This window comes from Castor canadensis, chromosome 8 (assembly GCF_047511655.1).
Source record: "Castor canadensis chromosome 8, mCasCan1.hap1v2, whole genome shotgun sequence".
NCBI lineage: Eukaryota > Metazoa > Chordata > Mammalia > Rodentia > Castoridae > Castor > Castor canadensis.
The window spans coordinates 16,283,939-16,356,027 of record NC_133393.1 but is presented as its reverse complement, the minus strand read 5'-3'; positions in this window follow the sequence as shown (position 1 = coordinate 16,356,027).

The window sequence follows — 72,089 nt, the reverse complement described above, 5'->3', positions numbered from 1 at the left end:
TGGCTATATTGCTACTCCAAGCTCAAGCCTCAAATCCAGCTAATGACCCAAGCCAAGGTTCAGACAGTTAAGACAGACCCTAGAAGGGAGACAGGATATGGAAAAACTAATGCCTGGATAGAACAAATATTCTGTATATGCATTAAACAAGAGTGACTTATGCTTGCATGCAGGATGCCCGGAGGCCCAAGTGACCCCTTTTCCACTAGGATAGAACTCAGGCAGCTCGGAAGTAACAATGCATGATTGCTTTGAGATGGCCTGGGGGAATCAAACTTGCTGGAGCCTCTCTAAAGGCAGTGACCCCCTAAAGATGAATTCCCAAGTTCTGGTGTCAACTACACCTGTCTTACAATGGGGTTGGGGGGAAGTACGCTTTTTGGGAAATGTCTGGTTGTGTACAAGGTCATTATGTCTGGAAACTAATCACTCTGCATTAAGTCTGCCTGACCCAGTGTCTGGTGATATTGCAGAGGAAACATTAATTGTGACCCTCCTGAGTAACTGAAGCAGAGCTTGGGCACTCCTGCAGTTGATCATCTATTTTACCCTAGTACTTCATAACTCCACCCACTGGGGCAGTTAACAAATGCCCCGATATAGAAGACACAAGATGGGTGGTTTGATGACAGCAAGGGAATTGCAGAGCTGTTTAATACTACTAGTGGTAGAAGCCAAAGTACAAGAACTGACTACCCTAGTGAACTGGCTGAGAATTCAGGGGTTCGTGACCAGCTCACAGGATGGATGGAAAGTGGTTTGGAAGTGGAAAGGCATTATGACTCCAGTCCTCATTTATTGGTTATTGTGTTAGGGATTTTAACTGCTGTTGGATGTTGTATAATCCCTTGTGTCTGGGACCTACTGGGTTCTAACCCAACAGAACCCAGTATCTTACCAACAGCATAGTCTCTTCCTGGATACCGTTAAATAAGGACGTCAGCTAATGTTAAACCATATTTAGGAGTGACTAGTACAAGAAGAGGGGGAAGTTGGGGGGGGGATAACTTGTCTTTTCCTTCAGAGTAATAGCAATGTAAGTAAATAAGACAGCAGCTTGTTACGCTTAAAGAGCAGCTCCTTGGAATGTTAAGTGTTACCTTTGTCCTTTCCTAGGTAAATCCACTTCAGAACAGACCTCATCTGTAGTCAAGACTGACTCCTAGAAGGTGGCAGTGGTGCAAAAACCGAAGTGAACTTCCCACTCAGCATGCTTTATCAGAGGCACACCCTTCTGCAGAAGTAACACTTTTTGCCTTGCTAATTGAGTGTTATTTCAAAGAAAACCACCTAAGTTCACACAACTAATAAGTGACAGACAGAATCTGGGTGAGCTCAAGCCCATCTCCAGGACATTTCCAGCCAGGTGGCCAGTGACAGATGCCCTGGGCCAAGCAGCAGCCCCGTTGTAAGTCAGCTACTTTGAATCCAGACCCCAGAACACCTGCCACCTATAAACAGTTCACAGCCCCTCAAGCATTTGTGCCTTCCTTCCAAGAGGCTGCCTTAGTAATTTTCACTGAAGTCTTTATCACTAGGCTTTGAACTGCTCCAGCTGATCAGACTCCAAACCAACTGGCCTTGCTTGATTTTCACCGTGATGTCAGCTTTCTACTCAGTTTCCCAGTTTCTCAGGCTGAGCCTTCTCTAAGCCTCTACCTCTCCTGAGTTTTAGGCCAGCCATATCAAGTGGGTTGTTAACTCTCTAGAGCTCCTGTTTGAGCTCACAGTCTTTATTTCTCTGGAGCCTTTTCCAGCCTGTTTGATCCTGGGCCCTTTGACTCAGCAGCTCTCTGGTCCCTATGTATACAGGTTTGTCTTTACCACACTGCACTGAGCCTACCCTCAAAGTCAGTTGCTGGGAGCTGCCAGAGAAAGCACTCATTGCTCTGGACAAGTGAAAGCTCATAATATTGACAGGTTAGGCTCAAGACATTGGAGATACAGTAGTCACGTCTGTGGGCTACCCAGGTGAAGTAGAAAGATGTGTGGCATCCAGTCTTGGGCTAGCCAGGAGCTCCTGAGAGCTGTCCAGGTATGAGTTTGTCAGAAACCTTCGTCCAGTTTCTACCTGAACACTGGCTGGGTTCTGAGAATTTGAGTAACAATCATAAGGGAAAACACTCATCTTGAAGGTAATACATTAGTGACCCTCTGCTGGCCCAGTTCAATACACTGACTTATTTTCTTCAGCTAAAGAGATATGTGGGTCTCCAACTTTTCCTTGGGAGACTGCCAGATTCAAGCTCACATTCCTGTTCGGAATTTTGCAAAAGCACATCTGCTCCCACTTTCGTAGAACTCGGTGGGTTATTCCCAGAGGCAACGTCAGAAAGTTTAGGTTAAGAGAAGCCAGCTGAGAAGGACCACCATCCTCAGAGAGCTTATCTTCAGAAGCCAGACCACAGTTTTGCTCAAGATAGAGGGACCTTGATTAGTAAGAGCAAGAAAGCCTCAAGTTTATTGATGGAGAGCCATGAAGTCACTACATGCCAAGAACGTGTGAATTTGTCTCTACCTCCCGGGAATCCCAAAACTCATTCACTCAGATCCAGATGTTCCAGTTCAGGCTTATTTGGACAGGATGAGTTTTCCAGAGCTGGCCATCCACCCCTTAACACCTGTGGGACCAGTTGGTTCCCAGAGTCAACCACTCAGAGAAAGTTTCTTAGCTGAGGAGGTAGTTTTCCCAAGCAATAAGATTGGAACTTTGCTTTAGCTATGGAAGAATTATAGGAGTTTTCTCCTATTGAAAAGAGAACCAAAGCAGAGTTTTCTCCTGAAGGAAGCAAGTAGAGGAAGAAGACAGGACTCCAACAGGCTCTATTAAGAGCTATGTTTAAGTCAGCCAACTGGCTGGCAGTGGTTCACTAGCTACGCTTACAAGACAAGGAGGAGAATGCTTTTTGGATTATGAGTTCCTAAGAAAGTTTACACTGGAAGATACTGAGGCGAGCTTTTGAGCCCCATGGTCTCCCCTTTTCCATACTTTTTAAGAGAAACTTCATATCATCCCCCAACCCAGTTTCTCCCACTTTCCTCTCTCCCACCCATGCCAAGCCCCAGAAAAAGCCACTACCCTCTGACACTCTAAAGAGCCACAACTGCCTCCGGCTCCTAGCAGCAAAGCACCTCCCTTACCACACCCTCGGTTTTATAGGCTGTGGAGACTAAGGCCCACCCATTCCCTAAAACACCCTGGGTGTACAGCTGCTTCTCTGGTTTCTCAGTGGCTCTCACTCTCTCAATAAGTAGCTAGACTCATTTCCTAGTCTGTAAATCACCAATAGCAGCCAATTATGTGGAGATTTTTATTGTCAGGCCATTTGTAGCTCCACCCCTCAACCAAAAAAAAAAAAAAAAGTGGTCTCCTACCCCTAGCTGCTGCTTAATTGGAAAACAATGGTCAGTCTCCAAGAATATATAACTATCCTCCGTGTCCACCTAACTTCCCTGTTATTATGAATGACCTGTAGCACCTACAATGCCCCAGGTTCAAGGTTCTTCTCTAGAAATTATGATTCAACTCCTGAGGCCCCCCGAAGGCTGTGGTTCTAATGTGTCTCCAAAATTTGTGTCTTCAGGGAAGTTGGAGTAATGCTAAAATGTTAGTATTCAAAAGTTCCCTTCTAAGATACTGTTTTTATTTAAATCTGCTGTCTATCCCAATATTCTCCCTTCTTTTTTGGGATTTGAGTTTCTCCAGAAGCTGCCCAGCCCCTACTCCCCCCCAAAATGAGCATTGTTTCCTGAAAATACAGAGTTTAAGATTGCCTAGTCCTTATCTTCATGGCTACTCTGCCCCAGACCTCCTCAATGGAATGAGCCACAGATGTGTACTGGGCACTGTAGTCTCACCTGGACTAGCAAATGAGATTAGCTTCAGCTCTTCACAGACGGTGACAAGGTAGGAGGGCAGGAGACTTTGAAAGATGGGAACTGGGGTATAGAATGAGAATGTTTCAGGACTTTGGAGAACAGGCATGAGATACCAGAAGACCACTGTGGGGACACCCAAGGCTTTGGCAGGAGGGTGGCTTTCTGTGACCCATGAACTGTGGCAGATGAACTTGATAAAAGATGCCCACCCCAAAATCAGAAGGTCCATGAAAAGATGAGGGTTAAACTCAGAGGTTATTTTGGTTTCTTGCTAGTAATTTGAAAGTTGATTCTGTAAGCATCACTTATTTTCTAATCTGTCAAGTCATTCTTTCAAAATTTCCTTTGTTTTTCAGACTTCTTGTCTTTATTCCTGCTGTTCCTCCAACAAAGAATGTTCTTTTGTTTCCACAAATAAAATTCTAGCCATTATTTGAAACTCAAGTGATCTTTGTGGACTCCTTCTGATTTTCCAGTTTGATCCCACCTGTTAAGCATGCTCTGAGGTGAGGGTTAAGGCATCTAAGCTGGCCATGGTATGGTCATATCACAGTTTAGAAATTGTTCTTGGCTTTGCTCCATACTAGTACTACTTGCACCTCCATGTAACACCTGCCTTGTATTTAGTTACTGCCACATTGTCTACATAACATATTGTAAGTTCCTGTAAGAGTTCAACTACAGGCCACGGATGTGGTACAGTTGTAATGTTTCTTGAATAGATGGATGCTTGAGTGTCAGGATGAAGAGGAAATGGCTACAATAATTCAAATTCTTCTTCAGTGCTTTAACTGTAGCCTCAGAGTTCAGTCTGGTGATGACATGGAAGTAAGTTCTGAAATACCTTGGGTTCTAAAAATGTCTCCAATTCCATCTGGCTGACCTGCAAAATATCAGGAAGAGCAAAGATTATCAGAGTGATAGGGGTAAAAAAAAATTTCAGGTATGAACTCGGTCTTTTCTCATCTTAACTGGAGGGTTGAAGCCCTACCTGACATAACCGTGAATAAACAGACCTTGGGAGGTGGGACAGTATGGGTCTTAAATATGCAGTTTCTGGGTTCATGCCTGGTCCTATGGCTTACTAGCCACATGACCTTATAGGACCTTGTAGAAGGAATTTAATGTCTCCAGTCTTCAGTTTCTGTTCAGGGAAATGGGGGTGATAATGATAATAAAGGCACTTACCTCCCAGGGTTAGCATGACATTTAAATTAGTTGACACAGAGGAAACACATAGAATACTGATTTGTACATGGCATTAACCTATTGTTAGCTGTCATATAACATTCTTGGCTAAGTAATATACAGCTTAATAAGGGTTAGCTGTTATCATTCACTTAGTCTTAACTGGAAAAGTAAATCCAACACAGATGTGGACCAAAACCTTGGCAAAGAGGCATATTGGAAATTGCTGGAAGTTAAGAGGGAATTGGTAACAGACCTTTACCTATTAGAGGGGCCCTTGCCTCTGGGCACCTGGTCCATGGGCTCCTTTTAGAGACAGAGCCCTGAACACAAGGGGATCTTGTTGGCTCACGTGGAGGCTGACTGATGTGTTGTGTTCTTGTGATTGGAGAAGATGACTTCTCATTCCTTTGCAGAGAAATAATATCGCTTATGAATGATTAATGTTGACTGCTGTGCATAATGACTTTGCCTCATGATGACTGCCATTGCATTACAGTAAGGCAAAACTATCTTCTTGGTCTCTAACTAGTTTCTAGGATAAGACTGTAGAAGCCAAGGGGACATAATGGCTGTTGTCTCCTTCCCCAAGGAGAAACTGATAAGTAACTGTGGAAGCAGGACAGGATGGCAGATGAGTATCCATGGAGTGGGGTGGTGAAGTGATAACTGTCAGCCTAATACCAGCAGACAGGGTCTGCTCCCCTAGCAAAACTCATGGGGAACATCTTTTCCTGAGTTGGGGTCTTTGCAGTGAAGGGTGATTAGATACTTACGGTGGCAGCTGTGGTGTGCATGAGGAGGGAGGATGGCAGCTAAGTCAGAGCTCTGAGGAGGCTGTTCTGAAGACACTGGTTGCCTGGTGCCTAGAGGACAAAGAGAACCTGGCAGGTTGGAGACAGTAGTTCCTCTTTACCTGTCCTCCATGCTTACCTGGAACTTCGACTGTATTCTGAACTCTTGCCTCTCACTTTCCTGTGCTTGTGACTCACCCGGGAGTCTTGTTAGATGGTTCCAATTCAGTGGTTCTGGGTGGGGTCTGAGAGTCTGCAGTTCCAGTGTGCTTCCAGGTGATGTCTGTGCTGCTGGTACTGAGAATATACTTTGAGTGGCAGGGGCAAAGCCCTTGTGTGGAGCATCCTCACAATCTCCAGTGACTGTCCTAACCCATGCGGACTCCCAGGTCCAACCTCAGCAAGGAACTTGCTTTAACCAGCCCTCTAGATAGTGTTGGTGTTTTTTTGAGAAAGGATCTCATTATGTAGCCCAGCTGGCTTTGAACTTGTGAATCTCCTGCCTTAGCCTCTCGAGTGCTGGGATGACAGGCATGTGCCACCACACTCAGCTTGCAGGATTGATTTTGAGAACCACTTAATAGACTATACACAAGCTTGTCTCACTGAAAGGACAGACAAGGTTTTAGAAAAATATTATTCCACTAGCACAGACCTGCCCATGAGGTAGGTTCCTCAAGTTGCCCTCCAGGTAGACTCTTGGAAAAGTCCTTTGCTCAGGGGGCACTGGCAGTGGATGATGGCATCCACATCTTCCTCAGAGCACCCACTCTGATATGGTGTAGTAAGGCTCTCCTGGAGTACTGGCTTCCAGCGTGCATGAAGGGCGGGCACTTCACGGAAAGGAGAACGTGGAGGCTGATAGGCATTCACCAGCTTTGTCACTGGTGCAGTTCAACATAGGCATAGACATGACCCATGCTGCTGAACAGAGCTAAGCTCTGCCAGGGGCGAGAGACAAGCTGAAGCTGCCAGGCCTGATGGGAGCCTGGTGCCCAGAGGACAAAGAGAAAGGGCAAGGGAACACTTTTCACAAAATTCACCAGCTCTCTTCTCATCCAGTTAATTAACTAGGAAAACTAAATTAGACCCTAAAGCCTTACTCATTTTGGAGAGGACCTTTGATGTCTCTGAGCTGATGCAAGGGAGGTGGGCAGTGCTGAGCTATAGCGACATCTCCCATGGATGGCTGAACAGCATTCTGTTAATCGTGGCTATTAAACTGCTTTCTTGGGAGTTGTTTTTGATTCATGTGGAATAGATTAAGAGTCTGTTTTGAATCCCCCAGGGTCTCCTGTGGCGCATAATTATAGATGCATTGGAATAGGAATTCAGGTCAACAATTACTTTAATGAGATGTCTGAAGAGCATGGCCCAGCAAGGGGAGGGTAGAAGGGGAGTGGGGGGGACAGGGAATAAAGGAAACTGGCAGATGACAGGAAAAAGTGGTGAAGATTTTTGTGAAGGGGGTCAATGAAAAAGGTAGAGACCATGGGACAGAGCAGAATGGAGAGCAGTAGAGTAGGAGAAGGAGACAAATAAGAGGTGAGTAGCATTCTCTGAGTTCTAGCATGAATCAGGCAGAGTTGCAAAGATGAACAGTGAACAGGTCAATAAAGAGTAATATTGGGCTTTCATGGAGAGCTCTATAGTATTAGAGAAAATGGGCTTGATCATCAAACAGACCAGGGTTTCATTCCTGTACCCATCCTTTTTGAGCTGTGTGACTTCTGCCAACTCAACCTCCTTGAGCCTGTTTCCTAATTTGTCAAATGATGGTTAACTATAGAAGGTTTAAAACACTCCTTAGAATGGATAGTTATCTGGCATATATTAGGTGTTCAATGGATGATTGTTTAATGAAGAATCTGAATGTGAGAGAGGTTGGCTTTGCCTAAGTGCCCAAGGCTAGTCAGCAGAATTGAAATTTATCCTGGAGTTTGTCTGATACCCATTGCCACCAAGGAAAATGTACCTGACTGATACTCCGGCAGGTGTATATATTGAAGGGGTGGGGAGGTCTGCTCTCCACAGGTAAGTCAGTCCATGATGGAAATCCTTTTAAGTTAGTGCTGGTGCTCAGGGAAAAGCTGAACCATCTTCGACCAACTATGGCAGGAGTTCCCAATTAAGGGCAGATGTAGAGGTCCCACTTACACAAACTGTGTTTTACAACACATGCAGCTTCTTATGGCTTCTATAGGTAAGCAAGAGCACATTCATTCCAGAATTCATACTGGGGCTTAGCCTCCCTGTGACTTGCTCCATGCCATCCCAGGCCCCCAGAGCACAGGGATGTCTAGCTGGAGAATTAATGGCAGTCTTGGCAGAGGGCTGCATAGGCCTCCCTTCAGGTTTTAGAATCTTCCTTTGGGATCCATGGAAGGGTTTGCACCTTTCTCCCCAGACTGCTCCCAGCACTTAGTAGCTGTTTGATGTATTATTTACTTATTTAGACAGTGCTGGGGATCAAACCCAGGACATTGAGTGGCTGCAAGGCTATAGGCAAAAGAGTATAAACGTTTATAAAGATCACGGCAGGGTCTCCTATGCGTTTCTGCAGAACCATTGTTCCCTTTTGACATAAAATGTACAGTTGGACACAACTGGCCACCAGAATAATCTTCTCAGCCCCGGGTACCTTGTGACCAACTGCTGATCTGTGCTGTGTGAGCAGGAGTGATATGAGCAAGCTGCTAGTCATGTCCTGAAAATGGCCCTGCAGTCCTTGGAAGGACAAGAGACAGGCAGCCATGTTGGACCATGCAAAGTAAAAAAAAGTACAAGGCGTCTGGAACCCTAGATGTTATGGAGTCACCTTCTAGAACCAGACCACTTGCTGGGAATTCCAGATGAGAGAAAAACTATCTTGTTTGAACCATTATTACTCAGTTTCTTAGTTAAAAGAGCCAAACTTGTATTTTAATTTAAACCAGAATGGCTGTCAGTCTGATCAGTCCTGTGGGAGAGAGAGAGAAAGGTATATGTCCTCTGGATATATCAAGCCAAGGACTCCATGCTAGGTGGGAGGCATATGGGGGCTGGGTAGCCTCAGAGTACCATGGATGTGTGTTGACACACTGTGGTGTGGTCCTAGTTGGCTTTTCAAACTGGGCTGAGTCAGCTAGATGAAATGGTGGACCAAAGCTAGAGATGGAGGTCAAAGGGATGTGGGTGATGGGAAGTCCCTAGGACGGGAAGCTGACGGCAGAGAAAACTGGTACAGAGAACTCCGGTGAGAACTGTTGAAGGTAATTACCACAAGTTCTTGGCCAGAGACTTCAGGTACCAAGGCCACAGGGGCCAGAGCATGACGGCAAATCTAAGACAGACTCGAGTCAGGACCTGGGATGAAGCAGCCAAGCAAGCAGAATCTAGGATGATCTCCATGAATATAGGTGAGCTACTTGGTATATGAGGGCACAAGGCTGCGTACCGGATTAAAGACTTAGAGGAATAATGAAGGACTGTTTTAATCCGCACGATACATCCTACGCTTGGAGTAACTGCTCTGCCTGTTGCTTCATCTATTAGCTTCACTTATCCTAAAAGAAAGTTTGGATGTTACCAAGGAGCCTTCCATGACACCACCTATGGGCAGCTTTGAGCTTCCCCCAGACCCTGTTCCCGCTAGTAATTACCAATCAATTATTTCACAAAGTGTGTGACTGAATATAACAGTGTTCCTTGCGGACAGTGGCATCTGACCGCATTCCCTCAACACTTCCCATGATTCCTGACACATGTGGGAACACTGTAAACCACAGAGGAGCAGGGAAAGATGCTTCCTTGGTGAGAGAGCACAGCCGTGGTCTTGCACACTGAGATTCTGGGAGGCCTTAGGAGGGGGAACAAGAAGTAAGAAAGATGGTCAGGCCTGAGCTGGTTTCAGCGAGGCTGTAGTGCTGTCGAAGAATGGCATAATTCATATCACTCCGCATCTGCACATACGTATCCCCAGAGGGGACAATCGTCCATACCCAAAGGGGCAAACAAACGTCCTAACACTGAATGCTGCGGGTTCCAGGTTACACAAATCTCACACTCCATGTTTCTACTCTGGGCCCCTGGAGAGGAAAGGCTGTAGCCCATTCCATGTGCCCCCTCCCCACAGTCACATCCTGAGATTGCTTAGGGGAGGAAAGTCAAAAGGCCACATTTAAATTTAGGGAGAGGACCCAGGAAGGGGAATCATCATCAGATGGCTTCTATTCCTGTTTAATCATTTCATTACTAATTAATAGGGTCATTACTGCATTTTGAAGGGAAAGAGCTATGATTAAAGGTTAATGCCATTGCTGCACGCATCACACCTCAAATTACGTTATAAAAACGTCCAGAGTATTTAACTGAGCCTCTAAGTAACAATGTAATTACACTTAATAATGTATGTGCCTGCATATTTATTTGCTCCTCTCTGAGTTGCAGACAGCCCCGCACGGGCAGGTGAAGGAAGATCATCATGACTCTCTAAAACTCCTTGTTCTTCATCTCCCTAATTCCTCTGTTCTCTCTGTAGCCTCTTGGACACCCAATGATAGGTGACCTGGTTACAAGAAATCCACATCATCCCCTTCCTCCACTTCCAAAAATGAACAAGTTCTAAGATGAATGTTCTCAACAAAACAGGTAAAGAGAAGAGGGAAAACAGCAGTTACCTGTGTCCTTGTCATGCTACAGTCTTGGCAAGGGGTCCACAGGGTAGAGTCTTTTGTGACTCTACCCTTTGGAAATACTGTTCTTCCTCTTGGAATTTCCCCTGCCTTTTTACAAAGTATGGTACATACAGATAGCTAATTGGCTCTCCTCATTCATTCTCAACTCCTAATATTTTCTAGCCTGAGAAGGTTAGAAAGCTTCAAACTTTTTCATAGGCTCCCTTGCAGCTAGGATTCTGGAAGCAAATTAGACTTCTCCACTCCCAATAGATGCACTTATGTGTAATTTTTCAGGCGGTAATGATGCAGGTATTTTCTTACCACTTTGGCTGTTTCAAATGGCAATCAACATGGTGAAACTGCAGTATTTTTGTATTCCCAGTCTACATCCTAGAGATAGTTGGGCAGAGAGCTAAAGACTCAGGCACTGTACCAGCCTAGGATGCTCACTCTATATGTAATATGAGCAACAACTAAAATTCTGTCCAGCTTAAGCCAGTTACTTAGGGTTGTTTAATTACTTCCAGATGAATTTAATCATCCCAACAGATATAGCTGGGCCTTTTTCTACCTATCCAGACAGGTGCACACATCCTGTAGACTATACCTACTATATCTGCTTAGCACTTAACTCTCATCCATCATTTAATTTACAAATTTAGAGATGCTGCTGCCCTCTGTGGTTGACTGTGGTAATAGCCCACATTTTCACCCTTTGCCTTGTTATATGGCAGCAGCCTCCCTCCATAGGCAGGATAAACTGCCCCACTCCCTTACTTTGGGCTTGACCATGTATCATAGTTAGCCCAAAAAGTGAAAGTGATGGTGATCTAGCTTCATACCTAAGCCTGAAAAATCTTTGTGTATTTCTACATAGTACATTTCTGCCACCTACAGAATGTTCCCAGGCTCCAGAAGGAGCATGAGAGACCTGGGGAACAGGGTGGCATTGAACCTAGTCTACATAAGGGGCCCTCCAGCTGACCCAAAGCATGTGAACAAAGCAGCCCATTCACAGCTCACCCTATTATAAGCAATAAATGCTTGTTTTAATAACCATGTCATTGTCCTTATTTTTTCAGGTTGTTATGTTCCATTATTGTGGCAATGGATGACTGATACATCAACTTCTTCATGATTAATAGAAATGTTTCATAAAATGATCTGTGGATATCAAGCTCTTAAATGTCTCATTTAAAAGATAATATAACTGGGAGTTAGGAAACCAGTGTTCTGGTTTTAAATTTTTCTACCAATTGTCTAGGTGACATGGACAAGTCATTGATTTTCTGTGTCATTTCTTAGATGACAACTAATAAAAAATTTTTCTACCAATGTCACAATGTTGTAAAGAGCTCTTCAAGAGTATCCTTGAGAAGCTGAAACAACCATTGTAATGATAAATTATAAGTCCTATATATTTCCTAGCTTAAGTCAGTTTTTCTAAACACAACTAATCTTGGATGGTTTGGTTTGATTTGCATTTCTTAATGATTTTAATGCATAAATCAGAAAGCTTAGATTTATTTACCCCCATTGGCTCCCTCCACCACTATCCACATGTGTTTTTACATATACTTCTAGAATACTGAGATAAGAATGATTTCCCTTATACAACCAGGAAGCCTTCCTTTTTGGATAGTAGTTTTGCTAGAGGCTCTCCTCTGATTCTAAACTTGACCAGTTGGCCTGGCTTCCCAGCCTGTCTCCCTGATCAACAGTCCCCAGAGACTCGTGGGAGACATGCCACCCTCTCTAGCACTCTCTGGCACTGCCACGTCCCATCATAATGAGCACTTGCACATTTTGGCCAACAATTCCCCAATTTCACCCTTGAATTCCTTTACTACTCTCAGGTGGGTGCCATCTGGTCCTAGTGATTTATCTACATTTAGTTTGTCAATTAGGTATAAAATCACTTGCATGTTTACTGCCATTGGAGTTGGTATATCTGCCCTGTCAGTCCCAAAAGACAGTCTGGAAGTGGAAATTTTATAGAATCACATAGAATGGTGGAACCTTACATCTGAGAAGCTCCTTAGCTTTTTAGAGGACAGTTCATTCATTCTATTTCATTTATTCAAGAAACAATGACTGAGCATCCACTATGTACCAGGCCAGTGCTGGAATGTAGCAGAGCAAGACAGATCCTAAAACTGACCCTGGTGGCTGCCTTAATGTCTGCCTGCCAGAATCACCCCTATTAAAGATAGGGGAGAGAGGAAGGAAAAGGTGGATTCTATTGAAAGGCAGACATGGAGAATGCATCAAGGCCAACTGGGAATTTGGGGGTGCATAGAAGCAAGTGAAGGTGGGGCATGGGGAGAGCCATGGTGAATGGAAGAGGAAATGGGAGGAAAGGAGAAATATGGTGATTCCTGATTGGGAAAGAGTGAACAGAAAAGCTGAGAACAGGTAGCAGGGGTCTCTTACCCTTTTGTCCTCTTTGTGTTTTATTCCTTCTCACACTATTCTGGTTGGCAAGAAAGGAGGTGGAGTGATAGAGCCATTGTGGTGGACTGAGCTTGTTCTGTTCCAAGAGATCATAACTATGATGACTTCTCTCTGAATCTCTGCATGTCCACAGTCTACTCCTCAGGGCTATAAGAACCACCAGATAAAGAAATCATGGAATGGTCCCATCCTTCATTATGTAGGGCCCTGGTAGGATGGAGTTTGAAAAGGAAAGAGGCTGGGGAGAAGGACACAGAGTTATCATGTATAGAGATGCTATGAATTGTAAAGAAATATCTCACCTCATTTTCTGGGCTTCAGATAGTCATAGTGTCCTAGAGTGAGCTTTCCTTTGCTCCTGTTACTACTAAACCTAACTAGGGCTAACTGGGGGTGATGGGAGATGCAGAAAGGACAAACGATAGAGGACAGACATGCATAAAGTTGGGGCCAAGTGTGCTGGGCGCTCGGATGGAGACGCACAACAGCCTGGTCGCTTCTTTACTTCTCTTTACTATGCTTCTTTTCTCTGTCTTTATTCTTTAAGGCCTTGCTTCTAAAATCTTTCTTTAAAACCTTCCTTCAAAAGTCTTCTTTTATGTTCTTTAAAGTCTCTTTCCTTAGACTTGCACTGTCCCATATTTTCTTTAATCTCTCTTAAAGTCTTGGCCCTCAGACTTGCACTGTCCCATGTTCTCTCTTTAGCTTTCTTAAGGTCTTGGTGCTCAGACTTGCACTGTCCCATGTTCTCTTTAGCTTTTCTTTAGCTTAGCTTTTCTAAAGCCTATGTATAAAGTTCTTATTGCAGAAAGATGTTCTGGTGGAGACACACAGAAGCCAACTGCATCATTCAATGGTAGTCTCACAAGCAGTCTGCAGGCAGCCAATCAAAACCCATCAAAAAAAACCCCACCTTCTTCTTCAGTGAGTCTTTTATATCCAGTGGTAAACAAGGAGGCGGAGCAACAGTTCTCAGGGAGGGTAAACAACTTAGGAAAAACAGTTGTGCTGGATCCTGTCTTGTGCTCTTCTGCAGCTGGGGCTGTACCAAACTCAGCCTGTCATTGAGCACAACTGTGCTTATGTCAAATTCTCACAGGCCTCTCATAATCTGCTCCCCACAGTGTCCTGTTGCCTATCCCCTTTCAGACAGCATTACAATAGGAAGGGAGAAGTCTTATGCCCTGGAGCAGAACTGCAGACATCTTATGACAAGATGATGACGATTTAGCTCAAGGCATGCCAACTGAAGGGAATGTGGTAGATTCTATTATTGCTTGAAATATGGAACTCCCTTCAACAGGGCAGGGCTGGCTATACAGCTTGAGTGCCTCTCCCTGCTGATGGGTAAAAAATCCCCACTCTGTTGAATTCTGGGGTAGGTACATGCTTGCTATAAACTATTAAATGTGATCCAGAGTCCCTAAGCAGAAGCTTTTAGAGCCAGCTCCTGAGTCTGATACTGTTGTCTTTCTCTGTTAATCTTGGGTCCTAGAGTAAAGACAGCTTGGAGTAGAGGCTGTCAAGAAAATAGGGCATAACATTTGTTTACAATCCCCATAAATTTCTACATTGGACCTGGAACATGGGTGAGACATGAACCTCTGTTGTAAGCACTTTACATTTTGGGACCACTTGTTACCACATCAAGATAAAGCCTATACTGACTAATACAGCTGCAAGAACTGGTAAGGCAGTGCAGTACTGGTATTGGTAGTAAGTCAGAAAAGGTGAAAGTCAAGAAGTCAACTATACAAATGGTTCTATGGGTATCTAAAGGACTGGGGCTGGAAATTATAATTAGAGAACAAGAGGTAGATAGGCCTTACCTGCTGATATGAAGGGCTCTGGACCCAAATCCCTGTTCCTCTACTACCTTGGACAAGTTACCCTGTGCCTCAGTTTTCTCTTTTATAAAATGAGAATAATAAAACTGCACCTACTTATAGGGCTGTTAGGACTAAATGAATTATCCAGAGTAATGAGTTACCTACTTGTGCTTAAAATCCAAGTCGTAGAAGATGCTCAACATACATTAGCTATCACTATTCTTTCCAAAGTTATTTTGCAGATAATAAAATGAGTTCCCCAGAGGGTACAATACTTGCTGGAGATCACACAGCTGCCTGGTAATAGAGAAGTTTCCACTGCAGCCAGCCAGAAAGTGGGCTCATTCTGAATATCATGGGTGTGGATGGCCAATGACAAGCATTTAATTTGTGCTTAAGCCAAAACAGTTGTTAGTAAATTGAACATTGATTGTAAAAGGGCCTCCAATTAAGATTTACTAATTACATCACCAGCTCAATCGTCATGCAATTTATATACAATTACCCCAGAACAAATATTTAATTACTTTCCTCTTAATACGTTGAACTAATATTGTTCCTCAGGCCGTCGGATAGGAATATGGAAACAGTTAATTGACATGGAGACATGACATCAGAAAATGAGACAATGGCCACATTGTCCTGTCTCGTAGTATAACATAGCCCTAGGGTAATGAGAAGGAAGGGAATCAGGAGAGGGAAACTTTGTGTCTGTGATTATAGACATGAAAGTGGCTTGGGAGATGAAGAAACATGGGATGGTCCCAAAGGAGTGGCCCAGAATCTTCATGATGGTGGCTGAGAATATCATTAGTTGGACCTGCACTGTAATTCAACTTCTCTCTCCACCTAATCTGGTATCCTTCCTTTCCCAATGATGTTTATAAAATCTGTTACATAACAGGCTGATATAACAGATAACAGTCTGCAGTATAGATGCACTCCCAAATACACATCCTACACACTAAATCACCTTGCATAATATGTGTTCCAGAAAATTTGATTGCATGGGAACTGGGAAGCCAATGGGTTTTTCTAAGCAGAAAAGCAACATGATCTGGCTCACGTTATCAGGCTGTGACTGAAGGGGAGGCAAGAGTTTGTGAAGCAGAGGTGCCTATTAGGAGGTTGTCCTGGGAGCATGTCTGAGTCTGAGATGCTCTTCTCTGAAGGATAAAGAAAAGGTCACAGTCAGGGGCCGTGGAGGCATGGGGAGAGAAAGCAGAAAGGGCTGGGGGTGAGAGCTTCAGGGACTTTGTCCTTTTCTTGAGATGGGATCTGGACTCCATCTTTGGAAGAAAGCCATGCTCCTCTAGCACCCAACAAATGGTTCTTCCATGAAGTTGTCCCCGAGACTGTCACTTGCATATTCTGGGAGCACTGAGCCCTGAGTGCCCCAGCCTCCATGGGAAGCTTATGGGTTTGATTTAGAGAGTTATGAAATTTACATTATATAAACAGTTATTTCAGAGATGGAGTAATAGATTAATAGTCTGCAATATAAAACTTATTACTTAAATCCATCTGTTCAAGAAAGGCTGTTTGATTCACAGACTTCTAGAAGCAAAGAGAAAAAGCAATAACCTCAGGCCTTGAGGAAAGGGTTGGGGTCTTGGATGTAAATCTTTTCCCTTCTCTGAACCTTCTGAAACGTGGGGCTTTGTTCAATACTGGATGGGCCAATTACTAACTATGACATTAGTCAGGTTAATCACTCTGAACCTCTTGCCTCTCCTGTAAAACGGGAACTATCCAAGGCTGGGTATTCCTCCTTTGAGAAAGAAGGAAGAGGGTGGAGGGTTCATAGTCATAGGTATCAAATGACAGAGAAATGTATCATGGGTATTGTAGCCTTGTGATCTTCTCTGGGATAGTGCTGCTGTAGCCTTGTGATCTTCTCTGGGATAGTGCTGCTAGAGAAACACATTTGAGAAGGGATTTGACTGGACCCTTCTACCAAGAATTTCTCAGTCAGATGTGGAAATTATCACCTCTGAATGCTGAAGCCCTTGTTACATACTTCTCTAGCAGCATCTGCCTCAAAAAAGTCTCTTTTTGTGATTTGATTAGACTGCAAGATGGGAAAGAGAATTTTCCATTATTGACTGCCCATGATGTGCCAAGAACTGAGGTACTTGTTTTAAATACTCAGACTCAGGTAATAGTCCCATATTTCCACTAGGAACATTTGCAAAAGACTCTGAAATGAGAAAGTACTGCTGAGTGTTCATTCTTGTTCAACCTGCTAGGGTTCAATTCTGTTGGGATCTGTTCATTGCGCTTTGAGCTATTTTACAATCTTCTAAGTTCTAACAAACTGAGAGTAATGCAAATGAATTTCATTCACAGAAATGCAAATGAAGCGTGTCTGTTGGAGATGTGATTGACTATTGCCCCAGAGTTAGTGACCAGTTTTGTAGATACTTGTGAATTTATTTCAATATTCCTGATTGCCTGTATAGGTATGTTCTTTAAATTCTCCCTTCAACGGGATGTCACATCTTACTAAGTCCCTTGCTAACCTTTGACATGTAGTCATTTTATGTTTATATGAGAGTTGTGATTTTACTTTGAAAAATTATCCTTTAATATTACCTGTCAGAAAATGGAGAGAAGCTTTGCCCACAATCACAGAACAGAAACTCTAAGCTGGGATCTGACCTTGGATCTGTCTGGTTCTTCTCCCTTTGTGAAGCTGCTTCTGCATGCCATGTCCTACTACTGATTCATCCATGCTTCTTTTCTCTGCTGTTTTCTGTGTGTCCCAGAGGATCGAAGAGTCCAGGACTGAGCCTCACACTTTAAAACAATTGCTTTTTTGAGGGAAGAAAGGATCAGGCTGAGACTGGGTTCTGAGCACTTGCAGTGCATACTTTACCATCACTGATGATTGAGGGGCAGACTCAGATGGTGGAGCCAGATGCACTCTGCAGACTGGTGAGGTGTGGGGGTACAAAGAGACAGGATGGGAGAACTGTCTGAAAATCCAAGTCTTCCTTTATCAACACCTCCTACTACTTGCCATATCCAGAATCTTCCTTGTGTCAGCTGACGGTTACAGAAATCCCTGTCTCCACTCTGAAGGATCTTGAATTTAGTTCCTAAATTTGACACAGGATGTAGTCTCCTTGAGTCCTTCTGCTGGTCCCACGGCTGTTGTTCTTGGTCACTCCAGATGTTTGTATGGCCTCCTAACTTTTGGTTTTTCCAAACCAGTTTCTCTCTCACTGATCCATCTCATATAACTACTGCTACCAAATTAATCATCCAGAAAGAAACACAAATGGCACTAGAAAGGCTGGAAACCATTCCCTGAAGGAATAACAAAGGCTTCCTCCTTCCCTACTCCTTCCTTTATTCATCCAACTAGCCTTCTCATTACAAGATCGAATGCTTACCACTAACCTCATGGCTAGCATTATAAAGCATTACATGGGGTACTCCTAAAAGGGGTAAGGAAGGCCCTCTCAGAATCAGATCTTCTAAGACAATTCTGAATAAATTATCTTCCAATATTGCAGTTCCTCCCTATTTCCCATGCTTTCAGTGTACAAGCACCAATCACCATCTAAGTTTGTAATTGTCTTTGTTTTTCCTCTGTTTCCTCCATGAGAAGGTAAGTCCTACGACTTACCTTATATTTTCTAATGAGTAACCAATAAAAATACATTGTGGTACTAGGGTTTGAACTCAGGGCCTTGTGCTTCCTAGGCAGGCACTCTACCACTGAGTCTGACCCCTAGTCCTTTTTGCTTTAGTTACTTAGTTATTTTTCAAATAGGGTCTTACTTTTTGCCCCAGTCCACCTAGATCCCAATCTGTGCACAGGGGATGACAGGCACACACCTCCATGCTCATCTTATTGACTGAGAAAGGGTCTTGAGAACTTTTTGCCTGGGCTGACCTTGAACCATGATCCTCCTGATCTCTGCCCCCGAGAAGCTGGAATTAGAAGTGTACAGCCATAAAAACACTTGTTGAATGAATCCCTGGTTGAGGGTAAGTGTTTTTATATATTATTCATATCAGCCCAGTGAAGAACATTAATCATCTCCCTCTTACAGGTGAGGAGGAAGAGGATGGGCACTGACTGTAAACCCTAGATAACGGTAGAGTCTGGATTCAGATGCAGGACTCCTCTTTTGCAGTTTCTGCTCATGCTAATGATAAAAGAAAAAATTCTGAGATGTCCTGAATTCAGTTATGAGGGCAAGAGGATGAAGGCAAGGGAGAGATACAGATATTAAGCTGATAACAGCTGCCTGCCAGCCAAACCAAGCAAAGATGACCACATTTCTGAATGTAACCCTAGGCATGGCACACAGCCACCACCGTCCTGCTTGTAAGTGAAGTTTCTGGACTCTCAACCCCAAGCAGGCCAGAAGCACAAGCACTTCTTCTTATGGACTTTCCTGTATCTTCCGCCTTTGCCTGCTTCACATTATCCCTCTTGCCTATAGCCAATGTAGATTCAATGTGAACAATTTGTGCTCCTCCCCCAATTTTCACTATAAACAGTGATTTTTGGCTCTTAGGTCCAGCTAACCTATTTCCAACTGATTGCTAGCTTTGCAGCTGGTGGTTGTGGAACTTGTACCAGGACCTAGTCCCTTTCTGGCTAGCATTGGTAATGGTAGCCCTCTTAGTTCAGAGATGGCTCAGTCTCAAGAGTCAGGCAGGACAAGTCTACAGGATCCATCCCTGCAGCAGGTCCTGGGTGAAGGTCACTAAGAGCCACACCAACCTGGGATGCTAAAGTCCAGAGGCTAAGGGAATGATGACACATGACAAGGCAGGAGCAGGAAGGGCTAATGCTGGAAGAGAAGTGACTGGCGTCCAAAGGATGGGCCAGGACAAAGAGAGGTTTGAACTGGAATTGGTGAGGGGATTAGGACCCATGAGGACAAAGACTATAGAGGGAGAGAAATAGAAGCAAGCTAGGAAGGTAAGGGTTAGCTTTTCATTCATTCATTGATTCATTCATTTACTTATATGTATCAAGTATGAACTGTAAGCAAGACTAAAACTCATTATGCTGATTTAGGGCTCTGCCTTCTCCATTAATGAGATTCTTGTGGTTTTTGTCTTCCTCTTCCTGGTAGAGGGGGACACACCCTAATAAGTAGACATTTTCTTTATAATCATAAATTTCTGTTTCAAAAGGCTAACTTCCACTGTTCAGTTTCTCCAATATTTTCTGCTTCTCAAAATAACTAGCTCAAAATCATCCTTATGTGAAAGAGGCATATTGTGGGGCACATATTCTGGTCTCCTGCGCTACTGTATTCCAGACACAATGCCAAGTTCTGGGAATACACAATGATTAAGTTACAACATGTGTTCTTTAGGGGCAGAGGGAGAGATGCAAGTACATACAGAAGTTGTGGAAAATACTTTTAAGAGTTCACTAGAGGCACAAAATAGAAGCATTTGCATTTGATTTGGTGGGAGCTGAATTTTGAGTGACTGATGAGTGTTGGCTGGAGCTTGGGTTTGCAGGAGAGAACTCCAAGCAGAGGAAACAGCATAAGTGGTTTAAGTCCTCCAGCATGAGATAGCTGATTATGGGGCCAAGGACCCAGCCATCCATCCACCTTAGATGGGCCGGGGGAGGATAGGCACAGAGACCAGGCATGAAAAGGCCAACAGAATTTAGACCAAACAATCTGCATGCTAAGCTAAGGGACACGGACCTTATTCCATATACCAGGAGTTGGTAGATTTTAGCTGTTAAAGGACCAGATGAGGCTTTGAACTCTGCCATTGTAGCTCCCTGGAAAGTAGCCACAGACATTTTATAAATAAATGGATATGGCTCTGTTCCAATAAAACTTTATTTACAAACACAGCTTGCAGGTTGGATTTGGACCCCCAGCTCTGCTGTAGTTTGCTTATCCCTGCCACAGACAGTGGCAGCCATGAGTAGTGTTCAGTGAGGAGAGGATTGGACAAGATTTATGAAGCCATAATGTGCAAGACAGATTGAAACAGGAGGCTTGTGAAGAGCCAGATGAGACCGCCCAACTGTGAATTTACAAGTCTGAGTAGGATGGCCGTGATAAGAACTAAAAAGAGATGCAAAATCACTTTGTAGAGTTAAGCACAGGAGATAGAGGCAAAAGAGTTAAAAGTGGATCCCAGATCCAGCCTGGGTAAGAGGGAAATAAAACAGCAACTTTGTGATTTAATTTTAGACAGTACCTGCTGCTCCATAACAGAGGTGTAGATAAAGATACTCATCAGGAACTGCAAAACAAATCAGAAAATTTCCTTCCATATTACTGCAAAGCAGAAATTCATTTTTAGACGCAAATATTACCTGCAGGTGGAGGGAAAGGGATTGGGAGTGGCAGGCAGAGGGAGAGGAGATATCTTCCAAATAAGCTCTTTACTAACTTGAAGGGAAATTGATACATCTGGAATTTTCAAAACTGTTTGCATAAGCGTGTGCGTCTGTTCAGACTCTGCTTCTCAAACCCCAGGTGTTACATAAGATAATGTTGCTAAAATGTTTGGGACTTAGGGAGAAAGACTGTATAAACATGTGGTTTTACTGTAGCTCATAAAAGATGATTGTGTGGAAACCTCAGAAAAATTGAATCCTAGCACAATATAAATGAATGGCTTCCCTTCTCGTTTTATCACCGTGTGTCACTCAAGGCTTGGAGATGTGATTAGAAATAGGTATCTAGGGACCAGGCCAAGGTACCAGGATATAGCAAATCGCCTCTATTTTTCTGTTGGGGTCTTTTGACCCCAACAATGTGCAATGTGCAATGTGCAGATATGCACAGTGGTGCTCTGAGCCAGACTTGGGAGGAAAAATGAGTGATCATAGAATAATCAGAAGGGACATAAGGAGTTGGTTGGTTCAGGTAGCTGAAGCTTTGTGCAAAAACTCCAGGGGAACTTGACCTCAAAGCATCTCTTCAGCATTTTCCATTTTTCTCAAGTAAAATGAAATGTGAAATAGACCTGTTTTTAGCAGCAAGTCTTGTTTTTATTTGCCCACAAGGGGACAGAACGATGACAGTGTCTTTGAAAAGCCAGCCATGTGTGCAGCTCGGGGACTGGAGAACCAGTCCATGAAAACTTGTGTGTGTTCAGAATATAGGGAAATCTGGCCAAAAGGAAATGAAAAGAATGGGAGGGTAGTAAACCCTTCATTTTCTGGGATTCTGCAGAAGTTCCTTCTGACATTTTTATCCTGGTCCTTCCAGTACAAGTCAGCCCACTGGAGTCTGTCCAGTAGGCTGGACAGATTGGTAGAGATTAAATGAATGCATATCAAGTCACTTGGACATCTTTCCTTGCCTCAATGGAAGAGTCCCCCCACTACCAGTAGGAGGCCATGGAGCATGGAAAGAGTACTCGGTGGTCAGGGTTCAAATCTTGCATTTGCCTCTTGCTAGATCCCAGGCCTCAGACTAGTTGCATAATTGCATGGGACCAATTTTCATCATCTATGAAATGAAGATGCAAATATCTCCAGACTTTTAAAGACTTTGTTACCTACCAAGCCCAGATCTTGCCAATGACCTTCACACTAATCAGTAATAAGATCATTGCCAACAAGAGCCAGGGAGTTCTGACCTCCCATACCAAGTTCAACTCCAGTTTTCCCTGTGATATCAGAATGGTTCAGGAATATTTGGTGCCTGACTGTGGGAAATTTACAAGATCTGACAAATTGTATGCTTGTCTGGGTGTGGTCTAGCACAGAAGTGGTAGACCACAGTCATACAGTGGGCAGTCATACAGTGGGCACAGTCATACAGTGGGCAGGCTGAGTACAAACCTCTCTCGGGTAAGGGAAAAATTGAGGAAAGCTCGCAAGTAGCAGATAGCCAGGCTGGGGCAACATGGAGGAGAGTACATTCTCTGGAGGTTCTGCTGCTTGCTGGCTCTGTGATCGTGAGTCAATCATGTCACCTATTTGAGTTTATGGCCTTGTCATCTTCAGGATGATTAGGAAAAATAAATGAAATAACATATGAGAAAGCCCATAGCCAAGTGTTAGTCTGGGTTTGGTGGCTGTGATGAGCAGGTCTGGTTTCACAAGCTAATTTTCTCTTCCACCCTTCATTAGGAAACCCTACAGCTGGAGTCCCGTGATGGGAAGAAAATGGCTGTGGGTTCCAGGAGAGCGAGTTGGGGTTTTATCTTTACATGCTGAGGTATACTGTGAGGCATAGTAGACAAGAGGGGTACTGTCACAGCAGTGCCCAGAAGAGGACACAATTGGCAGGCTGCAGTGGAGGGCACCCCACATCCCAACAGGCCAGAAACAAAACATCTGCCTGATCTTTTCCTTCCTGTTCTCAGGCCCACTCTCTTCCCCTCTATGCCCTGCTCTGCCCTGCTCTGCCTGGGTTGCTTTGCCCTTGGGTTTCCAACTGTGTTCAGTTAAGTGGCAGCCACCAGAAGGTGAGAGAACAGGTAGAAAATGAATCTTTATTACCTGAATCCTTCCTTGCCACACATCTATGAATTGGTGGCCTAAGCCTACCTAAGGTCACAGCTTCTGTGACAGCCTTTTCCTAGAGTTACTGTCTGCAGTTCTATCCCTTCGTCCCACTGAACCCAGGGGAGGTGACAGCTGCCATTGCCAGCACCATGCTTTGCCTTGTATCTTACCCCTGCCCATGTCTTTGCAAACCGTCCCTTCATGGATCTCCCCATTTGAGTTTACTTTGTCAGGAGCCACAGACCTTGACTTTTAAACCCTAACAGAAGTTAGGAAATGCAATGAATGGAAAGTGACTTGATCCAGAAAGGGAGGCTCTAGGAAAACATAAAAGACCTGAAGTAAGATGGGGCCTGGGACGAAGTTGTTCTAAGGACCTTTCTGAGTGAGAACACTGAACGAGTATTCTCTAGAGAGGTGATAGAAGAAAGGACTGATAGAATGGGAGGGCAAAACCTAGAGAGCAAAGACACATTTGCTTGTTCAGGAGCCAGGGGAATGGGAGAGAAGGCTCTGGCTTCGACATTAGTGGGAAGAAAGGCTGGAGTAAGGGATTAGGAGGGAGAATCTCCAAGCTTGAATACAGAGAAGTCAGATTAAGGCTGCTCTCGGCCATAAGATCCCCATATCTACCTTGCAACCTGCAGAGCCCCTGGGGAAGGATGGTGACCCTCTGTGCACAGTACATGCGAGGGAAGTAAAGTGTGGGGGTGGGGGGAGTTCAGAAAACCTGCATTCTAGAGGAGAAAGGCAGGAAGAAAACATAGTGCACAGGACCCATACTTCCCTTTCATAATACTGATCACACTTGTAAGTATGTGTACAAGTCTGTCATCCCTGTGTTCCACAGGGACCATATTTTCGTGCTTACCGCAAAATCCCCCAGAACTACCATGTTTCCCTGTTACGAGGGAGCCCCAATGTAGTAGAACATGGCTCTGCCCTCTGGGGACCCCAGTGTGAGGGGGACACAGCCACATCCTGTGGAGGCCCAGTGTGAAGGAGTCTGTCTGGGGGATGAACCCGCATTGCAGAAATCTGATCTTGTAAAGGAGGTCAACTATAGTCTTGCTAAGGCCAGTGCTGGAAGTGCTGAGAAAGGGATTCCTCAATGCCCCAATAGTTTGAGTGTGAAGTCAGAGGTTGCTGGGAGCCACCTGAGGCCTACAGAGGGAGCCCATGCCAAATCCGATGCCTGTCAGTGACAGTTTCCCAGATGCTCAGCTCACAGACTGATCATTTTGCATGGTAAGTTTGCAAAATGGGCTTGCAGCGTGTCACCCACCATGTCTAATTCTGTAATCTATTTATCATGCTCAAGTTGTAAAAAACAAGCCAAGGGCTAAAGGTTGGATGGTGGTACCCAGCTGGCCAAGAAGTGAAGGGGAGTGTGGGAGAGGGATTATGGTCCCTTCACGTGATAGGGAAGGTAGGGTACAGGTCAGACAATTTGTGCCAAGGGTGGGACAGTCTTATTTCTGCAGGCTGATAGAAATGTCTGCGGCTGGGACAATCTGGCAGGGCATGAGAATAAAATGGGGAGGAGAGATGTAATGCCTAATATTTGGAGTCATATTGCCTTGGATATCCATCCTGTATCCAACACCCATGTGTATAAATCCATCTGTGCATTACACAGCCACATTCTGCCTTTCCCTGGCATCTACCCTTTCCTCTGGGCAGGGTAGGACATGAACTTAGGGACAAGTGAATCCAGTGAGGGACAGAACTACTCAGGTGTTGGGGTTGACCCAGGTCTACTGAGCCACCCATAGCCAGTGAGGGGCTGAGAACACCCCAGGAAAAGTCTGTCTGTAATTCCTGAATTCTAGTATAGGATGAACCACCTCCCTCCTTCAACCAGGTCTCTCTTCCTCCCTCTCATAGATAAGAGTCCTCCCAATGGCCCTGACCTTATGCTGGGCTGAAGGTCACTGCTGGGTACCATGAGGTTAAGGTGTGTTCTGTTTATCTTTGTCCCTGTTCCTACCACAGTAGGATGTTTGATAAATATTTGAGGGTCTCATAGGAGAGCCAGGAAGCCAGATGGACCCTGAGAGAAATCCCCTGGTGACCAGGGGTTGGGCTTTCTCCTTGTTTGGGAGGGGAGCTGACCTAGAGAGAGGCAAAGGGCTGGACTTTTCTGACAGAAAGGTATAACCGAGGGGCTGGTTTTCTGTTTTGTCATTGGTCCTGATATCATTCTGCCTTACCTTTGCTCTCTGGGATTTTCTGTGATCTAGAGGGGAAGACGCCATATAACCTCCAGGTAGGTGAAATGCCAGCTGGGGAGCTGCTCTAAGAATGAGGTTCTTCTGAGCTAGGGAATGCCTCTGTGAGGAAAAGTAAAGAACAGGTGGGCACGAAACTTTGGGAATGATTTCAACTCCTAGCTTGGGTCCCACGCTGTCTAGGACTCCCAGGGACCATGACCTAAGGACACCGGGACCCCAACCCCTTTCCCTGTTACAAAGTCAGGGACTCATGACAAGACCCTGGAAGGTTCTAGAAGTTATGGGTTCTAGTCCCAGTTCTTGCTGTAATTCCTGAAGATCAGTGATTTCAGAACTTCCTGACCTTTGAGAGGACCTAAACCAAACTCTTCTCCTGGTACAGATGAGGAAGCTGAGTGGCCAAATAGTTTCTCCAAGATTACATGGCCTGTTAGTAGCAGAGCAGAAGACAGAAGACAGTATAAGAAGACAAATGTGAGGGAAATAAAATGGCAGAAATGTCCCTAGGAACAAACGACAGAAATAACTGCAGATGTAAAAGGACAGATGGCAGAAGTAACTTTGTTTTAGACAAAGAAACTAGGAAGGCATACTTAAAAGCAAAACATTTAGGGAGACTGAGAAAGCAGCTTCACACACAGGTGCTGAGGCACAGCACTTTCTGTTCCTAGATAAGGAAAACAAGATAAAACATTCCCAAAGGCAGACATCTAAAGGGATGAGATATAGACCACTAAAAGGAGAATAACACAGTAAACTTTCCCAAGAGATACAAAAAAGGGGTCTCACCAAAATAATGAGTGGTAGTCATAAATTGTAGATGATAAACTTCAAGGACAGGATGGACTAATCAGATCCTTTGGAATGTCCAGGGTAGTTGGCAGCCAGACGGTCACATTCAACAAGAAGTTAATCAGATAGCCAATTATAGCTACAGCTTCAAAGTAGAGTGGGGAGGGGTGACTAAAGTCAGCCCCTATATAATTCTTTGGCTTAGCTCTTTCAATAAAGGCACCTGTCAGGGTGCCTTGCTATCCTCTCAGTAAACTTTGTTCTTCTTTACTCTTAACTCCTGGTCTGTGGCATGAACTTGCTTTAACTCTTAACTGCTTGTCCAGGGCCTTCAATCATTGACTGCACTAGAACACGAATTCAGGGAAAAACAATCCAATCTGGTATTGACAGGACTACTGATGCTCAGTGTTTTCTTGGACATTACCTCTGTGGACCTCCACTTGGGTTCCTAGGGAATAGACTCTAAGAGCCAGGTTGGGAGCAGAAATGGCGGTCTTGAGACAACATCTAGGGTAAAGAAGGAACAGAAATAGACTGGGCATAGGGAGAAGTTGGGCAGCAATACAGTTTCAGTGGAATCCTGGCCAACCCTCTGGGGAGATGTGAAGACTAGACTAGTCTGTACCTATCTATCCCTGCATCCATTTTCACTGGAGGTGGGTTGCTCTTTCCTGAAGGGGAACTAGGGGGTTCATCACTGACTACAACACTGGTAAAAAGTGAAGCTCACAGAACTTATGTAGGTAAGAATTAGGTTAAATATCATCTACAAGTGCATGTTAAAATGTAGAGTGATGCAGAAATGTGAGGAGGTCTTACTGTCTGCAGCCGGGCTGCTGTGTACAGCACTAGTTTCTTGTTCATACAAACAGGAAGGACTGAGAGGAGCTATATTTGCCCTTGCACATGCCTGTGGGGACCTCCGAAGGCAGACATGTGGCATGCAAGCCAGTGTTTCTCCCAACCCAGTTGTAAAGTCTCCTGGTGGAATGTCTCTCCACCTAAGGCAGCAGAGCTTAGTATCCTGTGACAGAAAGAGCCTATTTCAGGACTGGGTCCTGGGCATGCTCATGAGAGCACCATTCTCCTTCTATTTCCCAGACCCTTGTGTCCAGCAGTGGGAGAAACAGCCCCATAGACTTTGGGGTGAAGTTTGACAATATGTGCATAATAAACCTCCACCAATCAGAGAAGTGGAAAGACTAGGTTTTGGACTCTAGGATCGATTGTCTTTTGTCTTGTGCCAACATCTACTGGCTATGTAGCCAGTAAGTTCTCTCAAATTCAGTTTCCTTCTCATTGGAAAACTGAACATAATACTAAAGATGAAATAACGTGGCATGTATAAAATGCCTTTGACTGTGCTAGGCATGTGGAAATTTCTAGCCCCACTTTCCTCTCTCTTTGGGGGATAGTGGACAATTGCCTGAGGATCAGGGCTGGGGACTCATCTACCTCCTTCCAAGGCTCCTTAAGGTGACAATAGCCCTCAACCTCCAGTCCTGCCATCTTCATTGTGTGATGCTTCAGGCACAGTTTGTCTCTGTCTCCTGCAGTTCCTAACCCATTGCAGGGCAGGTAGCAGAGGTAGAGGGCTCAGAGGTGGTGGGAAACTATGAAAAGGAGGAGGGAGTTCTGTGAGGGGGGACTGGACACAGTAGAAGGGCTGTGCAACCTCCAAGGCAGCAGCCAAGCTGTGTGAAATGAATGCCTCACTCCAGAGGAAACACCAGAGGAACCGTGACTACTCTGGTTCTGTGGAGCTGGTCAGGTATGGGCTGGCTGATTGAAATCTTGAAAGATTAAATAAACTGAGAGGAACCGTGAGATTGAATATGTCTCTCCTTCCCCCAGAATTCCTGTGCTTTCCTGGCTCTCCCGCCCCCTAACTCCTGCAGATTCACCCTTGATTAAAGACACATTCTCCCTTGCCTGGACCACTGGGTTGGAGATGGAGGGTCATCAGCCCACATCCAACAGGGACAATTAAAAAAGAACTCCATTTCTTTTAATAGATTCTCAGACTGCCACAGCCCCACAACCCAGGCTTTGAGCAGGATCTATCATACAGACCTTATTAAGGACTCATCAGAGTGGCTTGTGGCCAGACAGGAAATTGAAACTGAACAACAACAAGAAAATCTATTACTTGGTTGCTTGGAGAGAACTGCCATTTCTGACCACACAGGGCAGATGCAGGGAGAGGGTGTGGGGTGAGGAAAGCAATTTTTGTTCCGCCTCCTAGCAGGAAAGAAGCTCCTGGCTAAATGGCTGAATGACAACCCAGCCCAGGAGGCAATTCTTGGCCCAGGTTACAGTGTTAGGGATCCAGCAGGAGAGGGGGCGGGGAGAGAAGCATATCCAGCTATAGGGAACCCAAGAATAGGCTGGATAAGAAGCAGATACAACAACAACCTTAGAAACTCAGAAGGTAAGACCAAGCTCCAAGAAGAATAACCTAATATTTTTTTTAATCCCCCTCCCCCCCACCATTCCTGGAATAGTTTCAACAGGACCTATTATTTTGAAGAGAAAAATAAATTGGATCAAGTAAAAAACACTACTCCAACTAAATAATTTCCCAACATTAGGAGCAAGAATGTGGTGCATAGGTGTGGAAGGTAGAGAATGGCCTCACTCCCTCTAACAGTAGTCTGTGCCCCACCACTAAGTCTAAGGGATATTTTAATGTGGTTAAAGCCTTTCAAGATGATGTTTAAGAGCCAGCTGGAATGCCTTCCACATCAAGCCTTATAAGCTTGTCATTGCCCAGCTGGAAATTCTCTCTGTTCCTTTTGTGTTCAAACTTCCCCAGGGGTTGCTTTTACCTCTATGCAGCAGTGTGAATTTCTGGTTCCCTTGATAACTGTTTTCCTATCTGGTTCTCCTCCTACTGTAAGCTTCTTGAGCATAGGAATAAGCCTCATCTCACTTGTTCTCCCATTCACCATCTGGCAGAGTCCATTGAAGTGAACGTCAAAAGAAAAGGGCCAGCAGAAAATCATTATATTGGGCTTGTAACTCTCTAGAAGGCCTGAAGAGGGAGCTGCTAGTGCCAGCTGTTATGGGATGTATGGTAGCAATTCACATCTGCAACCTTCTCAGGAAAATTGCTCTAAGGATAAAGGGAATCTCCCCTGAAAGACTGGCTTGGAGGTTGACCAGGAGGGAAGGCCTTGGTTGGAAGAGGCTGTTTCTTCTATCACCTCCCCAGATCTCAGCCATTGACTGACTGACACAAGACTGGCCTCCTGGCCTCAAGCGGGAGGTCAATGTGGTGTAATGTGTACTCCAGAGCTTCCATAGGATCAGGCTTAATTGCATCTCCATCCAGATACATCTTGCTCAGCTCTGTATTCCTTGTGCCCTCCTCCCTTCATTCCTCTCCTGAGAGCTTTTCCCCATAAATCACTGGAACAAGAATGTTCATCCCAGTCTCTATTTCTAGGAAGTGCTAACAAGTGCACTGGCACTGTAAAATTGACATGATATGACAGTCCTCAGATAGTGAGCATCATTGGCTTTTGGAAAGTGATGGCAGACAGCTCCAGGAGGGAGTGGGGAAGTGAGGAGGTGAGGTACAGAAGAGAAGACAGTAAGGAGGAGATTGATGAGTGGGTCACCCCTGTGGACAACCAGCACTCAGTCCTGCTGGAACTCTCTGAGATAGTGTAAGGAACACACCTACAAATTGTCCACACTGAGGAGCAAGAAGCTGTGGTATTTATCTACCAACTCCTGTCCCTTGATGGTTGATGGTTACTGCTGGGACATTAACTCCTTACACTTCTAATCTACCTGACTCCAGCAAGGAGAAAGCCCTACAGGGCAGAGATGCAGAAAGCCATGAACAGCCAGCAGAACTGTTTACAAGTGACCTTTCTGGAAGGCCAAGAGGATATACTGGAGCACTGTACCAAAGCTATACTGCAAAACACTAGTGAGACCTTTACCTGGATCCTTCAGGGACATCACCCTTAATATGTCCCCAACATGAACTCATGGGCTTTCCTCATCATCACCCAACCCCCAAAGCTTCTCCCCTCACTTCATATCCTATTCCAGTCTTTTCAACAACCCTCCAATCAAGCATCCCAGGCAGATGCCTGAGCATTGGCTTAACTTCCTACCTGCTCCTCTTCATTCCGTACAGGCACCTGATCCTCTGTCTCTAAGCGTGCTTAGGAAGGCTGGCTTCCTTGCCTGGTTGGCTGTCACTTCTCCCTCCAGAGTCTCCTTGTCCTTTGTTATTGTGTTGTCTCTAGGAACTTATCTACTCAGTCCTTGACAAGATAGATATTTGCCCATAAAATGTCTGGTCTAGTAGCTAGCCTCCCAAGCCCTCATCAAAGGAAAAGACAGTGACTATGCCCCATCTTTTAGGTCTGACTTCTTCAGTCTCCACCCAGAGGAATCATTTCTCAGAGAAACAAGATCTCCTCACTCTGAAAGGTTGAGGTTTTGTTTGATACATCAACCCTGCCTCTCTTTCTGAAGCTCCAAGAGAGAAATTTCTCTATTTCTAGAGGCATTACTTGCTATGTTCCTCCCAAGCAGCTGGAGTACTTTCTCCTACAGTCTGTGTGAATCAAGTGATGAATTGAGCCTGCCCTTTTCATTGATTGTTGAAAAGTCAAAGGTGAACTTCTTTCATGATTTTATCTTAATGTTCCTATTTTGTTTTTCTATTTGTCCTGCTTCCTTCTACATTTAAGGTTTAGGTTCTATGCATTTATCCTAACTTGCCTTAAATTCTTTCAGACAAAAAAAATCAATACTTGTACATTGGCATGCAAATATGTTTACATCTTATTGTGTTCTCCTTCCATTCCTACTGCCCCTGCCCAGTATCCTGAATCACTATTACTCATACAAACATCCCCACTGGTAAATTCCTGCTTCTGGTCATGACTTTCAATCCATCCTCCACACAACTACCAGAATGATCTTTCTAACATGCAAATGTCACGGGTCACTTTTCTGCTCCCAATCCTTCAATAGTCCCCTTGCTATCATTTGTATATGAAGTGTTTCCAAAAGGCTCATGCATTAGTTCCCAATGCAGCAGTGTTCAGAGATGCAACTCTTGGAAAGTGATTGGATCACGAGGGCTCTGACTCCATCAATGGATTGTTGCATTGGTGGATTCATAGTTTGATGGCATTATTGGGAGGTGGTGGAAATAGGAGGTAGGGCTTAGTTGGAGGAAGTAGGTTCCTGGAGACATGTCCTAGAAAGATATATACCTTGTCCCCTACCCCTTCTTCTGTCTCTCTCTGCTTCCTAGCCATCCTGAAGTGCTCAATTACAACCTCTCTACCATTATGTTCTGCCTTGCCTCAGACTCAAAGCAATGGAGCTGACCATGGACTGAAACCATAAGCCAAAATAAATCCTTACTCCTTTCAAATAGTTTCTCTCAGGTATTTGTCATGATGACAAAAAGTAAGTAACACACTCCTCAAATTCTAGGAGATAAATTTATTCTTCCCTTGCATGACATATGAATCTCCCTCCACAACACCTGGACCCTGCCTGCCTGTCTGTTCGGTCTCATTTCTCCCTCTACCCTCCTTCTATAACTCTGAGACACTTTACTGATATTCCAGAAATCATGAAAACACTGGGCTTTCTGCTCCCTCTACCCTTGCTTCTTCATCCACCTGCCACACTCCTATTCATTTGTTGAGGCTCAGTTCAAAAAATGCCTCCTCTGTGATGCCTTCCCTGGTCCCCAGGCAGAGCAACACTCCACCTTTAGGACTTAATGGTTTTGGTTACACAATACCAGGCAAAGTGTGAGGAAATTCAGGACCCTAACGACTGGTATTTAAATGTCTCCAAAGTTAAAATGTCTTAAGAGAGCTAAAAATGTGGAAACACTAAGCAGGCAGTGCAGGAAGGTAAGTGAGTAGAGTAAGGTACGCAATACATTCTGGAGACATAACTAGCTAAGGGTCTGATTTGAACATAGGGGATGGGGATTGCAAAACCCAAACAGACAGTAGAATCCTTTTACCCTTGTCACAGCAGCCCTAACAAGGGACAAGTCTGTCCTTGTGCCTGTTCACAGACTGTCACAGTGTCTATATCCAGCCAGAAGTCAGGATATTGAACAACTTCAGCCTACATGAGATAGTTCCATTGTGATGGACCAGAATTATTGACTTTGGATGCACTTGAAGTAGTAAATCCACTTGGCTTGCAACAGTGTGTCCTCAGTGTCACCCTGAACTTGGTAGACCCAGGAAAAGGTGTCACCCAGCTCGGCCTTCAATGTTGCCCCAGATGCTGGGGTGCTGTCAGCTCCCCATCATAATTGCTGCTGCTGAGAGCACCCTGCCCAAAGTCACACCCCCCTCCCCCAGGACAACCCACACCCAGGTCCTGCTGATAGAGGTAGGAAATCTCAGAAGTGCCAGAGCTCCCAGGCCACATGACAGTTCAGCTTCCCTCTTTGCCCGCTCCTGCCTCCCCTCCTCCCTGTTAAATAAATATCTACTCACTACAGTCTACCTCAGAGTCAGGTCGATGGGACACTCAACTGCCCGGCACATGTGCAGTTCTCAAGTTGAAATATGCATGTCTTTAAATTCAGATTTCTAGTCTAAGCTAGTGAATTCTAGAGACTCCCCTTATGGACTCTGGGTCTCAGAGTTCATTCTCCAGGCATTTTATGAAATCAGTGCAAGGCATTTTCCCTGGCCCATGTTTACCGCAGTCTCACCTGTCCCGAGCCCCAAATCTGTAACCCCTTTTCCCTAGAACACATCATTCAGAAACCTGATTTGGGAATGGACAGTATGTTACATCAGACTTCTACATATGTCTCTATTACGTGGAGAAAACCCAATCTGGCTACGCAGCAAAGTACTACAAACTGGTAGGTGACAAACATGAACTTTTTTCTCATCGTTCTGGAGGCTGGGTAGTCTAAGATGTGGCTGGCAAAGGGTCACATTCTGTTTCCTAGATGACATCTTCTTGTTGGGGCTTCACCTGATGGGTCTCTTTCATAAAGGCACGGCTCCCATTCAGGAAACCTAATCACTTCTCAAAGGCTCCACCTCTGATTGTCATATCGCTGCCTAACATACGAATGTGGACAGACACATTCAACCATAGCATAGGGCTCTTCATTAGAAACCTGTATTACAGCAAGCGTTCATACATTTTTGTTAAATGAGTAAATGAAGACAAACTTACGAAGCTAGAAAGTAAATCAAGAAATTTTTTTTCTGTGAAATGTGTGAGTTGCAAGAAGCAGATAAAAGCCAACAACACGTAAGACTCATTTTAAAGATTCATTAAGCAGAAATATTACGAAAGGATATTTCAATAAGGTTATTTCAATAACCTCAATGGGTATACTAAGTGAGTACATTGCTCAAGAAAAACTCCTCCCATCCCCCAGAAAACAAACCAACTTGTTAATTTCTTTTTAAACTTTGAAGTCACAGAAGATTTTTTAAAAAGTAGCCAACAAGAAAAGAAAAATTATATTAAAAGTTGGAAGAATGGAAATAGATCTAAGTCTTTTTCTCAGACTTCAAGACAAGACCATGGCTCCTGAAGAAATTGCTAGAAAGCATAGAGAACTTGAGCTGGGCACAGCTGGTAGAAGTTCTTCCAAATAGGAAGACCTTTACAGGAAGCAGGGAGAACCAAGAAGCCATACCTAACTAAATCTGTAGAATAGGCAAGAAGATCTGCACTTTGATGATATCAACACCTAATCACATAAAGTAAACACCATCAGGAAATTAAACACATAAGAGACTGAAAGATGTAAAGATTAACTTTTCACCATGTTCTTTCAAATAGCTAATCTTATCAGTGCTTAACACATCTATCTTCCAATATTATCCTGAAAAATTATATTTTTAGACTTTCAAATATCTCAATTTGCCTCTTTGGACTAGATAAAATATAAATCATTAAAAATTAGACAGAGTTGTTCAGACTCCCAAGATAGAAAGATGAGTACGAATGGGAACAAAATAGAGAGGCAATTTTGCAAACAAATTTATATGCCATGCAAAAAGGGACTCATTCTTTGCCACATTCTGTAGGTGTTTTCTTATTGCCAGCACTGTGCTATGGTTTGAGTGTGTCCTTCAATGGTTCATGTGTTAATGTTTAGTCCCATTGTGAGGTATCCAGAGTGGAAATGTAACCTGACTAGGTATGTAGAGGTGGAAACTTTGGGAGGTAACTAGGCTTAGACAGGGTGATTTAGGGTGAGGTTCTATTGATTGAGTCATATGGCTTTATAAGAAGGAGAGAGATCGAATAGTCACACACACACACACACACACACACACACACACACACACATGCTCTCTCTCTCTTGCCACCTAGTACCCTGTGCTACCTCAGAACTCTGCCAGCAAAAGGGTGCAGCTTCTTGACCTTGGACCAGAACTGTGAGTGAAAATAAACCTCTTTTTGTGAAGTAGACCATCTCAGGTATAATAGCAAAAGCCAGATAGATCATCATACTTGGCTCTGCAGAAAAAAAATAGATACATAAGGAAGAGACCCTAACCCCAATGAAATAGCAAATGAGAAAGAAAATGGGTTTTTTTGTAGTTATTATAATTTGGTAGGAGAATTATTCTCAGTTACATGGTAGTAAAGTTGCTATCTAACCGGAAATACATAATCTCTCACAGGTTTTTAAACTCCAAGAACGAATGTGAAAAGAAAGAGAACATGACTTAGAGTAGCAACTGAATAAAAAATAAGCACTGTTATTAAAGATTTATCTCACATAAAGAACCTACTCTATATGAATTCCTTAGGTGGTTTTCTTAACTTTCAAAAGTATCAAGGCTATTTCACTTTTATATAGCTTTTAAGACTATTAAAAAAAGATTGGATGTTAGCAAATATTTTTGAGACAAATACAGGCTAATTCTCAAATCTGACAGATACCAACTATGGGGCAAACTAGCACAATTGACTTTGGAAAAGCAGACTCAAAAAATCCCAAATAAAACTTAGGAATGGGGGATGGTGTAGTGGCTCAAGTGTTGAGTACTTCCCATCAAGTGCAGGGCCCTGAGTTCAACCCCCAGTACCGCCAAAAGCTATCTGCCAGAAAACTTAGGAAATAAAATAAACATCTTAAGAGAACTTTTCACTAAACCCAAACCAAGTTTCATCATAAGTTCATGGTTGTCATGAAGAAATTAAAAACCTCAACACAACCATATTAGTGGGAAAAAATGGCAAATATCGTTGTTATCTTAATATGTGCCAGAGATATGATACTTTTGCCATGTTCAAAATTCCAGTTTGAATACCATTCCTCACAAACAGGTAGATTCTTTAAATTATTTAAATTATTTTAAATTGATTATTCATCTCATTTCAACCTATACATAATTGAGACTCACATGGAAAGCACATTCATTATACATGTTGGCAAGATGTTACAGGCATTTCCTTAAAAATAAAAACAAAACAAGAGCAAAACAAAGATGCCCTCTTCACAGTGTCTATTTATTTCCAGCAGAGCTCACAATAACTGCTGGAGAGAGAAGACTCTCAAAGACATAAATATATGAAGGAAAAGAATACAAATACTCCTTTTTACTGGTGACCTAGAAAATCAAAAGAAATCAACCAAAAAATTATTAAAGGTAATAAATGAATCTCTGGAGTTATGAGGTATAAGATGCAGCCTCAAAAATCAATTGTGTTGGTATATACCAGTAGCACACTGAAAATAAAGTGAAAACAAAGGGCCCACTTATGGTAATAAAAAATTTGAATAGCAGCATGTACCATAAGAGATTTATTCAAATAATATTATAAATATTTAATGGCAAAAAGAAGACATTAATGACTGGAGAGAGAGCGCGCGCTACCTTGTGCTGAGGAATACCAAATGCAGTAAGGTAAGAGCATACCTATGTTTCCTTGGCCTTCTTCAGCCCCTTCAGCCCTTCAGTGCTTCCCTCTGTCTACTAAGGTGTGCCAAGGTTGTTGTAAAAAGAGTTCCTCTGCGACAACTGAAATTGTGGACACACACACCAATTATTGTAGTCAGTTTTATGTTGCTGTGACCAAATGCCTAAGAAAATCAACTTAAAGGAGGAAAGATTTATTTTAGCTCCAGGTTTCAGAGATTTTAATCCATGGATGCTTGACTGTGCTGTTTCTGGAACATGCATGGTAAGGCAAAATGTCATGGCAGAGAGTCATTCCCCTCATGATGCACAGGAGGAAGGAACAGACATAGGAGAAGGGCCGGAAATAAGAGACATCCTTCAAAGGGTGACCTCCCCACAGTGAACTATTTCCCCTGAACATTTCATCACCTCCCAGTAATGCCATTAAACTATGAATCCATCTTTGGGTTCACCCATTGACAAAGTCATGGTCCAATCACTTCCCAAAAGCCCTGCTTCTGAATGTTGCTGCATTGATAACCAAGCCTTCAACATATGAACCTTTTGCAGGGGACACTTCATATTCAAACCATAGCACCAATATTGTCAACTTTCTGCTTTACTTTTTCATCACCATCTCTATCTAGTGTTTTCAGTTCTGATTTCTAGTTACTGGATTTCAAGTCCTAATTCTGGGCTCTTTTTTCTGTTCATTCCTTTTGAGACACCCTGTCCTGCTGAGCTATTCCCATGGTCAAATCCTCCAGTGGTTAATGTCTTACTTGATCCATCTCCAAACGCCCCCTTCTTGGGTATTACTTGAGCCAGCAATGCTACAGTGTGATGAGGCAATATAAATGCCAGATTTAATGCTATTTGAGTTAAAGTTCCACGAGTCACCTGAGAGTGGAATCCAATTGGAAGAATGAATGCTGAGGAAGGAATAATTACAAAAGATAATGAGGTGCGCATTTATGCTTTATGTGTTTCTTTGTGTATTATATTTAATTATTAAAGGTATTTAAGGAGGAAAATGTTGTATGGGGTCTAATTTGAGAAACTGATTTCAGAAAAGACAAATATTTCTTTCTGAGGTCATTTGGGAGGTAAGGAGACAAAACAGAATTTGAACTCCTATCTTTTTGACACCAAAGGTCAGACTCTTTAATACTGCTCTCTACAGACACCAATGGATCAAAGATAAATATGAAAATCCAATCCATAAATATTATCTAGAAGAAAATATGACAGAATATTTATCTCAGTTCTAGGAGGAAATAAATTTATGAATATTTAAAATGGAGGTTCTCATCAGAAACATGCTGGCTGTGTTGAAATCCATAAAATCAAGGACTGTTATACAATAAAAAGCAATAAAATAAACATAGGAAGGAAAGCAACAGAAAAGGGAGAAGATATTTGATAAATATAATCAGAAATATTTACTGTCCAAAATATATGAAGACTTGATAAAATATGTAAGGTTGATACCCAGATTCCACAAAATAACAGATCAAAAGAAATGAGAAGAAAGTGCCAACTGAAGGAACTTTAGATAGTAAATCATCTCTGGAAAAAGGCATTCACACTATCAATTAAATTCAAATAAAAACAACCTTAAGGTATAATTATACACATTTAATGAGAAGAATCAAACAAACCATTTCCAGAAGGTGAGAATGGGCTATTTTCACATTAAATCTCTAACTGCTATAGGATTTTCTTACCCATAACTCACACAGGAGTCCCTTTACTCACAGGCTCCACTGAGCAGCATAGCAGCGGCATGATTCATTCTAACTGAGCCAGACTCAGCATAGGTAGACATTTGAAAGCCATAAAGATGCCAGATAATTTACCATTAAGCATTATTGTTACTCATTTGCATGACTCATTTACCTACTTTCTGTCCTCGTCTAGGTTGGGGATTGGTTAAAAAAAAAAAAAAGACCTGTTGGGGTTGAGTCCATAGTTCTACAGTAACTTGGTATCTTCTAGGTCCTATTGGGAAGCTTTAGGTCAAAAGCAGGAAATCAAGGCCAGAGGGAGAAAGTGGGACCAAGAACAGGTCACCAATCTGATGCACCAGGGCTGAAGCCAGACATAAGGCCTGAGATAGAGAAAACCACCAAGTTGAAAGTGGAAGTCCAGTCGAAGTAGCTGGTTAGAATTTAGCTTACAATGTGTTACCTTATGGCACTTTTCCTCATAGTCCCAGTGTGGAAAGGCTGGGTTATTAGAAGTAGACATAAATATTCATTGACTGCCCAGAACACCCTTTTCTTTTCTCTCTGCCTTGGCATATACATTTCTAGCTGGCTAAGATATTGTGGTGGTATTCTAATGTGTGAAATTACATCTCCCAGAATTCCCTTCCCTGTGTCTTTTTGGTTAGAGGCACAGAGAAATGTGCTGGTAGAAGTGAAAGAGTTGCCATGTTTACTCTGAGAAGGATGAAATTCACTCTCTGCTGTAGCTCACACGTTTTTTTCAATCTGCTGACTTCCTCTTCTGGTGTGGGCAGCAGCAGGGCCATCATCTTCTCCAATCCCCAAGAAATTGACATTAGCTCCTGGAGACCACAAATGCCACACAAATCAGTCTAGTAGTTCAGTTTGTGGAGGTGAGATGATCACTGTGAATTCATTGTGTCCCCAGCCCATTCCATATGTATTTCCAGGATATATAGTTGGAATAAACATAGTTGGCCACATTGATTCCTGATCTGGGGAGTAGGGACTGCCATGGTGAAAAAAAAAAAAAAAGCCAGTGGACTAGTCATTGAATATTCAGTTATTGCCCCAGCTTTGTAGCAACCCCTTGTGGGGATGCCCTCCAGGAGGTGGCATATGCTTTAAATGAATAATCAATACATTTTCACCCGTAGCAGATTTTTTAGCACCAGGAAAGGAGGAGAAATGAGAGTAGTTTCTCTCACTGTCATCCCTAGCAAAATCTTTGCTTACCATTTTCATGACTTTGGGCTGCCAAAAGAGGAATGTTTCTGACAGAGGACATGAGTATTGTTCCATTAAACTGGAAGTTGGGACCATCACATGACTATTCTTAGGACTCTTCCTGCCAGTGAATCAACAGGCAAAGAATAGGGTTGAGCTGGGGTGCTTAATCATGACAAAGGGAGAATTGTGCACCCAAAGAGAGTAGGAGATATATGGGAGCTAGAAAATCTCCAGGAACTCCTGCTAAGACTCTCATCTTGTGACTAAGTGGAAAGCCAAAGTAACCAGTGACCCAGAATCTGATGGAACAAAATTGAGCCACTACCAGGCAGAGAACCATGCTAGGTTGAGGTGCTTCCTGAGGTCAAATACAATGTGAAATGAGAGAAGGTAAGTTACAAATTCTAGCTGCAAGCACAATAAGCATTTGCAAAAATAAAGACAAAGTATGAGTAGTTCTTTCATATTTTGATATGAATACATTTTGTATGTTTACTCATTTTTCCTTATGTTCCAGCATATAAATTATAAACTATTAAAGGGAAGCTGTGACTCAACTGTGAGAAAATGATGTAACACTGTCTCTTTGAGGAGATGGCTGGTATGTTTTCTGTTCTATGATGAGTTTTATCACATTAACCAGGAGCGTGCTTTATTGTTGTTGTCTATACTAGGAAATTAGGTACAGTTTAAAGAGATGTGTATCCTCTGAACCCCTATTTCCTTATACTAAAATGATAAAAGATCATATCTACCCAATCAATTTGTAAAAGTTAACATAACATAGCTTATGACACATAAGAGGCACTAATTAATGGTTTCTTATTTTTTTTATTACGAGTAGTATATTGCATGGTAAACAGAGTCCAATACAATCATGTATAAAAAATACTTTGTTAATTAGAGAGAGGGAGAGGGTGTTTATGTGTGAGTGGACACTAGCTCATCCATTAATAAATGCAGAAGATAATCAACAAAATTAAAAATGTCTTGCCATGTTTAAGTTTCAAAACAGTTATAAATCAGGTTTTTTTTTAAATTTAAAAAAATCAATCTCTTCTACTGCAGTAAGAATATAAGAGTGAAAGTGTTCATCTTAACCATTTGGAATTTTCACTAAGCTTTTCTTAGTATTTGAAATAATGCACCCTTAGAAAGAAGCATAGTAAGTATCACTGGGGGTTTACTTATAGTAGATGATACAGATTTTTTAAATTACAAAATGTAACATACATTAGAGTATAAAAAGTATAATTACAGTTTAAAGAATTGTTGAGATTAATGTCAAGAAATAACCATGCAGTCCACCCTCCATATTTAGAGGTTTTTCTTCTGTGGTTTCAATCAACAGTGAAGAAATTTGCACCTGTGCTGAACATGGCAAGGGTTTTTCTCTTGTCGTTGTTCTTTAAACAATGCAATACGACTATTTATATGGCATTTATATTATTTTAGGTATTATAAGTGATATAGAGACGATTTTAAAGTTACGGAGGGTGTGTACAGGGTTCCATGCAAATACTGCACTATTCTACAGAAAGAAATGGAGCATTTGTGAATTTTTGATGCCAAAGGGGGTTCCTGGAATCAATCCCCTACAGATATTGAAGGACAACTGTACCTGAGAAACCTCTGTGTGTTAATCCCCACTTGCCTATCCCTCACCCCTACAAGTCATCATTGTATTGCTTTGTTTATTTATTTGTAGACAGGATCTAGCTACACAGCCCACCTCAAAATCACTATGTAGCCCAGACTGGCCTTGACCTTGGATCCTCTGCCTCAGTCTCCCAAGTGCTGAGATACAGGTGTGCTTTATCACACTGGCTCTATGTTACTTTGTTTTAATCATTGTTTTTACTTTTGCCCACCTATGCATCTAAACTGAATAACAGGTATAAAACCAGCTGTGTGAGAAAAGGGCAACATGTTAGATGAAGGCTTCCAAGGAAAACTGAGCTAAACAGAATCTCTTAGTCATAGTCTGGAACCAGGGAACACAGTTAACACAAACCTATAGCCAATAAGAACCTAGGTTAAACTCATTAGAAAATTACATCTGTAGGTCAAAAAGAAGGTGGGAAGCCAGGATCCTCATTTGTGTGTCTTCACAAATCATGAGTCACAATCCTAAAATAACCCCTGACTCTAAGACTTCATATAAATCAGCAGTTTGCTTTGCATGAAGCATATCTTTAACTAGCATATCTCATTATTAAACAAATAATGAAGCAAGCCCTGTGTCTTACTCCTAATGATGTTTATACTTTGTATTTAATCTCTTTGAATATTTTAAAAATTCTACGTATATATTTCTAAACCGATTATACATATAGGAATAAACCTAGCTGTATAGGGAAAAGGCAGCATTGTCTCTGTTAGATGAAGTCTCTGGAGAACCTGCTTTGAGTGGAGTCTCTGGCCACAGTGCTCTAAAAGTCCACAGTAATGCATCACACTTTGGATCCATTATGTGTGCTAGACACAGTTGTTTCAGTATTGAGTGGCAACCTTTTTCTTTACATAACTATGGACTTAAAACACAATGACCAAGTGCTCACTCCCACATACAGTCATGCTCCCAGCAGAAACTGACATGGTTGAGACTGGTTTGCAGTGTGTCTCACATGTAGGGTTTCACTTGTGACCTTTTTTCCAGAGTTCCTGAATTACTTACACTAATTCTGGTTCCCCTAAGAGCAAGACTCTTCTCTTCACTCCATGCCAAATCCTGTATTTTCTTGAAGCTTTTTAACTCTTCATGGGACACAAGCAATGTTATCAAAGGAGAAAGAACTAAATGGGTAATTGGGACACTTGGGTTCAAATCCCAGTTTGGCAAATAACCAATCAAGTGGCCTGAAGCACATGTCTTCATGTACTTCAACGTGCTTCAGTTTTCCTGTCTGTGAAGTAAAGCTTGGGCCAAATCAATAGTTCCCAACCCTAATCTTACATGAGAATCACCCGCAGTTATTCAAAAATAGGGATACCTCGGCCCTACTCTAGTCAATGAAATTTGAATCTCTGGGTGGAGTGGGGAGCCCGGGCATCAGCATTCGAGTCTCCCGTGTGATTCTAATGTACCATTGAGCCACTGGACGAGAAGACCACTGACTGACTCTATGCACCAGTGCTCATGCTTGGGATTCCAGGAAGTACAGCGATGCTGCATTGAATAAGTTGCGCATTGTGTCCGTCGAACTCTGTTCTTTGGTATTCTTAGGTAATAAGAAGGACACAAAGGGACCACATATGAGCATCAGTGATGCAAATTATTTATATCGATGAGCAGTATGGTATGCATAACGGAAGCTTGTAGGAATCAATGAACATAAAATATAGATTTCAATCTTTTTTCCACTATGCTCGTAACTGCAACTGTCATTGCTAGTGATAAGCAGGGGTGTGACACCCATTAATCATCCTCTAGCTTGTTAGGGCTGTAGGTGAGAAAGGGGATAGTTACAGCTAAGACTAAGCCTCACTCACAGTGGCAGAAAGTCACATTGTCCACATCTCCAAGACCCAAGGTCAGATGCAAAGGTCGAGCCAGATCTGAACATCATTAAAGATACCCTTCTAGTGCACGAAAACTGATGTGGAAGTTTGACTCTCAGGACTCCTTGATTGCTGTAAGGACTCCCATGCCCAAGAGGGGAAAGGGAGTCTGTGTTGTATGATTTGCCCTCTGGGAATCTTTGGAGCTAGCTTTTTCCAAGAGTTACTTCTTTTTCTTTTTGGCAATTCTGGGATTAAAACTCAGGACTTCATGCTTGTGAAGCAGGCGCTCTACCACTTGAGCCATGGCTCCAACCATTTTTGCTCTACTTATTTTGGAGACAGGGTTTTAATTTTTGCCCATGTCAGTCTGGACAATGATCCTTCTATTTTATGCTTCCCACCTTAGCTGGGATGACAGGCACACACCACTGTACTCAGCTTTTTTTTTCCTATTGAGATGGGGGTCTCACAATATTTTTTGCCTAGACTGGCCTGTGTCCAGGATCCTCCCAATCTCAGTCTCCTATGTATCTTGGAATGACAGGCATACACTACCTCACTCAGGTATTGGTTGAGATGGGGACTTGCTAACTTTTTTGCTCAGGCTGACCTTAAACCCCGATCCTCCTAATCTCAGCTTCCTAAGTAGCTAGGATTACAGGCATAAGCCACTGGCACCTGGCCCAAGAGTGATTTCTTGAGAAACAGCCCACTCCTGCTGCTAAGATGCCTGGATAAGACCTGTCATCTGCCCTCCTGCATCCTGGTTTGTCTACTCCTTTGAGTTTTGTGAGCTATCCCAGGATCCTTCAGACAATGTTCCTTTTTTGTTTAACTTGGCTAGTCAGTTTATATTGCTTGCAACCAAAGGAATCTTAATTATCACAATCCCTACTCCCAAGTAAGAATAGCTCACAGGTACCAAACATCTTCTATTCACCAGGTAAATATATATACCTAAATCCTAATCCTAAAGACAACTCTGCATACCAGGGTTTCCCCACTGTACAAATGAGGAATCTGAGGTCTTGACTTGCTTCTCTCTAATTGAAAATCCTATATATATATATACTTCATATATATATATACTTCCAACTCATACATACCAGGGTTAGGGATAGAGCTCAATGGTAGAGTGCTCGCCTGGCATGTGCAAAGTGCTGAGTTTGATCCCCAGCACCACAAGAAACAAACAAACAAGTTTCTTGTCTGACAGCTCACATACCACGCTCTGACTGAATCTCACAAAGAGGATGGGAAAGGGCAAGGAAGGTTAGTCTGTGCCCCACATGCACCTGCCTTTCCTCTTGGTGACAGGAGCTGGCAGGGGCACAGTCAGGCTCTCTGAAAAGTGCTGTGGGCATTTAGTCAATACTAATCAAGGGAGATGACAGGGACAAAACCTCATGTCCCCCAAACTTCAGCAAAGGGAGATTCAGCCTCAGGAAACTAATAACCTGAATGGACATCCCAAGATAGATGCTGATGAGGCTCCTGTGACCGAAGGATTGTGTTAGAACAGACCACAGAAGGCATGCCACTTAACGTCTACATCTTCCAACTGAGGTGAGAGGTGTGTCCAGCTCATACATCCATAGGGTGACCAAGCGGCCAGACCTCTATGTCTATGGTGTTTTCCACTAGCCCATGCCTAGGAGGGGGTATATTCCATCAGTTCTTGATGTAGTTTGGATCTGGAATAGTCCCAAAGACTTGTGTGTTGAAGGCTTAGTCTCCAGCTAGTGACACTATTGGGAGGTAGTGGAAATGTTAGGAAGTGGAGTCTCGTTGGAGGAAGTAGGTCACGGGGGGCATGACTTTGAAGAGTATATTTTGTCCCTTGCCCCTTCTTGTTTTCTATCTTTCTATCGCTATCTCTTTCTCTCTCTCCCCTTCCTGGCCATTATGGGTGAGCATCTTTGCTTCAACACACCCTTAATGTTCTGCCTCACCACAGGCCCAGAGACAATGAAGCAGCCAACCATGGACTGAAACCTTTTGTCAGGTATTTTGTCACAGCAATGGAAAGCTGACTGACATAGTTCTGTCACCTTCAAATTCTTCTGTGTAATGCTACTTCCCAAAGGGAGTGATGCTTCCCATCATCTAGCATTTGTACCGTTTTCTCCTCAAGGCACCGTGGCTTTTTTACGTGGAGTCTCTGTCTTCCCACATGGAGATTCTGTGGCCATCTCTTTACTAACTAGGAAGACATCTCTCTATGCCTTTTATTTTCTTATTGGGTTTCTGAGACACAGGTGTCAAAAGTTAGAGAAAAGAGATAACCCATGAGGGGCTGGATTTCAGGTTGACACCCTCTGTGTTGAAAGTAATGCTATCCTAATGATCACTGCTGTTGATGCTGCTCAGGGAACCTTGCACAGGCTTTCCCCGCCACTGCCCCCTGCAATGACCCAGTTCTATTGGCTTATCTGTCCTAAGATGTCAGCAGACATGTCATTGGCTTCCCTTACCCCTGACTTCTGATTGGGCTCAGCCAGCCCAGGGAGACACTGGTTAGGGGTTAGAGAGCAGAAAGGGAGAGAAGTTGGGGCATTTATCCCAGCTCTGTCTTTGAGGTGTGCTGTTGGCTGGCCACATCCCTTAAGTGAAGGTGACAGCTCCCATCTTGTGCCCTTCCCACATGGCTCCCTGTGTCTCTGAGCTCCAAGTACCCCTCCCTCCTCTTGGCCCTCTAGTCATGGGGTAGAAATGGAATTCTCCTTCCCCGCTTCTAGTACTGAACCTTCACTTATATTGCCCCACACCCTACCCACAGCATTTATAAATGTCCCTGTGCAGGTTCATTTTATATCTCACCTTGACTGGGCTAAGGAATGCCTAGATAGCTGGTAAAACATTATAGCCAGGTATGTCAGTGAAGGTGTTTCCAGAAGACATTAACATTTGAATTAATAGACTTAATAAAGAAGATTCATCCTCATCAGTGTGTGTTTGTGTGTGTGTGTGTGTGTGTGTGTGAGAGAGAGAGAGAGAGAGAGAGAGAGAGAGAGAGAGAGAGAGGGCCTGTCATCCAACTCACTGAGGGTCTGAATATAATAAAAAGGCAAAGGGGGAGAGAGAACCCTTTCTCTCTCTCTCTCTCTCTCTCTCTCTTTCTCTCTCTCTCTGTCCTTCCTCCCTCTCTCTCTCCCACCTTGAGACAGCCATCTTTTCCCCCTCAGACATGGGAGCCCCTGATTATCAGGCCTTTGGGACTAGATTTCACACTGTTCTCCTGGTTCTCCAGGTGTTGGTAACAGCCTGTGGGCCTTCCTGCATTTGTGGTCGTGTTGGCCAATTCCCCTGATACATCTTCTCTTTATATTTCTACGTGTCCTATTGCTTGTTTCTCAGGAGAACTCTGACTAATACAGTCTTTTTATTAAACTCTCCCAAGTGATTCAGTTTGAGAGTGCCATCTGTTTACTGTAAGTTTCCTGACATATCTACCTCATTGCCTAGTGTGAAACCAGAGCACTTCACCAGCCAACACACATGCCAGCTTTTCCTCAGTGGTGACTGTGCCCCTAGTCCCACTCTCCAGGAGAGATGTCAGTTTCATGTGCCCCAGATAAGGGTGTGGTCTGTGTACTGGGGCAGGAAGAGCACTGCTCTAGGGGTCAAGAGTTCTGGGCTTTTAGTACCATTCTACTACTCACTGTATGACCTGTTTCCATTCCCTTCTCTTCTTGGACTTTATTTTGCTCATCTGTAAAATAGTGCCAGTTGCCATGCTTAGTAGCTTTCCTCATGACTGCATCCAGGATGCCTGTGGAAGATGCCCCCTTCTCAAGCCAGCCAGTCACATCTACTAAGGGCCAGTCCTGGGCACAGAATCCAACCACTCAGACCCCTCTGCTCCTCCCTGTCTTGGGAACAGACAAGATCTTCCTATGGTGATCCATAGACACTCTCCCCAGCTCCTGGTACCTTTAATCTTATTCCTAGGGAACAGAAAGTTTGATCTGTCATTGGCTTCTGGGGGCTCAGATGTAAGACATGACATGTTATTAATCCTCAGGGCTAGAAAGCAGGGGGTGGGACTTTTCCTGGGAATACCCATTCTCCAAACAAAGCCTTCTAGCTCTCAGGATGTTCCAGGAGGAGGAATACAAATTTAAGTATCCAGGGACTCCCCAAGAAACAGGGGATTGACTAACAAAATCAACCAATATATCCTAAAACAAACCACTTTCATTCACGAACAGTAGGTGCTGATAACCTCATAGAAATTAATGAACTACAGTGATTAATTGAATGGGTGTCTGGATCAAGCCTCAGCCCCAGGATAAAATGGATGATCCTGTTTGAAAGAGACTTTCCCTTACTGGACATATTTGGAACCCCTTCCAAATATGGATAGTGAAGGAAATGTATCAGTCAAATTCTGCACAAGAAATGGAAAACAACTGAGTATTTTAAGTGACTAAAGTCTTGGAATCAAGTGCCTAAAGGGAAGAATGGAACCAGAGGGCTTCAGGCTGAGCCAGAGAAGCCTCTTAGAACACCATGGAGCTGACCTATCAAAGCAGCAGCTTTTCTGAGTACACTATTGGAGCTGTTGAGTTCAAGACCACAGTCATCATCACAATTCCATAACCAGGACCTAGATTCAGGGAGTCAGTTCTTCATCTTAGCCCTGTACCCACATGTTCTGAATTGTTGGCGATGCTAAAGTTGAATGGGTCTAAAATGTGGATTTTTGCCTTTGTATCCACCACAACTACTTTGTACCAGAAGCTGAAGAATAGGTGATAGGAAGCTGCTGCAGGGAAAAAAGAAAGCCAGATTTCTGCAACCTCCCAAAGGCAGTGGGAAGATGGCCTCTATCTCACTTTTATCTCCTGTCTGTGGAGGAACATTTAATGGAGAACTTAATTCATATGGGGGGGGGACATTGAACACAAGACACTGATATTTTTGGTTAGCTAGAGCAATACTGGTGTTGAACTGTTCAAAAAGTTTAATATTCTGAAGATAACAGTCTTCGGATATATACACAGACCTGGGCTTAAATCCCTTGCTTTATGCCTTTAGATCGTTACTTGTCTTCTCTGAGTTGCTTTTTCCTCTGTAACATGGGACTAATGATATTAACCTCAAAAGTTATAGCAAAAAATAAATGAGATTAAAACCTGTGACATGCCTGGTGGAGAGCTGGACACGGAGGACATAATGACTGTCCCCACTGTTCTGATTCAGACATTTTGCAGTATAAACCAAGGCATATGCCAGGGACTGGGCTGTCTCTTGGATAAATATCAATCACATCACTGTATTTGAGAAGGAGAAGTGATGAGTTTTTTTCCTCTGGTGCTTTAGGACACCTCCACAGACCCTGCCCTAGAGTTCTGTGCTACACATGTGGCCAGAGTTCAGTCAGGCAGCATAGTTAAAAGAGAAGGGCAGCAGGAGGTTATGTGGAATTCATCAGGATCTATGTTTCTTAAACTGTAGGTTGAGACCCATTACTGAAGGACAAGATCAATTAGATGGGTTGTAATCAGCATTTTTTAAGTAAAATAAAATGAAGAGAAAGGGAAGAAAAGAGACATGACAAGAAAAGAGAATGTGACATTAGTCTTAATGACAGTACTGTTTGGGGAAATTGTTTGCTCAGAGTGTGTGTGTGTGTGTGTGTGTGTGTACTAGGTTGCAACATCAAATATATTTCTTATTCACATCATTGAAAAAAATGTTTGAAAAATAATCAGGATAATCAGCCCCCTACTTTGGAATGGGGAGAAGATTGACAACCAAACTGTTACACAGCTTGCAATAAAAGTGAGTTCCATGATACTACCTTAATCACCCCAGTGATGAATCTAAACCTGGAAGTTTCTCAGCAGCCCCAAAGCTCACCACCTGGGTCATCGTGGCCTCACTGTCCAGTGCCAGCTGGACTACGGGCAGAGTTGATCAAGGTCTCATACAGGCCACAGTGTGCCTGACTCCATTGCCTCTAACCTTGGCTGGCTTGGCAGGTGACCCTGACCCACTATGGGTGGTACATAACCTGCCTGTCTTCTGCTGGCTCTTTGCTGGGTTTTCTCTGTGCCCTTCTCTCAGCTCTCCTCCACTCAGCTGCCACCTTTCTGCAGCTGCTCTGCCCTGAAGTCTCACCTGATGCTTTCACTGCTAAATGGCTTCCATTCTCAGCCAGAAAATCATTCCTGCCCCTCACTTCTCAGTCTGCACACAGCTCCCACTGCCAAGCCCTGAACCGGATTGTGCAGGTGGACCTGGGGTCCTGAGGGCCAGGAAGACAATCTTGGGGATCAACCCCGGAATGAAAAGCTCCAGAAAATATCTTGGAGGGGTGCTGGCCAATACCTCTCCATGATGATGGAGAGACTCTGTTCGTACTAGCATTGTGGCTGGTAGCCATGTGTGCCAGCTCAACACTAGTGTCTCCACCAGTATGAATGAGGACCTAAAGTTTTAATTGCATTAAATTTTAATTAATTTAATGCAGATGGAAGTAGTCAATTGTAGCTAGTTGCAATCATATTGGTCAGTGTGACCCGAGGAGCCATCCAGTCCCTTCTTCCCACTTTGCTCTAGAAATCTGTCTTCTGAGTCACTGTTATCCACAGCAGCCTTCCCTCCCAGAGCCCCCCTCCTCCCACTTTGGACAGTCCCAGAATCTGAGACACAGCTATAATGACAGCCAAGACTGCAGCCCAGAGAGTGGAAAAGACAGGAGGGCAAATAGCATTAAAGAAACCAACATAAAGATTAAGTGATTAAGGGAACAATGCTCCTGCTGAGACAATCCTGCCTAATGAAGCATGACAGGTGTCAATCTGTGGGCCAGAGGCTCCCTACTTGGACCCAGCTCTCAGCTCCCTCCTAACTTTGGGTCACTGTTGCCAGTGGCCCCTTCCCACCTCCTGGTCTTCCAGAGTAAGCTGGGAAGATGATGACTCATTTTCCCATGAGCTTCTTCAAAACAGGCTGAGGGAATCCAGGCTGGATTCAACATCCATGAGCTCCCAGCTAGAAGCAAAGAGCCAGCCTGGAGGACAGAGTAAGCTCCAGGCAGACCAAGGAGCCCAAGACCCACCTTCCCATGAAAGTTTTGCAGCTGGGTAGGTCACTACCCTCCTGGGACTCAGTTTCCCAATTTGTCATGTGGAGTTGATTAGATTAGCATATAGCCTGTCTCTAATATTTAGCACAAATTCTGGCACATAGCAGGTGCCTACTGTGCGACACCCCTTCTCCCACCCTGTCCATGGCTTCATTGATGAATTCAGTTTTGTAGACAGTAGTCAGTACTCAGACCAAGCACTGTGTATGGCTCTGTAGAGACTCCCACAGAATAGGGGACTTGCTTATGAACCAAAAGGGATGAGCTTTCAGAGTCAAGAGAAGTTGGAGAAGTATAGGATTTATAGGTATTCCAAATATGACCATGTTGTGGGAGAATTCCTGGAGAAAGTAACTTTTGTACTAGGACCTGAGACCAGAAAGAAATATGTGAGAAAAGGTAGGTGAACAAAAGGAAGAGATTACTCCAGGGGAAGGGAAAAGCAAGTATGAAGACTCAGAATAAAAGGGAGCACATGATATACTAAGCATCTCGTAGAGATATAAAAACTGAGGCTGCTCAGGTAGGTAGGGCCCATCCTGAGAAGGTTCAGATACCTTCTTGAAGACCTCAGTGTGAGTAACTTTGGATAAGTCACTTCATTTCTCTGATTCACAGGTTCCTAGTCTGAAACATGAGCAGTTTAGAATAAACAATAGCTAAGTTCCCTTCCAACTATGAAATTCAATGCTGTAGCTAAAGTCAAGGGATAAGTTGGGAAAATAACTTTATCTGAACTTCAGGGGAGGAATAAAGAGATCAGACTGAGGGTACATTCATTTGTTTATTCAGTATTTATTTATTTAACACATACTGTGTTCTAGGTACAAAATTTGACAGATGGGGGGGCTGGTATCAATAGGAGGAGTAAGGAAGAAAGGGGAGGGTACCTGTAGGTGAATAGGATCCAAAATAGCATAATGAAACCCACCAAATACTTTTTTAAAGGGAGGGGGAAGAGGGAGGTTAATGGAATATAATGGAGTGAACTTGTTCAAAATACCCTGTATGCATTTTTGAAATTATCACAATGAAACTCCCTCATACTATTAATGTATGCTAATAAAAAGGAGGAGGAGAGGAGCAGCAATGAAGTGTTTGGGATGACGCACTTAAAAAATGTACAGATGTGGCCATTAAACAAATAATTACAAATTTTTTAAAAAGAGTCAAAAGAAGTCCCTCTCCTCTGCTACTCACTATGAAGAAGACTGTCTCTGGCCTTCCTGTTGGCACAGGGGCCTCAGAATTCTGGTTGTAGCTCCCAACATGTAGCTTCAGGCCTCAGTTCCTTCATCTGTAGTAAAATGGGGCAGTTCCCTGTCCAGTGCTGATGCTTGAAGATCCTGCAGCCTCCCTGCAGAGGGCGACAACAACACACTTGGGGACCCTGCTCATTAAAGATTTTCTAGGACATCAAATCTCTTCTTCCCTGTTTCTCATACGAAAATTCTGATTAGACTCTGGGGTGGAAAAGAGAACACTGATGCCCTGTCCCTTCTTGCTCCTTCCCTGCTCACAGTCCTCTTCCCGGCAGTCTGTCCCCAGCTCACTTCTTTCATTCCTTAGCTCCAAGGGAATTTGCATATTAATTTGAAAATGAGATCGGTTATTAGCCATAACCTGTCATGTATCATCTAGCACATCTGGACCTGGATTAGATTCAATATTGCCACAGAATAAAGACAGGGGGAAAAAAAAGCTAAATAATTTAAACTCATTATTCTACTAATCCTCCCGCTTGGCTGGGCTCCCTGGAGGTGTGTTAGAAGGTAATTGAAAACATGGAGCTTCGTGGAGAAGACATTCGAAATGAGCGCTGGCTGCGTGGAGAACTTGGCACTTGATGGGTTTTTCCTCTCATTTACCCACAGGGAAGAGAAGAGGGGAGTAAGATGGGGGAGAGGGAAACTCCAGAAGACAGTCCAGCAACAGTATCCCAAGCCAGCTACAGCTGTACAGAGATGCAGGCTGAGCCTCTGCTCCCACCACAAGGTGAGGGGAGAGGAGAAGGAAGGGGAGAGACTGGAAGATGAGTTTTTGAGGCCCCCTCCTGCAAACCCTTCCACATCCTACTGCTTCCTGCAGCCTTTGCAGGAAATGTTAGTTCACACACAGCAGCCCAGATTTGTGTTTTCTTTGACATTGTCACACAGTGTCTTTTTTAAAAGATAAAGTTAATGTCAGGTTTTCTAGAAAAATCACATGAGTAAATCATATAGTAATCTAGCTTCCTGACAGTGCTGAGGTCACTGTGGATTGCAGCTAGGTCTTGCTCAGGTGGAGCCTCAGGTAGCTAGAGACCCAGCAGGCTGGCTTTGCTGCTTTCTCTTTCTTGCCTCAAGCACCTGCGCCACTGATGCTTGAATCCTCTGTTTTAGGAATAAAGATCTTTTCTTTAAATTGTAGCTCCCAGGAGCTGGATCAGGCACAATGTGGATGATGAGAGAATCCCAGGTTCAGGGGAGCGGAGGGGAACCAAAACCTCCCAAACATACTGGGTCAGATGCGGTGCTAGGTGCAGGGACTAACGAGGCCTGAATAACATGGTCCTGACATGGGGAGTCTTGGCAGGGATTTGGGACATACCTATGCAGAGAAACAAAACCAAGGAAACTATAAGAAGAAGTTGCAGACAGAGGGGTTCAAAGAGACATAGTGCAGAGCCAGGAAGGGCACTGGGGGAGTTTGGGAGTGATAGTTGTGTCCTGGAGAAAGGTGACCATGCTTAGCCCCTCTGTGGTAGCCTGGAGCTTGGGCTGGGTATGTACTGCAGAGGCAGAGCCTCTGCAGGACTGAGCAGAGGAGTCCAAGGCAGCAGAAAAAGCAGTGGTCCTGTTCCAGGGCAGGCTCTGCCAAAGATTTGCTTAGCAAATTGCCCTTGGGCCAATGGCCAAGCGTATGGTTGGCCAACTGCCCAACCATAATACTGAACCCAGTGTGCTTCCTGCCCTCTCTCTTTCCATGAGAGGAGGGTGGGGTATGAGGGAGCAGATGCTTAGCTGCAGGGAACTGAGGGATAGCAAGGTGCACTCAGGGCTGTGGGGGAGAAGGCACAGAGTCCCATCTGTCTAAGTGCAACTTCTAGTGAGCCACCCCAGCTCCTCTGCCCCACATGGTGGAACACCTGGCACCAGCCACAATGAACCATATCTCCTGCCACAAACCAAATGCTTGGATAATAGAGCCATTTGTTGCCACTGTAGGAATTAGCAGTTACTTAATTAATTTCTTTTTTCTTCTGGGCTCACTGTGTAGCCCAAGCTGGCCTTGAACTTAAGATCTGTATGCCTTAGCCTCCAGAGTGCTGAAATTATAAATGTGCACCATCACACCTGGCTCTTAATTTCTTAATGGAGAAAGATGGAGGTGTCCCTGCACAACTAGAAACGTGGGAGCACACTTACCCTCCCTCACTGGTCTGCCCCACTCTGTGAGACCTGTACTACTATTATAAATTCTCTCTTAAGAAGTCATTAGACCTCACTCAGTGTTTTCATCTGTCAAATGGGAAATTAGATCACTGTTCACAGCCTAGTATTTTTTTGTTTCCTTTCTGAACCTTCCCACCCAAAAAGAAAAAGAAAACTCAACCAAAAAAGAGTGGATAGTGGAAAAAAAAATTCTTTTTTTTTTTATCAGTTAAGCCCTCGAGTTATGTGAGAATCATTTCGTTAATTGTTTCCACCCGACCAAGTCTCAGCACTATGAAGGGGGTAAAATGTCCCTTGATTGTTACTAAATGACTAAAGGAAATGAGCTAAGTAAATCCCTAGCTCATATCTCACTATGGTGACACTGCCAGGCTTGTTAGCAAACTTGGAAAATGACCTATGGTTGACAAGATGTCTCTTGGGTTGAAAATGAATCTTGCATTTGGGTTTGTTCTCAGGGATCAGATCAAATGAACCGCTCGCTATTCATGTAGTGTTCCCTGGTGCTTCAGATAGTCCTAATAGCTGGTGTTGGACTTTGTGTGTTTATGAGCTGTCTTTCCTGCCGGAAAGTGAATGCCATCCTGTTGGTCTGTCTGCTGTCCACCCATGAGCAGCCCCTCCCCTGTGAGTAAATGAATGAATGATGCCTGGTGTCCTGGAACCATTCCTTCACTGGGGAGTGGGGCCAGGAGCTGTCAGTGTATCTTCAGGTATTTCTGCTAAGCAGTCTGTGCCGAGGATCTCTGCAAGATCCTCAGGTGAACTGTGGTTGCTTCCTTTGCCTCACTTCTCATGTATGGAGAGCAGATTTTGAGAAGCCTATGAGAACTTGACATGAGCACAGCTATGTCAAATAATCTGCAGGCTGGGATGGGAACAGCCCCAGCTGCAGAAGGGGATGAGGGCAAAATGCAGCACAGCTGCTTTTCCCACGATGTTTACATCCAGAGAGTAGTGATCACAGGTTCCCCCTGTTCTGATAACTACAATGTCACACCACCCCAAGAACTGTTGCTCTACTTCCTTGTTTGCCGCTGTATATAATAAACTCGCTGGAGGCTGTTGTGAGTCTCCATCAGAGTGCCCAGCCCCCCTGACCCCAGCTTTTCTGCATGTTTGTCTTTTGTCTTCTCTCAATATCTTGTCACTCCCAGTTAGGTTCCTAGGATGAACTCACTCAGGCTGTTCTGTATCATCAAACTTTGTCAATCAGGATCAAGACTAGGTGAGGGGAGGGAGACACTTGCTAGGATGCAATGTTTAAGGGGACACAAAAATCTCAGTAGTCAAATATTTTCATGTAGCATTTCTAAAATAGTGAAAGAAGAAGAAGAAGAAGAAGAAGAAGAAGAAGAAAAGAAAGAAATCCATGCAGGGGAAAACATCACAATTTGAAATAAAGACAGGATCCAACTCTGCACTTGGCTGACCCTGCTTCACACACTTCATCCTAAAGGGGACTTCTGGAGATAATGCCTTGAAAATAACTCAGACTGGGGAGCTGGTAGTAATTTCCATCTATTAGCTATGACCTTGGCCCTTGGTTTCCTATGAAAGCATGGCCTGGGGTACTGGTTATTGTGGGAATCACTCAGCAGCAGGAGTCCAATTTGTGTTTTCTACTGCCCAACTGCACCTGCCAAATTAGAATTTGAAGTGCCCAGGCTAGGTGGTCTTTGAGGGCCCTGCCAGCTGGATCATTTTAAAGAGAGCCTATCAGGGTTGGGCTGGCCTTGTGGTCCACAGTGTTCCTAATGTGGTGACCACAAACTGTCTCTTGCAGTCAGGCCTGGCCGTAAGTCTTTTATTGTCCTGGGTACTGGGGAGTGGTATTTGTTCAAGTTGGTGGAATCCTTGTATTTGGTACAGAAAAGGATCTTACAGGTCTTTTTTGGCCTCATGGTACAGGCACATCAGAGGTTCTCCACGTGGGACAGTGTGACAGTCAGTCATACCAAGGAACATTTGTCAATGTATATAGATGTTTTTCATCACCACTACTGGGGAAGGGGGTCCTAGTAGTGACTTTGCTATTGGGATGCTGTAACCCATAGGGCAGCTCCCACTACAAGGAATTACCCAGTCCAAAATGTTATACTACCTAGGCTGAGAAACCCTGAGGGGCAGATTGTTCAAATCCACACAGCTGGTCCTCTGGCTCCTCATTAAAAGGCAGCAACCCTCAGTTCAGTCCTGTGAATTAGGTCCCCTGAAAAATCTTAGAATCAGTTTCTCTGCCTGCTGATGAAACCTGCCCTGGCTCAGACACTTGAAAGAGATGATTTCATAATCTCCTTGGGTCCCTATCATTTTCCTATAACTTGTTCTCCTGGCTTCCAGAAAGTCCTTCCTGAGGCCTAACCTGAATCCGTCTTGCTGTAGTTCAAGAATATTCTGGAGATCAGATGATTTTCTCTTGCTTCACCCACTCTGGCCTTTTGAAATAACATACCATAATATTGCTGATTGAGGTCCCCCAATGAAAGAAGAGGAAAAGGAGTTTGGGCATCCTGGGAAAATATTAGGGCAGTTCTGTTTCTCTAACACCTTCTCCATACTGAGACAGGCAAGCACAAAACTACCTTCCACTTTAGACAGGCAGCCGTGATTGGGTTAATTATGGTGAGCCCAGGGCTCTCACAGTAGGGCTCAAAGGCTGGAAGAGAAATTCTTCTCTGGGTAAAAGTGACAAATCTTCAGCACTGGACAGATCCTATTTGAGAAAAGGCCACGGAGAATCCTAGATTGGATGAGGAGGATTCCCTCACCGGGGTCATCATTCTCTCCACATTTCCTATGAGCCACGGCAGTGGTTCTTCAATTTGATGTGGCCCACAATCCTCCTGAGTGCTGACTATATCACCCATCCTCTTAAAATTCCAGCATGTGATAGAGTCCAATCGCATGGCCTGCATCTCCATCAATCACCCTACAGAAAGAAATCGCAATAAAAACTCAGAACACAGAAGCTCAGATACACTTCTATGGCTGGTGATAGACAGCAGTGTGCCAGAAGGGTGACATGTTCCTAGGCCATGGATACTTCATCTGTAAGACTTTGCAGACCTTGCCCCATGGGTCTCTTCTTTTCCTTGGCCATGACTTGTATCTTTTATCATAAAATTGCAGTGGTAAGTATAAAACCATATTGAGTTCTGTAAGTCATTCCAGTGAATTATTGAACTTGAGAGGGTCTTGGGAAGCCCCAACTTTGTGGCCAGTGAGTTAGGAGTTTGGGTGGCCTGGGGACCTTGGAACCTGTATCTGATACCTGAAGTAAGGGCAGCCTTTGGAGTCTGCACTAACTCTGAGGAATTAGCATGGGAACTGCATTGCACTCCAACTATGTGAGCTGGGGTGGGTGTGTAAATGGGCTAGAGATAATCTGGCTAGGAATAGTCTGGGATTCGAGGGAAGAGATTTTAAAAATGACAATGACTCATAGAAAGCAGATCAGAACTGTCTGCCCACCCCAGCTGTTCTGATAGAAGAAGGGCTGGTATTTGGTCATCTGTACTGTTGAAATACTAATTTTATCCCTATTGATACAGTATGTAGCTCCCAGCCCTTCAGTGCCCTGCTTGCCTCTCTTTCTGGATCTCCCCCACACTGGCCACTTTAAAGCCCAGAAACTAAGAAGTGAACTGAGGTATAGCAGGGTCCTCAGGGACAGATTTTACATTGTGCTAAATATTAAAATTTCAGTCCTCAGAGGGACCTGTCAGATCATACCCATATCATCTAGTCTCAAGCTCTGCCAGGGATTTTTCAAGAAAGACCAGTCTGTGTTAGGATTTTAGTCTTGCACCCAAAAAGCAACTGAAATGTAGAAAAAAACCAGCTGAGTTGGTTACTTGGCAGCCTGTAGATGTAGAAGAAATCAATTTATCAGGTTGAATTCAATTTTTCTCTTTTGAATAGTCAGCCAAAATAAGACACTGCGAGCTTAGATAGTTCCTTGTACAACTGCCTGTATAAAGAAGGAACTCTAATTGTTCTGTTCCCTCCCTCAGATAGTTGGCCAATTCTGAGACACATAAATAAGTCTGTTACTCAGGCACCAAGGAAAGTGGAATTTATTAATTTAAATGAGTTGACGTGAAGGTCTCTGGGGAAGATGCCTGTGTTACTGACTCACTAGTCCCAGGGCATAATTTACAGTGAGTTTTCCCTTTATGTTTTGGACCTAGTCAATGCTAGGGCATAAATTTCCTCCAGTTATTATTATTGTAATTCATTATTCATTGGATGTTGATTCAGTGTTAACACAAGCAATAGAAAAAGACATGATCCTCCCATGGGGCTGGAAAGCCACATCCCCAACATACCAGAGAGATGTGAAGAGTTTTGTGAATCAGAAGAGGGTGGTGATAGGCAGCAGTGTGCCAGGAGGGTGACATGTCCCAGGGTCATGGACACTTCATTTGTGGGACCTCACAGACCTTGCCCCATAGGTTTCTTCTTTTAACTGGTCCTGACTTTTATCCCTTACCATAAAATTGTAGTGGTAAATGTAAAATCATCTTGAGTTCTATAAGTCATCCAAGTGACTGCATCTGGAGCCTCAGGGTGCTGATTAAATCTTCCCCAAAGAACTAGGCTTCCTTTTGGGAAGAAGTAGTATAAGGAGACTTATTGGTGAGTGGGCCAGGAATTGGGCTACTTGTTGAGACAAGGGATCCAATAAGGTGGGAAATGACCACAGAAGGGGATTGGGCAGAATCAAGGTCCTGTGGTTGGGGAGGGGATATAGCAGATATGCCCACTTGGAGCCATTCACTCACTTTACCAGGTTAAGAACTCAAGGTCAGAGACACCTGCATACCATGTTTACAGCATCACTATTCACAACAGCCAAGCTATGGAGCCAACATATGTTCCCATCAGTGGATGAATGAATAAAGAAGAACAAAGTCAAGTTGTTTATAGGAAAATGGATGGAACCAGAGATCATCATGTTAGGCAAGAGAAGCCAGACTCAGAAAGACAAACATCACACGTTTTCTCTCATATGCAGAATCTAGACTAAAGACAACATGTAAGTAGAAGGTGGACTTTTAGGGAAGAGGAGGGGGAAAAGCAGGAGGGAGAGGGAGGACCATACATGGGAGTAGGGGGTGAATATGATCAAAGTACATTATATACATATAGGAAAATGCCATAATTAGACCCATTATTTTGTACAATTAGTATACACTAATAAAATTTGAACACACACTGCCGGGTGGAGCCAGTTCTAGGCATTCTACTCCTATCCTCACCTTAGTTCATGTTGTCCCCTCCTCCCTCTCCCACTCAGGCTGCCCCGCTGTGAGGAATAGTAGCATATCTCTTCATTCCTGAGCCATGCCAAACAATTGTGCAGCTTGGAGGCCTGGCTCCACTGACAGAACACTTCAGACCTAGCAACTGAAAGCAATTAAATGCTGTTTGACACTGCCTTATGAGTGCGATGGAAAATGGAGAGGAGAGAAAAATGACTTCAGAATGTCAAGATGGGTGACCGGTGACAGTGCAATAGCATGCTCTCCTCCTGTCTTCCCTTGCTTCCTCCTCCTCTGTCTCCCCAAGCATTTACTGAGCGCCAGTTGTGTGCCAGGTTCTGCGTCACGTGAGTGGGGCCCAGAGGAGGGCAACACAGATCGTGAAGGGATCTGGGGGAGAAGGAATTTTCTCAGCCTCACTTACCCTCAGCTGCCCCATCTGTAGAAGTAGGGTGCCGCACTACCTTACGTGGCTGCGAGGGAAATTCATACAGTGGTCAGTAGAGTACCTCATGTAGAGGGCTCAGTCAATAAAGACTAGCTATTCATTTCTGTCGTTAATAACAAGTGTTACATATAAACTTCAGTGTACAGAAAAGCTACACTTCTACCAAGCACTGGCCTTTATTTTAAAATTTCCGTTAAGTATACACACAGATACACAGGAATGCATATGTCATAAATGTATACCATGATGAATTCATAACTGAATGCACCCATGTCACCCAGACCAAGAAATAGAATATATCTCAGACCCCCAAGACCCCCCCCCTGCTTTCACTATCACCTCACCCCCCAGGATAATAATTCTCTTGACTTCTAACAGCATGCACTAGTTTTGTCTGTTTTTGTACCTAGTATAAATGGAAATGCACAGCATGCACTCTTGCTTTTGTTTTTTCCAGTCAACCTTCTTTTTCATGAAGTTCATTCATTTTGCAACTAACTTACACTTGTCAGTGGATTTTGCAACTTATCACATTTTTAGGGAGCTCATAGCCAGCTTGAACCACCTCCAGAAACTCTACAGGACCATATGAGGGGCATGGTATACATCTACCTTGCCCTAGTTTCCTCTTACCCAAATTTCCTATAGACTTTGTTCTTTTTATTTTGGTAAAATGCAAGGATGTTTACAACTTTTCTCAAATCCTATTTGGAATGATACATTTGGGGAAATAATAATAATAATTAATGTTAGTCCTTCTTTCCCTAGGCCATGGCTCCCCTCACCTTACAACTGTGTTTCCAGGAGACAGCAGATATTGATGGTGAGTGCAGATGGTCACAAAGATGAGGATGGTGGTAAAGACGATGGTGCAGGTGAAAAAGGTGATGACATACAGCTTGCCTACATGATAATTTCATCACAACATATTCTGTCCCTATTTTTAATTAAGGAAACCAAAGCACAGAAAGGCTAAATAGCTTGCTGGAGGCCACCCGGTTGGAAAGTGGTAAAGCTTGGATGAGACCCCAGCCTGAGAAATTCAGTTCTAGGAATCCATCTCAGCCTGCATGGGCACTGTCACTGCATCTCATGGAGGATGAGGATGACCTCTGAGTCCCCTATTGTCATCCCTTTCAAAACATAGCTCCTGGCTTTCTGCCGGAGCCCCTTCATCTGTTACAAAAACCTCAGTGACAAGCCTGGTTTGCAGCCTTGCAGCCTGTGTGGCTGGAATGTAAGTGAAGTCCTGATTTTAATGCAAATGAACCCAGGACTGAAGGCTCCAGCAGTGCAGGCTTCTCCCACTGCCTGCTCAAGGTCGAGCACCAGGCATAATTATCAGTGTCTTCTAGCAGAGCCTAAGCAGCCATCAGTAGTATCAACAGTTTCTAATCACGGTCGGAGAATCCACACAAATCAGGCTCACCTGTCTACATCTGCACTGGAAGAGGCCTGAACTCTTATCTGAGAAAGACACATCCAAGGCTGACCAGCCCCTTAGCCTTACCTGACCCCACCCAGTTTCTTTCCATACACTGTGTAGAAGGGAGCCCCAGTGGTTTTTAAAGAGAGAAATACAGTAGCCCTCCTTTAGCTACAGTTTTTCTTTCCATAATTTCAGTTACCTGTGATCAGACGCAGTCCCAAAATATTAAATGAGAAATCCGGAAATAAACAATCCATGTTTTAAATTGTTTGTTGTTCTGAGTAGCATGAGGAAATCTGCTGAGGCAGACTAAAATAAGGGAAACGCCAAGACTCATAAAAATTATTACATCTCAGATTAACCATACATATCCTTGGGGGGCAGCCCTCACCTGGCCAGGAGCCAACCACCCATGCCCCACCCCACTCCTTGATTGTTGGATGGGAATACCTGGTTCCTCCCTTCCCATGGGTAAGTTTGTAAAGCACACTCTCTGCCAGCAGATTCTACCTGCCCCCACCATGCTCCTTTTTGTATTTCCCTTCCCAAATTTTAATAAACTCCCTTTACGCCCACGTGTCCTGCCATGGATTCTTCCATGTGGGACAAATAATTTGGAAGTCTTCTAATCGTAGACTGAACCAGCACCATTACCACTGCTGTTTTGCTCCATCCAGCCCAAGACATGAGAATTATCCTTTCGTCCAGTGTATTCATTCTGTATATGCTACCTGCATATTAGTCACTTTGTAGCCTGTGATGACATCACAGTGCTTGTGTTCAAGTAGCCCTTATTTCACGTAATAGTATCCCCAAAGTGCAAACACAATGATGCTAAGGGTATAAAACATGAAAGGACAGATTAACTCTGGTACTGTGAGTTAGTGCTGCGGTATATATCAAGCTTAGTACTATGTGTGATTCCAGGTATCCACTGGAATGGGGGTTTTGGAACATATCTCCAGTGCATGGAGGGGAACTATTGTAAAGTGGCTTCTAGCCGTGAACTCAATCTGGTACTCTGGATGGCAATTTATGGGCCAGGGTCCCCTGAATGACAACAAGGGACACGTGGGTTCAGCCTGGCCATGACTGTAGGTGCAAAGCAAACGACTTGACCCATTTCTGTCCAAGCCAGAGTAGGTCCATTGCTTCCAGAAGCTGCTCCAACATGCAGGCTTACACTGTTGTAAGCAGGCACTGGCCTCAGGCTCCTGGACAAGCCACTCATGCTCTGAGTGTCCCTTTGGGCTTTGATCCTTCTTACCAGTTAATTTATCAGTAAATTCCATTAACAACTGGCGTGCACTTTCTCCAGGAGCAATAAACACCTGTAATTTATAAGTCATCCCATCAATAATTGCCTGCAGAAGGAGCAAAGTAACCAAGGGCTGGGTGGAGAGAATAGAACAGAAAGAAGGGTCATTGCCATTGTGGGGCCGCTTATAGAAACCAAGACCTGCCGAGCTCCTCCCCAGCCCCAGCACTAAAGGGAACATGGATCTTCAGCAAATAATTCCTGTGGAACGCAGGATTAATGTGGTCCCTATGGAGCACTCTCATTTGTCAGCCATTCTCGATTATTACCTCTAATCCCCAGGATAAACTGACAAGGCCGGGTTATTCTCTCTCTTCTTACATGTGTGCAAGCTGAGGCTCAGATGCTCAGATGGGTTAAGTAGTCTGCCCAAGGTCACGCAGCATGCAATTGGGAGAGCCAGGACTCCAACTTTGTTCTGGCTGACACTAAGCCCCCACTGGCTTCAAATGCCACCAGGATCCATAATGGACAATAGCTTGTAAGCATTTTTTTTAAACTTCAATCTATGATAAGAAATGAAATTTTCATTTTTCTGTGCCAGAACTCATCCTCTTGCCCTTTGGGGTGTGCTTCCCTGTGTCCTAGGAGCTGTCAGGAGTAGCCTCTGTGGACTTTGGTTCTAGCTTCTGGGAAGCCTGGCAGAGGGAAGCTGCAAGGGGAGATGGGGCAGAGGAGAGAGTGAGGGTTGGGAGTTCTTCCCTCACTTCTTTCCTCATCTGTCTTCAACTGAAGGTCACCTCTTCTCTCCAGGTGGTCTTTCTTCCATAACCCCTTTGGTGGGTTCCAGAACCTACTCTTTCCTGGGGGGGGGGGGGGGAAGATTGGGCCTAGGGGTAGTAAGAGCTTTGCTGCGGGTTCTGGGGTCTGCATCCCTGGTGTCCCCATTCCCCACTTCTGTGAGTGTCCTCTCTCTAAACCCTGCACAACTTACCTTAAAGGAAGGGGACCTTCTGCTTCCTTTTGCAACCCTGACTGGGACCCTGGAAAACAGTGACCCAGTCTATACACAATCTCTATTCTTCCATGCCCCACTCTGCCCCACTGAACAAATCAAATTTATACATGGCCCTCATTTTGGAAAACAAAAACAAAAACAAATAAAATATGTCAGACTACAGTCACGGTGGCTCTCCAGGAATAGTGCAGATCAGCCCTCAGTTTTTGGAAAAAGCAGATGACAGTAAGAAAAAAGGCAATGGACTAGATCCTGGATCGGTGTTATCAACTGTGCTGGAAGGACCAAGGCCAGAATCACACTTGCTTTCTTAGGGGACCCTAGGTTGTCTTGGCTCTTTCTCACCTAGTAGGAGATTAACTTACTAATTGGCTTTCCCTTCTCCCTGGTCCTTTCCCAGTCTGCCACTCTCTCTTGCACTCCTGAGTGCACCTGCCAGGGTTTATGGAAGCCTGGTTTGGCAGAGCAGGAAGGGCTGAGCAATCTTTCAGTCCATCCCTCTCACTTTACAGGTGAGGAAGCATGTCGCCAGCAGTACCATAGGCCACTAAATCAATGTGGGCCTGATTCACAGCACCTTGGCTGCGGTTGAGCATTACTGAGAGCAAAGTCTAAACCCTTCTACACCAAAAGGCAAACTGTGTGGCCCAGGGGGGTCTGCAGCATCCATAGAGCACCCTGAAAATCAAGACACACTCAGAAGCACCCACCGTAACTCCCTGGCCTGTAAAGGCAATGGCATTGGAGGACTTATGGGGGAGAGAAGGGAAGTCTTTAGGCCCCACCCTGACCCTAAAGGTCTAGTCCCCCCCTGATACTCAGCATTGCTGATTGGGCAAGATAGGTAGAGGGAGAATAGGGGAAGAGAAGGGCCTAAAATGGGGCAGTGACTTCATGTCCTCAATGGCTAAAACTCCTGTCCCAGTCCCTGTGGCCAGGGCTTCCAAAGTGGGGAGTGCATACCTTGGGAGTTAAATGCAGAATTTGGAAGACAGGAAGAAAATATTATAATTTCCATTTATGCTTATTTTTATCTTTATTAACATTTTTGCCCTTATGACTTAATTTCCTGGCTCTTACTATTACATGTACAAAACTTACAAATTAGTACAATTATTTTGGAGGACATACAAATCCCCAAAAGTTTCTGAACTATTGTCCTGGGGAGACTGGGACTCTCACAGCGCACTTGATTCAAGGGCCCCAGGACATACCTGCTAAATAGATCCTCTGGGAGCAGGCCCAGGAACCTGTATATTAAACCACATTGCTGATTTCAGTCTCTACCCACTGATGTTTGATAGTGCTGCCTCTGGACCTAGCCTCTGCTCCAGCAGGAGGCACTCATTTAGGCCACAGGTCCTCCTCCTCCAGCTTCCCATCCCTAGAGAAGCAGGTTCTGTCCTTGCACAGGGAGAGTCTAGCCATACCTGGGGTTGAATGGCTGCAGTCCTCCAGTTGCCCCTGGATTTGCCTGCTGGGCAGCCTACCCATTCACCTGGACCAGCCTGGGATCAGCGTAAGCTGAGATTTAGGACACACTGGGAAGACTGGCTAGGGTTTAGGAAGAGCTTCCTGATGGGAGGGTTGTGGGACACAGGCATTGAAGTGTACAGTTACAAGGGACTCAGAAAAGGAAGTGTAAGCAGAAGTTCTAGGCCAGGTATCCAATTCCACAGGTTCCACTGGTCACTTGCCCCAATACACCAAATAAAGAGATAAGTAGTGGTGAAGGCAGGAAAAAGAGATTCATTTTTGTGGCACAGGAACATGTGAGGAGAGGCAGAGTGAGCACTTCTGCCCATCTTCAGGGTACAGACATGAGCTTTAGGTTTAAATAGAGGGAAAATTGGGCAGGGGAAAGAGGTATGTAGAATTATTAAACAGTCCTGGTCACAGGCGTGGACAATCCCAGGATGGTCAGATGGTGTCTGGTCATGATAAGAAAGGCATTGTTGTCTGTGGGGTAGTTTTGACTACTGTTACAAGAGGTTATTGATCAATCCTGTCCTTCTTGGATTTCAAGGTGGCTGCAAAGTGAAATGCAGAGAGAATGGCTTGGAACAAAGACAAATACAAATATGGAGGTAGGGAGACCAAGTTTTTTATGCTATTCCCAGTTAACTATGGGCTCAAATAAGGAGTTGGTTCTTTTTAGAAAAAGCAGTTTCTACATGCCTATTATAGAAGATGAGAGAAAGAGAAAAGAGGGAGAAAGCAGGAGAGAAGAATGAGCTGATGAGAGAGAATAAAACCAGCAGGACCTGCAAGGACAGAGAAACAGACAGGTAATGGAAAGATGGGGCACAGTGAGGGGCAGGCAGTGTAGTGTGCCTGCCCTACAGGAGAAGTAGGGATGGGGCTAGCTAATTATAGGGAAAACAATTCTGGCCTTCTACATGCAGTCATCCCTTAGTGTGCATGGTTCCAGGATCCCCCATGGACACCAAAACCTGCAGATGCTCAAGTCACTTACATAAAGTGGGGGAGTATTTGCATATAACCTATGCACATCCTCCTGTATACTTAAAATCATGTCTACATTACTTCTAATACCTAATGCAATGTAAATTGCTGTCATTCTGCATTGTTCAGGGAATAATGACAAGAAAAAGAAGCCTGTACATGCTCAGTACAGATGCAAGTGTTTTTCAAATATTTTTCACTTCAGGTTGGTTGAATTCATGGATATGGACCCCACAGATATATGGGACTGCTTCTGTTTTCCTTTAGGCTGGTTAAAGATGGCTAGAGGAAAGAGAAAGACTCTATAGCCCAGGGATGCTCAGAGTCTCTGGGACTTACCCTGGCTTAGGCGAGGGAAAAGATTTTCCACATTCAATGCTTTTCCATTGGCTACTGGGCCCCATAGCAGTTTTAGCTTCTGGGTGATAAAACATCAAATTACCTGTTGGGTTGTTTTAGCCAGAATGCTTGCAGCTGATGACATTTCCCTAGTGATTTGCACCAATTGGAATTCTCCAAGGTAATTGCTATTATCGCATCATTAGGAGTTCATCTTGGGAGCGTGTGGGTTTTGCTGATTTAATAACCAAGCCCTGGAGTTTGTGCTATGGGGGAAAATGTTTAGTCTGATGAAAAGAACAGGCAAGAGTCCAGCGTCTTCTCCCGTGGGTCAAGCCAGAGCTTATTTAAGACAGCGAAAGGGAAAAGTGCAAGAGGAACATTTGCTTGCTTAATTGACCATAGATTTTCCTAGAAATAATTTGCAGCAAGATAAGAGACCTCTTCAAGGTCATGGGTCTGGGCATGGCTGGGTGAAGAAAAGGACTGGGGAAATTCTGGGTGATTGGCTTTTTAAATGAGTTTGCTGATTTCTCTAGGACTCATCCATCAATTGATGGATGTCCATTATGTAACAAATGGTTCCGGTTCTGCTTGCTGGGCTCTCTGACACTGTACTAGCTGTGTCTGGATGAAGGCAAGGAGTGTGAGCCCAGAGATCAGTTCCTTACTAAGCACTCAGAGGAGGCAGCTCAGGGATGGAGCAGGTCACTTGGGTAGAAAGCAGGAAGAGCCCATGTCTAGGCTCACGTAGTCCACATTGGTTCTCTGATTGGGTTATACCCTAATCCTAGACTCTCAATCTGCTGGAGCAGACCCTGCAATTCTCCAAACTTGACCCAACGCTGACTTAACACAGTGGAAAAAAGATAGCTGACTCTAACCACTTCCTTCTATAAATGAGCAGTTCATGAAGACACCCATATCTCTGTACTCCACTGTGACTTGTGGAAATCCATCCCTTCTCTAATTGTACTGTTCAGTAATATAATACTGCAGGCCATTGTTCTCCATCCCCATAGAAAGCTCCCCAAGATCATGGCATTTTATTCTTAAAGGTTTAACAGTAGATTGACCATAGCAGGTGCTATTGTCATGAATGAACGAATGGCATGACTTTCCCAAAGACACACAGGGGTGCGGTGGCAGATCTTGGATATCCCATCCTTCCACTGGCTCAGGGCTCCTTCTAGGCCCCCACATTGCCAAGAAAGGATTGAATATACAAACATCTGGCCCCAGGCTGCTGGAGTTTGGATCCTGGTTCATTAGCTAGCTGCGGGATGAACATGCAGGGATGCAAGTTCAAGGAAGAATTTACTGTTCAGCTATAGGAAGGATGATTAGCACCTACATGGTCCATCTCAGCACTGAAGCCATGGCTAATTCCTCCCAGTCAGCACCAAGCAATGACTCAACATGGTAGGGACAAGGGCCTGGCCATGGCTGCCCAGGACCTAGCTCTGGAACAGTCCTGGTGGTGTCTATTCTGGAGCTCCCCACAGAACTGGCTGATATGTCCCTCAGCTGCATGGTGACATACTTCCAATAAAGCTCAGACCTCACTTGGCACAAGCCCTGGGATCTGGGCAAGCTACTTAACCTGCTAGACTTCATTTTCACCCTCTATCAATGGGGGCTGAGTTCATACCTGCCTCAGAGGGTGGTTGTGAGGAGTAAATGAATCCAGGTCAAGGGCGAGAACAACACCTGGCTCAGGTGAGCATTCCATATGTGTCAGCCAGGGTTATTACTGAGCGAGCCTGCTTTCCCTACAAATTGCAGGTGCAGGAATCCTGCATCCAGGTAAATGAGTTGCAGTGAGGCTGTACCCTCAAATTGACTCCCACACACTGCTAGATGATGGGCGCCAATCAGAAACACACTGGTGCTGCTCCCTGTTTCTAGGTGGCTAAGCAGGGGCTGTCTCACTTAGGAACCAGATCCGGGTGTCAAGGATGCCCTGATCACCTCCCAGTCTCCAAAGCTGAGCCCAAACACCCCACCATGGCCAGCTAGAGGCCCAGCTCCCTCTGGGGGAGGTGGTAGAGGGGACTTGTGGAGCCCTACTCTCCTCTCCTAGACACCTTGGCCACTTTCCTACCTCAATCCAACTCCTCTACCATTCTGGGTGACTTGCACAGCTAAGATGCTGGCTCATGAAAGAATCAAGAGTTCTAACTCCAATCCAGCTTCCAATAGCAATCCACAGCCCCTGCTAGGACCAGGCTCTAAGTTTCGGAGTAGTTTCTGTCTGGGTAAGGAAAGGCATGGGGGTCCATAATGTCTAATTCTCTCTCAGCTCTGACATTCTGTGTCAGAGGCTGGCAAACTACTCTTTAAAGGGCTCTCTGTAGTAAGTAGTTTATGTTTTATATGTCACAGGGCTGTGTCCCAACTACTCAACTCTGCCATTGTGCAAGAAGACAGCTGTAGACAGTATGCACAAAAATGAGCAAAGCTATGTTCCTATAAAACTATTCTCCCAAACATGTGCTTTCATTCCCAGGCCACTGCTGGCTGCCTCCCATGCTGTGTAGTCCATGTGGTGAGCCTGCCAGGGAAAACCTGTCTGCCGTGGATGAGTGGTACTTGTTGACTGTCTTCCTGACATGCTTTTCTCTGCCCTCTGAACCAACAGTACCAGGCTGTCCTTTGGATCACTGTATCTTCCTGGGGATTGGGTGTGATGGCCTTAAGCCTGACTCTGGAGTAGGCTGTCAGGGGACTGAGTGAGTCCCCACACCCCCTCATGTGGACCACAGTGATTTGCTGGAGGAGGAAAGGAAGGGGGGCACATAATTCACTTTGGGTCAGTGAGCTGTGAGATGTTTGCTGGGGGCTTCTCTTGTTTTGTAGGAACATCTCAGAGAGAAGCTGTGTGTGCACATGGTGCTCTTAGTCACTATTGTGGTGGGGATGGAGGAATGTCCAGAAGAGAAAACCGACCTGGGAGTAAATCAGAGCCAAGGGACTCAACAGAGAAATGAAGTCAGAGCCCTGCAGACAATAGGAACTCCTGAATCAAGTTATGCCTGTAAGCCAGCTATCTCTGAACTTTCCAATTATTATGCCAATAAACTGTGTACTACCAAAAGCCAAGCTAAGGTAAAAAGGATCCTGATCGGTACAGTTAGGGAATGTTTTAGGCATACAGATGGAGATGACAAGGAAATTTAGGAAGAGATTTGAGCACAGGTGGTTCTTCTTGAAGAGGCTCAGGATATGCCATCCCAAAATATGCCACTCAAACACAAGGACCATTTTGAATTAAAGGCAGACATAGAACAAGCTCTCTGCCTTCCTGTGTATCAGAAAACAGAACATAAATTTCCCTTGTGATGGTGCCCATCCTCATCTTCCAGGAAGAGAATGATAACCTTAGCATATCATCACCAAAGACAAAAGGCACCAAGAGTCCTTATGGTCCACCTGCCATTGAGGAGAAACCACGCATGCTTATGACGCATACTGTACTGTATCAGTGCTGTACTGCAGATACAGGATTCACCTTTCCTATGGTGCTGCCCAACTTCTACTGAAGACATGCTGCCTTTTATCAAATCTAAAATGTTCACTTTATCACTTAAATTAAGCACATTCACTTTTACCTTGTTTTGGAGTCTCTGTTTTTTTGGGAGGCAGATTTTCACAAAATGAAGGGCTGGGAAACACTGAGTAGATCACATAACGATTTAAACACAACTGACAATAATGTGGGACTGACGGGACTGACTGAGAGCTTGGCGTCCACTGAACTGTGGAAAATGCACAGGGGAATTTAAAATGTTTTTAACATTTCTTTCGATTTTTAAAATTTTTTTGAAACACTTGGTCAAAATCTCATGTAATAATCTGCGAATAAGGTTATACTTAGTGTATAAATAAGCCTAATGAGAACTCCTAACCATTACTTTCTGCATATACTTACCTTCCCATAACTTGCCACTCATAGTGGCTCAAAGTTCTTTTTTGTTTGTTTGTTTATAAAATTATTTGCTAAGATGCTCGATGAGCCCAACTTCTCACCACTCCTGAGAGATACTTGTTACTGGCTTTCTCCCTGGTTTTGCACAATGCACACATTAATAAATGTCAGTTTTTCTCTTGTTAACCTATCTTTCGTCAATCTAATTTGCAGGGCCCCGTTTGCAGAGAATTTGTTTTTATTCCCCTACAATCTGATGGTCCCCACACCAGACCTATTAGGGCCTAGATGCCCCAGAACCCACCTGGGGTCTGAGAATGACGGATGGCCAGGGTTCCAGTGGTTGTTTCTCACCAGGTGGGAAACAAACCAACCTCAGTGGGCAAGTGGAGGAAGGAGATACTCCCCTTTCATATGAGAAGAGAGAGCAGGGCTGAGCTGCCTCAGGAACCAGAAGGAATGCTGAGGTTCTTGATTTCAGTCTGTGTAGGTCCTGGTTAAAAAGATCCATTTCAGCCCTAGGCCCAGAACTTCTGTTCTTGCTCCACTGCTTCATGAGAAGGCCCAGCTTTGCCTCCCAAACGTCATGCAAATTGCCCTAGAAAAGCTGCAGAGTGACAGGCCCCCTGCCGAGCCCTGCAGCTGTTGCAGAACCAAGAATACTGATAATACTGATCATCTCAATCAAAAGGGAGAGGCGTGCCACCAATTAGGCCTGCGTTATTTGACTAAGTGTGCCAGATTAATCCCAATTATTCATTACAGGCTACAGAGCAGAAATGTAATCATGGATACTTCCCCATTAGGGGAGGAGGGATGGGGATGGAAACTGCAGAAGCCAATCACAGGTGACTGAGCTCCAGCTGCGAGGGCACAGAGCCCTCAGGATGGATTTCTGAGGGCGTCCTGGAGGTGCTCAGGCTCTGGCCTGGACTCCACATTGTGAAGGTGGTCAAGGTAGTAACAGGGCTCTGGTCCCTGGTCTACCAAGGGTACCTGGATTGGTCACTTTGAGACTCAGTCCATTATCTGCTTATGTGGGATTCTGGAATTACTGCTTCTCAAGACAAGAGTGCTACTGACATTTGGGTCTGATGACATCCTCCTGTGAAGGGCTGTCCCACACTTTGCAGAGGTTGTATGTTGCCCACAGGGCACAGTGACTAGGAACCCCTCTGGCCCATTTTCCACCCCATGGTCCTAGTCACCAGGATAACATAAAAGGTCACATCCAAGCAGGAGACAGACCACTTGTGGCTGAGAATTGCTACCTCTTGGCCTTCTGGAGAGCTGTGTGATCTATCTGCACCTCAGAGTCCTCATTTGAGAAATGGGGTTTCTAACATACCTTCCTCATTGAGCCAAGATGATTAAGGGAGATTTGACTTATAAAAATGAATGTATCAGTTGAGTGTGGTGGTTCATGCCTGTAATCCTAGCTATCCAGGAGACTGAAATAGGAGATAGAGATCTGAGGTGGCCCAGGGAAAAGCATGAGACCCTATCTGAAAACAAGTGAAAGCAAAAGGGGCTGGGAACGAGGCTCAAGCAGTAGAGCACCTGCTTAGCAAGCACAAGGTCCTGAGTTCAAACTCCAGTATTGCCAAAAAAAAAAAAAGTGTAGTACCTGGCACATGATAAGTATGGTACCAAGTATTTGCTATCAAATTTCAACTCTGCCAAGTACAAACCACTATCCCTATTTACAGATGGAGAACTGAACACCTGAGAGAATAAATAATTTGACAGTGGATCAATGTGGTTCCCAGTCTGGGTTCTTACAGCCCACTTGGGGGGTGCATGACAAGGACAGGCACTTACCATCATTTACCGTCATCTGTGATGGGCTGTCCATGCTGTCTGGAAAGGAGACAGTCATGGCCGGGGACTCCAGTGCTTACTGTGGGGCTAGGAGACAGGCTACAGATGAGAGCTGTGTCCTTCAGGCTGCTCAACTCTCAAGTAGCATGTTTGTAAATCCAGATGAGAGGTCAGGGAGGTCTCCCTGCTGGCTGGCTTCACTGAGTTTTATCTCATGGAGCAGGAAATGAGTGGCCCAGTTGGGGACTTGATTTGTTATAACTAAACTGGCCAAAGGAAATGAGTGTTGCCTGTGGAGACTGTACCCAGGAAGGGTTGAAGGAAGGACACTTACAGGAGCCTTCAATCCATGATTGCCTGGAGCAAGTACAGCTTTGTGTCCTGGACAGAGGAACCTGAGACAGAAAACATGTACATCCTCACACAGAGATGCCTAGAACACCTCAGAGAATTACAGAGGAGCTGTGGAGTGTTCAGTGGGATAGGAATGTTCCCCTGGGATAGGAGTCACTGCTCCTTCCTTATAGGGCTTTGCACAGTGCCCACCCAATGTGGCCAATCTCATCTTTATGCCACCTCTTGGCTTACTATACCAGACACACTGACTTTCTTTCTATTTCTCTCTCCTACCTTTGCACTTAAAGTTGGCTCTGCGTGGAATGCTTTTCACCCTACTTTCCAATGCCTGGCTCCTTATCACTTAAGGGTTCAGCTCAGATAGGCCTTCCCAAATCATCCCAGCTGAATTGGCCATACTCTCCACCTGACCCTGTCCCTCACTCTTCCTCTGTGCTTCTTAGCACTAATCACAGCTGAGATGATTTGTTGTTCAGTGTAATTTCCCACAACTGCATTGCAAGCTCCGTGAGACATTTCCCTAAAATAGTGTCTGGTGCCTAATAGGACCCCAAGAAATATCAAATA